General features: G+C 43.1%; 3 protein-coding genes and 1 long non-coding RNA gene across 7 annotated transcripts in view; 1 reads left to right on the forward strand and 3 right to left on the reverse strand.

Annotated features, from left to right (window-relative positions):
• LOC112220649 (E3 ubiquitin-protein ligase TRIM62) overlaps nt 1–508 on the reverse strand; it is a 47,056-nt gene extending 46,548 nt beyond the window's left edge. The window contains exon 1 of one of the 4 annotated variants that reach the window (XM_042331421.1): nt 267–508. The gene's annotated coding sequence lies outside the window, so the exon portion shown is untranslated. The other 3 variants (XM_024382492.2, XM_024382487.2, XM_024382497.2) reach the window with 3 other exon arrangements.
• Nucleotides 509–17,760: 17,252 nt separating this feature from the next.
• LOC112220637 (tumor necrosis factor receptor superfamily member 1B) lies at nt 17,761–43,018 on the reverse strand. Its single transcript, XM_024382479.2, has 9 exons — nt 42,806–43,018; nt 22,113–22,218; nt 21,619–21,744; nt 19,939–20,094; nt 19,701–19,794; nt 19,329–19,516; nt 18,852–18,926; nt 18,671–18,735; nt 17,761–18,557 (listed from the first exon to the last, which is right to left on the reverse strand). The coding sequence occupies exons 1-9, from the start codon at nt 42,947–42,949 to the stop codon at nt 18,078–18,080; spliced, it is 1,434 nt and encodes a 477-aa protein (XP_024238247.1). The 5' UTR covers nt 42,950–43,018; the 3' UTR covers nt 17,761–18,077.
• A 1,237-nt stretch (nt 43,019–44,255) lies between these two features.
• LOC112263057 (tumor necrosis factor receptor superfamily member 8) lies at nt 44,256–57,203 on the reverse strand. Its single transcript, XM_042331428.1, has 10 exons — nt 56,978–57,203; nt 55,737–55,782; nt 47,594–47,698; nt 47,198–47,378; nt 46,733–46,947; nt 46,414–46,569; nt 46,071–46,226; nt 45,798–45,817; nt 45,442–45,694; nt 44,256–44,664 (listed from the first exon to the last, which is right to left on the reverse strand). Exons 1-10 carry the CDS (start codon nt 57,035–57,037, stop codon nt 44,435–44,437), a joined length of 1,422 nt encoding a protein of 473 aa, XP_042187362.1. The 5' UTR covers nt 57,038–57,203; the 3' UTR covers nt 44,256–44,434.
• LOC121847930 lies at nt 44,595–46,215 on the forward strand. The gene is made up of 3 exons (XR_006084807.1): nt 44,595–45,022; nt 45,472–45,577; nt 46,096–46,215. It is a non-coding gene; the product is annotated as an uncharacterized LOC121847930 (long non-coding RNA).
• Nucleotides 57,204–67,494: the final 10,291 nt, after the last annotated feature.

Raw genomic sequence — 67,494 nt, forward strand, 5'->3', positions numbered from 1 at the left:
CACCAGATCAAATTAATAATTTCAGACAACCTCACTCACAAGCATTCACGGCACCCAAACTGAACATCCACTGCTGCTCAGTCGATCTCACTCTCCTTCAGAAAGGAATTAAACACAGCAATAGAAACAAACCAACTCCTCCACCTGCGCGAACTATGGGTGTCACACTGACACATCAAAACTCTTCGTTCAATCTGTGGTTGCGGATTCACATACATATGTTATTTGCTTGAATTAAAATTTAAAACGCATAAATGATTACGTACATACAAGTACACAGACGGAGGAAAAACATTGGCTACTACTGGAGATAAATGTTGTACCCCTATAAACGAATGGAATCGCGCAAACTTCCACGCGCTCAGCTGAAAGACAAAGATTAGTTCCGCTAGCACAGCAGCACTAACGTCTAAGACAGTAAAGTCACAGAGTTTCTAAACACAGAGGCGCAACATTGCAAGACTTCCGGGAAGGCTTACGGAACAGACCAAGCAGACCAGGCTGGGTTTGAGAAGGCAATGAGAGAAGTGAACGATTCTTCCTTAGCTGTTCATTTTCTAGAAATCTAAAGGCACAACCTAGATTCGAGTCAATGTCTGCCGAACGGTTTGTGCTGATTGTACTTTGATTGTGACCGCAGGTTAAATGGTGTCCCTTGAGAATGCAAGAACAAGATGTATGTCATGAGAAGTGCAGCATATTCATACGGAGACATATACTTGGAATATGGAGTAGGAATGGAGGGGAAAACAGAGGCAGATGAGGTCTAAGAGAGAGAGGGAGGAAGACTGAAAAGATTTGGAGTGTGTCCTCAGATCTTCAAAAAGTTATACAGCTGCACCGTTGAGAGCATTGACTGGTTGTATCACTGCCTGGTACGGCAACTGCTCGGCCTCCAACCGCAAGGCGCAACAGAGGGTAGTGCATATGGCCCAGTACATCACAGGGGTCAAGCTTTCTGCCATCCAGGACCTCTATACCAGACGGTGTCAGAGGAAGGCCCTAAAAATGGTCAAAGACTCCAGCCACCCTAGTCATAGACTGTTCTCTCTGCTACTGCACGGCAAGCGGTACTGGAGCGCCAAGTCTAAGTCCAAAAGGCTTCTTAACAGCTTCTACCCCCAAGCCATAAGACTCCTGAACAGCTAATCAAATGGCTACCCAGACTCTTTGTATTGCCCCTGTATTACCTCAATTACCTCAACTAACTTGTGCCCCCGCACATTGACTCTGTATCGGTTCCACCTGTATAGAGCCTTGCTACTGTTATTTTACTGCTGCTCTTTAATTGTCTTTTATTTTTATTTTTCACTTATCTATTTTTTACTTAACACATTTTTCTTACAACTGCATTGTTGGTTAAGGGCTTGTAAGTAAGCATTTCACTGTAAGGTCTACACCTGTTGTATTCGGCACTTGTGACAAATACCTTTTGATTTGATAAAAAATGGCGGAAAGGGGAGATGGTTTGTTGAAGAAGAATGATAGAAAGTGTAAGCAGAGTGAGCTGAAGACAGGAGGAGAAATGGAAGTGAATGAGGGCAAAGTATTGGGGGTGGTAGGTGTGGTGAAGTTCTCTGAGCCTGTGGCTTGGACCGAGGGTCAGGATAAAGATGAGTCTGTGACAGTAGGAGGGAAGTTTTTGGAAAAATTGGATCCTTGCTTTTTGGATGATCCATTTGTGGTTTCATGGTGAGTGAAAACAGAGTTGGGTGCAGTGGAATTGGTGAGGGTAACCAGAAGTGATCTTGTGATAATTCTTTGTGTTTCTGCTGGTCAGAGCGAGCAGGCGCTCCACGTTAAATGAATGGCAATAAATGTGAATTGTTTTGCTCTCAAGAAAAGGGCACCATTGGAATGAGTGATTACTGGGGTAGCAGTAAATGTGAAAGTTGGCCAACTGAAGGGAAAGATTCCTGGTGTTTGTGATGCTCGTCGTTTAGTGCGACACAGACAGGGTGGCATGAGTGGTGAAACAGAAAAGTCGTTGTCTGTTCTTTTGAGTTTTGATGTTTAAGTCTTTGCCGAACAAAGTGATGTTAGGATATATAAGTTAGTTTGATAGCTGAGCTGACTACACTGACTGTGCTAGTGGCAGACTCCACTATGCTGGCAGGCTGGCTAACAGCCAGCTGCCTGGCCTGCACCCTATTTCATTGTGGAGCTAGAGGAGTTAGAGCCCTGTCTATGCTGGTAGATAAGATGAGAGCACCCCTCCAGCTAGGATGGAGTCCGTCACTCCTCAGCAGGTCAGGCTTGGTCCTGTTTGTGGGTGAGTCCCAGAAAGAGGGCCAATTATCTACAAATTCTATCTTTTGGGAGGGGCAGAAAACAGTTTTCAACCAGCGATTGAGTTGTGAGACTCTGCTGTAGAGCTCATCACTCCCCTAACTGGGAAGGGGCCAGAGACAATTACTCGATGCCGACACATCTTTCTAGCTGATATGCACGCAGAAGCTATGTTGCGCTTGGTGATCTCTGACTGTTTCATCCTAACATCGTTGGTGCCGACGTGGATAACAATATCTCTATACTCTCTACACTCGCCAGTTTTAGCTTTAGCCAGCACCATCTTCAGATTAGCCTTAACGTCGGTAGCCCTGCCCCCGGGTAAACAGTGTATGATCGCTGGATGATTCGCTTTAAGTCTAATACTGCGGGTAATGGAGTCGCCAATGACTAGAGTTTTCAATTTGTCAGAGCTAATGGTGGGAAGCTTCGGCGTCTCAGACCCCGTAACGGGAGGAGTAGAGACCAGAGAAGAATCGGCCTCTGACTCCGACCCGCTGCTTAATGGGGAAAACCGGTTGAAAGTTTCTGTCGGCTGAATGAGCGACACCGGTTGAGCATTCCTACAGCATTTCCTTACAGAAACCGTGAGAAAGTTGTCCGGCTGCGGGGACTGTGTCAGGGGATTTATACTACTATCTGTACTTACTGGTGGCACAGACGCTGTTTCATCCTTTCCTACACTGAAATTACCCTTGCCTAACGATTGCGTCTGAAGCTGGGCTTGCAGCACAGCTATCCTCGCCGTAAGGCGAGTACTGCGGCTGCAATTAGAAGGCATCATGTTAATGTTACTACTTAGCTTCGGCTGTTGGAGGTCCTGACGAATCGTGTCCAGATAAAGCGTCCGGAGTGAAAAAGTTGAGGAAAAAATAAATAAATATATGAACGGTAATTAAAAAGTGAAAACCGTAAAGTTGTCAGGTAGCAAAACAGGTTGGCAACAAAACGCACAGAAAAGGCATATATGTCCTCTAAATCCATGAATTTAGACAACAAGATATTGCAAGGGGTGTATTTTGTGCATGGTTTTTAAAGTGAATTTATTTTACTTTATTTGATATAAAACATTTGTGTAATATCTTTCAGTAATATATGCATTCCAGAAGAATTTCCCTCTAAGGGAGATCTTGTTTATGGAGTGAAAGAGATATCTTAAGAATGTATTATTACATTTCTTATCCAGCAGGGGGCAACCTTCTAACATAGATGCACAATTTATCTTCACATGTTCTCCAAAACACAAATGAGATTTTAAGTCTGAAGGTATTGCTTTCCCAATATAATTACATTTTTATAATGTATTGGGAAGTTATATGTTTAGAATAACTTTCTATAAGAGAGTATAGTTCCTTCTTTATCAAATAAATCAAGCACAAATATATTTCTTTCAAATTACTTAGGGAAGAATAAATACTTGTTTTTAACAACATCTCTGTTGTTCCACATAAATGTTTTGTGTGGGGAGAAGTTGTGGACATAATATAGTTTCCAGGCTAAAGGGGCTTGTTCATGAAATTTGCAGTTTGATGGCAAATGTTGCTGCAGAATAGTTGCACTTCAACATAAATTGAAGATCACCGAATTTCATAAAAATATGACCGTTAGACTACAGACAGAAGGGTTAAGCCAGACACGTCACAGAGGCTATAAAGCTGAAGCATCCGTTTGGAACAACCAAATATGGTAGTGACAGAAAGTCCAGTCGCATGTCGTGGGAGAGGATGAAACAGGGCCGACATTCTGCTAATGTTCTTATCGTTGAAACATCTGATCTCAATAAATGTCTGTTTCCAAAACTAGAATAAGTTATGAACACAGCGCACTAAGTTCGATAGACTTGATGCTTTGAAAAAGTGAAACAAAAAATAGTTTTTTAGAAGGAATGCGAGGTGGAATTGAGTTTGTGCACACGTGCACTGCCCTCCTGCTGAACTTTTCCTCCTGTGGACTGAATCCCTGTTTAATGTTTAATTGTGCGTTCATCTAAATGACCACATAGTTATTGTCCGTTCTCACTGGACATGATCCTCAGTTATCTGAACCATGAGTGGTCAGATGTCAGAAGATGCTTCAGATGCAGTGCCATTCCACATCAGCTTCAACATTAGCCCCGGTCTCAGATCCGAACCCTGCTTTGGAGTCCCTCACAGCGGTGCCACAGCTTTCTCCAGGGCCAGAGGAGCTACCAGAGCTCACCCTGGCAGAGCACCCTACCACTGTGCTCCAGCTGACCACAGCTGTGCAGATCCAGCCTGTTCCAACAATGGAACTCAAGTTAGTATTTGGGCCTACTACACTACACCTGCTCCTGCCATGGAGCTTAATCTTACCACTCCCACAGCTGTGCTTCAACCAGCTCCTGAGTCTCAACTGGTTGCCACAGTTGTGCCATCTCGTTTCCTGCTAGTTCCAGACTTGGGAGACCCTTATGACGTCCCCATGGGGAACCCTCCTGACGTCCCCGTCGGGGACCCTCCTGACGTCCCAGTGGGGGACCCTCCTGACTGACGTGTTCAGTGTCCTGTCGTAAGAGACACCCCACCTTCTGCCCTACTAGGTCCTCAGTCTATAGCCGCAGTAGGTCCAGAGTATCTTAGCCCTGAGTTCCCTGATTCCCTTGTGGCTTCACCATTTCCTGCTAAGCTAGGTCCCCAGTTTCCTATCCCAGTAGGCCCAGAGCTTTCATCAATCCATGGAGCCTTAACAGTTCTAACAGTCAGTTTCTTAACAGGTGCCTGTTTATCAATAATTGGAAGAATCAATTTCATAAATTCATCAAGTGCAGCGTCTGGATGCTCCTCATTAATCACATCAGACACATCAGACCAACAAATATTTCTAACATCATCCACATAAGAGTCACAGCAAAATATTTTAGGCCCAGCTGTTGGAACTTTGGCTTTCCTGGATATTGCCACTATATTGAGATCACTGCATCCAATGGCTATGGATACAGCTTTAGAACAAAGTTCTACAGTATTAGTAAAAATGTGATCAATACATGTGATGATATTGTTCCTGTAGTGTTTGTAAACAACCTGGTAGGTTGAATAACCTGAACCAGATTACAGGCACTGGTTACAGTAAGAAAGCTTCCACTTGAGCGGGCAGCTTGATGAAAACCAGACAATATTCAGGTCCCCAAGAAAGTAGACCTCTTTGTTTACATCATATACACTATCAAGCATTTCACACATATTATTTAGACACTGACTGTTAGCACTATGTTGCCTATAGCAACACCCCAAAAGAAAAGGCTTTAGATGTGTCAGGTGAACCTGCAACCACAACACTTCAATAACACTTGACATAAGATCTTCTCTAAGCATTACAGGGATATGGCTCTGAATATATACAGCAACTCCTCATCCATAAGCATGTCTGTCTCTTCTATAAATGTTATATCCTTGTATTGCTACTGATGTATCATCAAATGAATTATCTAAGTGAGTCTCAGAAAAGGCTAATATATGAATGCTATCTGATGTTAGCAGCTATTGATTTCATGAACCTTATTTCTAAGGCTACATATATTAATATGGGCTATTTTCATCCCTTTCCTGGGCAGCTTATCAGAGATATACATAATATTGAAAAGAGCAGACAAAGCAAGAGAAAAAAATATACATTCAGCAGACCATTAATCAATGGAACTTGACCACTATCGGCCTGAGCTTGTCACCTGGGCCGATGGTGGGTTTCTCAACCCTGTAGGCCGCTCCACCTCAATCTTCCTGTGGTCCAACTTCAATTTCTCAGAGATCATTTCCCTCACTTTGTCCTCAGTCTCCATCCAGGTCTCATGCGGAGATCCTGCAATTCCGTCCACAACCATGTTGTTTCGCCTTGATTGTCCCTCGAGATAGTCTGATTAATCTGTTATTGTTATCATGGATTCACACACAGAACTGATGTCCTCTCTCAATGACTTACAGATAACTGTCATCTTGCCGTTCTCCTGATTCAACTCGTTGAGCTGCCCCTGGGAGAACTGCAAACTGTTCTTCAGGTCCTAGACCTCTCTGGTCAGGTCGTTAATTCATTTATTAGTAGAATCCACGAGTATTTGGACAAAACACTTGAAACTATTTTCTTGTTGTTGTAACAACTGCTTTTCGGTAACTTTTTGTTTGTTTTGTTCGACTTGCAGGATCCTACCCTTGACCTGCAAAACCCTATTCCAACTCCCATACCATCAACTTCCACAGGAAATGCAGAACCTGTAAGCACTCCATAGACACCCTCTACTGTACACATACAAAAATGAAGATCTGTGGAGAGCTATTTCAGCAGGGTGCTGACATTGTGGAGCATAGGACATACAGTGATATGAAATTAGGAAAGGAAGTGTTTTAGGTATGGAAATTATAGGTTTAGCTGACAAGTGTAGGAATGGCATGATTCGTCATAACACAGGTTTTACTGTACTAGCTTCTCACCTACTTTGGCACCATATAAAAAGTTGTTGAAAAGACACCAACACAGAATAGAAAGCATATAATAGAACACCGACAAAACATCACTTTTGACGATTACAATAGATTTAAATAGTGTTCCTTGATATTCAGGAGGTTCAGCACGCAAGACATTCCATCACTAGCCCAACACCATCAGCTTCCCAAAAGGCAGTCTACAGTGTAAGCATCCTATTCTACAGTGGTTTTCAACTTTTTGGGGGTTATTTGACCCAAATCACATTTTCTGTACTCTTGAAATACTCAATAATGAGTTGAACCACTGTCATAGTACATCCCTGCTTATTGACTTAATGTAATTCCTGTAAACCCAACACATTGATCAATAAAACGTAACATTTTTAAATAAAACAATGTTTCTTGTAAACATGGAGATCACAGCTACCCTTCTGAAAGTGCAGAGGCTTTCAAAAGGAAGCTGTATCAAACAGAGCAGCACAGGAATGAACTAATCAGGAAATTGCCTCGACACAAACCAATATCCGACATGGTTTCCTCTAATCATAACCACATCCATGCAGGTAATGTCTGATGTTGGATGGGATGAGCATACGTCAGAACGTCCTGTATAACTCGGCATCAGATGACAATGTGGGCCTTGTTGACATGACAGATGACAAGGGCAGTAAGAGGGAAGCAGTTGAAGCCTTGGTGTTTATGATAGTGGGCCTTGATGGCTAATGGAAGGCCCCAGTGGCCTACTTCTTCACCCGGACACTTACTGGGGAGGTCCAAATAACATTAACAGAGCACATCATTGCTACCCTCAACAACATCAATATACAGTACATCTGGAGGCACTGACCATGGATAGGCATGCATCGAACACAACAATGTCTCGTCTTTTTGGATGCCAGTTCGACCTTAAGACCCAAGAGACCACCGTAACGTCCTTTACACCATCTGGGGTTGACAAGCCGACACATCTTTTTTTAGATATATGCCACATGCTCAAGCTTGTTAGGAACTCACTGCACTGCTACAAATGCCTCAAAAGTGAGGATGAGGTGATCACATTGTCGACCAAGGAGGCATGTCGATTTTGAACAACAGGAACCCTCAGCCGCTCTGTTGCCCAGGCCCTGAAAATGCTGTACCTGTGTGAGGAACACAAGTTTTAAGCTTGCATGTTTACAGTCAGGTTCTGTGAGGTAATAATTTCGTATTTGTATATCTTATCTCACACATTTATCTCAGGGAATGACATCTGAAATGCAAACCAAACTATTTCTTGTTATGTTACAGATCATAGACAAGCTGTTTGACGTCTTCAACACAAGGAGCTATTGGTCAGTTCCGGTGTTATGAGACTGAGGGTCTCTCTACACAGATTACTTGTTTACATAGCAGGTTAGGATAACTATTGTGGCAGGTTAGGATAATTAACGTGGCAGGTTTGGTGAATTAGCGTGGCAGGTTTGATGAATTAGTGTGGCAGGTTATGAGACTGAGATTAAGGTTAGGAAAAGGGTTAGGCTTAGCTACAATGCTACAGTTGTCAACAACTGTTGTCCCCGATGCAAAATAAATGGCCACGGACCACTGGCGAGCATTAATAGGTTTTTACTTGATATCAAGAAAGGTTAGCAGAGCATTTTTGCTAATCCTAACTCTTTTCCTATCCTTAACCTCAGTCTCCCAACCTGCTACATTAATTCTCCTAACCTGCTATGAAAAAGTCACTTCGGTATCAAAGTGGCGTGAAAAGAATGTTTCCCTAGCGGAGTAGAAAGATGCCTAAAGGGGAATCCCTACTTCTGTTTTTCAGGGGAAATGGAAGTTTGGTTTACACCGATACAGTATTTTCAACCTGAAACATCCGCTTTTTTCAAACACTGCTAAGAGTGTTGGTTGGGGAACACTGTCAGCAGAGAAGGTGCAATTGCGGCACAAAGGAACCCGTCTTTATACTTCTATTGGTACATTTTTAATCTATGACTCCGGTACACAGCCGGTAGGCTGGGCTGCATAGGATGAACTATAATGTAGGATGCCAATTGCTGATAAACCCCACAGAAGAAGGGCAGGTGTTCGGCAGGTATTAGCAAAGGACACTGGGTGCTAGCTAGCAAGGACTCTGGTACACAGCAGGCGGGATCGGTAACTACCTAGCTAGCTAGTAGACTGTCCTTCACCCCCTCTTGACGAGCACTGCTTTCCCGCAGTTTTGTTAATCGCGGCGAAGGCAGGTGTTCAACAGGCGGGAGTGAAGGACACTGTGCGCTAACTAGCTAGCTAGCTACACTGAACAAAAATAAAAACGCAACATGCAACAATTTCAAAGAGTTACAGTTCATATAAGGAATCAGTCAATTGAAATAAATTAATTAGGACCTAAACTATGGATTTCACATGACTGGGAATACAGATATGCATCTGTTGGTCACAGATATCTTTTTTTAAAAAGGTAGGGGCGTGGATCAGGATACCAGTCAGTATCTGATGTGACCACCATTTGCATCACATAGCGCAACACATCTCGTTCGTTGACCAGGCTGTTGATTGTGGCCTGTGGAATGTTGTCCCACTACTCTTCAATGGCTGTGCGAAGTTGCTGGATATTGGCGGGAACTGGAACACGCTGTCGTACACGTCGATCCAGAGCATCCCAAACATGCTCAATGGGTGACATGTCTGGTGAGTATGCAGGCCATGGAAGAACTGGGACACGTTCCAGGAATTGTGTACAGATTCTTGAGACATGGTGTCGTGTGTTATCATGCTGAAACATGAGGTGATGGCGGCAGATGAATGGCACGACAATGGGCCTCAGGATCTTGTCAGGGTATCTCTGTGCATTCAAATGGCCATCAATAAAATGCAATTGTGTTTTTTGTCCATAGCTTATGCCTGCCCATACCATAACCCCACTGCCACCATGGGGCACTCTGTTCACCACGTTGACATCAGCAAATTGCTCGCCCACACAACACCATACATGCTTTCTGCCATCTGACCAGTACAGTTGAAACCGGGATTGATCTGTAAAGAGCACACGTATTCAGTGTGCCAGTGGCAATCGAAGGTCAAGACCCTGGTGAGGACGACGAGCGCACAGATGAGATTCCCTGAGACGGTTTCTGAAAGTTTGTGCAGAAATTATTTGGTTGTGCAAAGCCACAGCTTCATCAGCCTTCCAGGTGGCTGGTCTCAGACGATCCCGCAGGTGAAGAAGCCGGATGTGGAGGTCCTGGGCTGGCATGGCTACACGTGGTCTGCAGTTGTGAGGCCGGTTGGATGTACTGACAAATTCCCTAAAATGACGTTGGAGGCGGCTTATGGTAGAGAAATTAACATTAATTTCTCTGGCAACAACCTCTGGTGGACATTCCTGCAGTCAGCATGCCAATTGCACGCTCCCTCAAAACTTGAGACATCTTTGGCACCGTGACAAAACTGCACACTTTAGAGTGGCCTTTTATTGTCCCTAGCACAAGGTGCACCTGTGTAATGATCATGCTGTTTAATCAGCTTCTTGATATGCCACACCTGTCAGGTGGATGGATTGTCTTGACAAATTATAAAATGCTGACGAACAGAGATGTAAACAAATTTCTGCACAAAATTTGAGAGAAATAAGCTTTTTGTGCTCATGAAACATGGGATCAACACTTTACATGTTGCATTTATATTTTTGTTCATCATACTTCTTCAGTTACATCCTTTACACTCAGCGCAACTCCAAAGACAACCACCTTGATAGGTGTAACGGCAGATCTCCTCTTCGTCTGAAGAGGAATAAGGATCGGACCAAGATGCAGTGCGGTAAGTGTTCATGACGATATTTTATTAAAGACAAAATGAACACTCAAACAAAAACAATAAACGATAACGTGAAATCTACAAAAACCGAAACAGTACCGTGTGGCGACAAACACACACACGGAAACAAACACCCACAAACCAACAGTGAAACCCAGGCTACCTAAGTATGATTCTCAATGAGAGACAACTAACGACACCTGCCTCTGATTGAGAACCATACTAGGCCGAAACAGAAACCAAACATAGAAAAACAAACATAGACTGCCCACCCCAACTCACGCCCTGACCGTACTAAATAAAGACAAAACAAAGGAAATAAAGGTCAGAACGGGACAATAGGCGCTTTGCTATGCAGATCCACACGCAACACATTCCAATCCGATATCCTTTTTGGTTGCACTGCACTCTCCCTCTGCTCCTCGGAAACACAAAAAAAAAAAAAAATAAGCCCACTTCTTATTATCATCACTGACGCAACCTTATCCAACATATCTATGATATTCATTGGGACGTCAAATGGATCTCCCTGATATTGCCATCGGTCTAAAACCCTCACTGCAACAACAAAAAAAGTAATAGCAAGGCTTGGCGTTTGCCAGATTCCATGACCACTTTATTTCTCTTATGTTCCTTCTTGTTCACCATTGCAGTCCAATCCTCACTCTCATCTCCACTCGATGCGCCAACAATTTCAAACAAAACATCCACCATCTTCCACCCATGGTTTTTCTGCTTACTTCTCCCACATCTCCATCCAGTTGTGTCGGGAATAACAGTTGTTGACAACTGGACCATTTTAGCTTTTTTCCTAACATTAACCTCATTCTTCTAACCTGCTATGTTAATTATCCTAATCTACTGCATTAGTTTTTCTAACCTGGTACGTGAAGTCACTTCTGTCTGTAGCTGGATTAGTCTTGGTAAAAATGTTACAGTTGCCATCAGTCCCAGCAAACCATCAGTATCACCACACAGGAACCAATGGAATGTTCGAGGGGGGAGGGGGGTGTTCCAGCAGATGCAGGAATGCCCACATGAAATATCCTGTAATATCTTATGTTTCACAGAATCGTGGCTGAATGACAACATGGATATTCAGCTAGCGGGATATATACGCTGCACCGACATGGATATTCAGCTAGCGGGATATATACGCTGCACCGACATGGATATTCAGCTAGCGGGATATATACGCTGCACCGGCATGGATATTCAGCTAGCGGGATATATACGCTGCACCGACATGGATATTCAGCTAGCGGGATATATACGCTGCACCGACATGGATATTCAGCTAGCGGGATATATACGCTGCACCGACATGGATATTCAGCTAGCGGGATATATACGCTGCACCGACATGGATATTCAGCTAGCGGGATATATACGCTGCACCGACATGGATATTCAGCTAGCGGGATATATACGCTGCACCGACATGGATATTCAGCTAGCGGGATATATACGCTGCACCGGCATGGATATTCAGCTAGCGGGATATATACGCTGCACCGACATGGATATTCAGCTAGCGGGATATATACGCTGCACCGACATGGATATTCAGCTAGTGGGATATATACGCTGCACCGACATGGATATTCAGCTAGCGGGATATATACGCTGCACCGGCATGGATATTCAGCTAGCGGGATATATACGCTGCACCGGCATGGATATTCAGCTAGCGGGATATATACGCTGCACCGGCATGGATATTCAGCTAGCGGGATATATACGCTGCACCGACATGGATATTCAGCTAGCGGGATATATACGCTGCACCGACATGGATATTCAGCTAGCGGGATATATACGCTGCACCGACATGGATATTCAGCTAGCGGGATATATACGCTGCACCGGCATGGATATTCAGCTAGCGGGATATATACGCTGCACCGGCATGGATATTCAGCTAGCGGGATATATACGCTGCACCGACATGGATATTCAGCTAGCGGGATATATACGCTGCACCGACATGGATATTCAGCTAGCGGGATATATACGCTGCACCGACATGGATATTCAGCTAGCGGGATATATACGCTGCACCGACATGGATATTCAGCTAGCGGGATATATACGCTGCACCGACATGGTTATTCAGCTAGCGGGATATATACGCTGCACCGACATGGATATTCAGCTAGCGGGATATATACGCTGCACCGACATGGATATTCAGCTAGCGGGATATATACGCTGCACCGACATGGATATTCAGCTAGCGGGATATATACGCTGCACCGACATGGATATTCAGCTAGCGGGATATATACGCTGCACCGGCATGGATATTCAGCTAGCGGGATATATACGCTGCACCGACATGGATATTCAGCTAGCGGGATATATACGCTGCACCGACATGGATATTCAGCTAGCGGGATATATACGCTGCACTGACATGGATATTCAGCTAGCGGGATATATACGCTGCACCGACATGGATATTCAGCTAGCGGGATATATATACGCTGCACCGGCAAGATAGAACAACACACCCTCGTAAGACCAGGGGGGGGGGGGCGGTCTGTGCATATTTGTAAACAACAGCTGGTGCACGAAATCTAAGGAAGTCTCTAGATTTTGCTCCCCTGAAGTAGAGTATATTGTGATAAATTGCAGGCCACACTACTTGCCTATAGAGTTTTCAGCTATACTTTTAGTGGCTGTTTTTTTACCATCACAGACAGATGCTGGCACTAACACCACACTCGGTCAGCTGTAAAGGGAAATAAGCAAACAGGAAACCACTCACCCAGAGGCGGCGCTCCTAGTGGACGGAGACTTTAATGCAGGGAAACCTAAATCAGTTCTACCAAATTTCCATCAACATCTTAAATGTGCAACCAGAGGGAAAGAAATTCTAGAACACCTGTGCTCCACACACAGAGACGCGTACAAAGCTCTCCCTCGCCCTCCATTTGGTAAATCCGACCACAACTCTATCTTCCTGATTCCTGCTTACAAGCAAAAATTAAAGCAGGAAGCACCAGTGACTCGTTCTATAAAAAAGTGGTCAGATGAAACAGATGCTAATCTACAGGACTGTTTTGCTATCACAGACTGGAACATGTTCCGAGATTCTTCCGATGGCATTGAGGAGTACACCACATCAGTCACTGGCTTTATCAATAAGTGCATTGAGGACATCATCCCCACAGTGACTGTACGTACATGCCCCAACCAGAAGCCAGGGATTACAGGCAACATTCGCACTGAGCTAAAGGGTAGAGCTGCCGCTTTCAAGGTGCGGGACTCTAACCCGGAAGCTTACAAGAAATCCTGCTATGCCCTGCGACGAACCATCAAACAGGCAAAGCGTCAATACAGGGCTAAGATTGAATCATACCTCACCGGCTCCAACGCTCGTCTTATGTGGCAAGGCTCGCAAACTATTACAGACTACAAAGGGAAGCACAGCTGCGAGCTGCCCAGTGGCACAAGCCTACCAGATGAGCTAAATCAATTCTATGCTCGCTTCGAGGCAAGCAACAATGAGGCATGCATGAGAGCATCAGCTGTTCCAGGTGACTGTATGATCCCGCTCTCCGTAGCCGACGTGAGTAAGACCTTTAAACAGGTCAACATACACAAGGCCGCGGGGCCAGACAAATTACCAGGACGTGTACTCAGAGCATACGCAGACCAACTGGCAAGTGTCTTCACTGACATTTTCAACCTGTCCCAGTCTGTAATACCTACATGTTTTAAGCGGACCACCATAGTTCCTGTGTCCAAGAAAGTGAAGGTAACCTGCCTAATCGGAAGCCATTAAGTGCTTTTAAAGGCTGGTCATGGCTCACATCAACACCATTATCCCAGAAATTCGTAAATCACCCTAACAGATCCACAGATGACACAATCTCAATTGCACTCCACACTGCCCTCTCCCACCTGGACAAAAGGAACACCGATGTGAGAATGCTGTTCATTAACTACAGCTCAGTGTTTAACACCATAGTGCCCATAAAGCCCATCACTAAGCTAAGGACCCTGGGACTAAACACCTCCCTCTGCAAATGGATCCTGGACTTCCTGACGGGCCGCCCCCAGGTGGAAGGGTTGGCAACACACTGATCCTCAACACGGGGACCCCTCAGGGGTGCGTGCTCAGTCCCCTCCTGCACTCCCTATCCATGACTAAAACACCATCATTAAGTTTGCTGACGACACAACTGTGGTAGGCCTGATTACCGACAACGATAAGACCGCCTATAGGGAGCAGGTCAGAGATTTGGCATGGGTCCCCAGACCTTCAAAAAGGTCTACAGCTGCACAATCGAGAGCATCCTGACTGGTTGCATCACCGCCTGGAGTGGTAACTGCTCGGCATCCGATCATAAGGTGCTACAGAGGGTAGTGCGTACGGCACAGTACATCATTGGGGCCATTCCTGCCATCCAGGACCTACAGTGCATACGGAAAGTATTCTGAATACTTATGTATACAGTGCCTTCGGAAAATATTCAGCCCCTTGACTTTTTCCAGATTTTGTTAGCCTGATGCTAAAACTGATTAAAACTGTACACAATACCCCATAATGACAAAGCAAAAACAGGTTTATAGAATTGTTTTCTAATGTATTAAAAATACAATAACTGAAATATCACACTAACATAAGTATTCAGACCCTTTACTCAGTACTTTGTTGAAGCACCTTTGGCAGTGATTAAAACCTTGTGTCTTCTTGGGTATGACGCTTCAAGTCCGGGTTCTGGCTGGGCCACTCAAGGACATTAAGAGACTTAGCGAATAAGTGACTTCGGGACAGCTTGGTTTTGTGCTTAGGGTCGTTGTCCTGTTGGTAGGTGAACCTTCGCCCCAGTCTGAGGTCCAGAGCGCTCTGGAGCAGATATTCATCAAGGATCTCTCTGTACTCTGCCTCGATCCTGACTAGTCTAAAAAACATCCCCACTGCATGATGTTGCCACCACCATGCTTCACCGTAGGCATTCAGGTCAAAGAGTTCAATCTTGGGTTCATCAGACCAGAGAATCTTGTTTCTCATGGTCTGAGAGTCTTTAAGTGCCTTTTGGCTAACTCTAAGCGGGCTGTCATGTGCCTTTTACTGAGGAGTGGCTTCCATCTGTCCAATGAAGTCCTGATTGGTGGACTGCTGCAGAGATGGTTGTCCTTCTGGAAGGTTCTCCCATCTCCACAGAGGAACTGTAAAGCTCTGACAGAGTCACCATCTGGTTCTTGGTCACCTCCCTTCTCCCCCGATTGCTCAGTTTGGCCCGAGTGGCCAGATCTAGGAAGAGTCTTGGTGGTTTCCATTTAAGAATGATTGAGGCCATTGTGTTCTTGGGGACCTTCAATGCTGCAGAATTTTTTGGTACCCTTCCCCAGATCTGTGCCCTGACACAATCCTGTGTCAGAGCTCTGTGGATAATTCCTTTGACCCCATGGCTTGGTTTTTGCTCTGACATGCACTGTGGGACCTTATATCGACAGGTTTGTGCCTTTCCAAATCTTGTCCAATCAATTTGAATTTACCACAGGTGGACTCCAATCAAGGATAATCAATGGAATCAGTATGCACCTGAGCTCAATTTCAAGTAAAAAGTTCTGAATTCTATATTTAATTCATTTGCAAAAACATTTTTAAAAAAGTTATTGCTTTGTCATTATGACGTATTGTGTGTAGATTGCTGAGGATTTTTTATTTATTTAATCAATTTTAAAATAAGGTTTTAACGTAACAAAATGTGGAGAAAATACTTTCAGACCCCTAGGCATGTTAGAGGAAGGCTCAAAAAATTGTCAAAGACTCCAGTCACCCAAGTTATAGACTGTTCTCTCTGCTACCGCATGGCAAGCAGTACCGGGGCGCCAAGTCTAGGACCAAGAGGCTCCTCAACAGCTTCTACCCCCAAGCCATAAGACTGCTGAACAATGAATCAAATGGCCACCTGGACTATTTTCATTGACCCCTCCCTTTGTTTTAACCTGCTGCTACTTGCCGTGTATTATCAATGCTGTCACTTTACCCCTACCTACATGTACAAATTACCTTGACTAACCTGTAACCCCGCACATTGACTCAGTACCAGTACCCCCTCTATATAGCCTCATTATTGTTATTTTATTGTGGGATTTTTAAAAAAAACTTTAGTTTATTTAGAAAATATTTTCTTAACCAACAATGCAGTTTTAAGAAAATTGAGTTAAGGGCTTAAGGAAGCATTTCAACTGCTGTTGTATTAGGCAAATGTGACAAATAAAATTAGATTACTACTCAGGTGCACCTTGTGCTGGGGACAATAAAAGGCCACTCTTAAATGTGCAATTTTGTCACACAACACAATGCCACAGATGTCTCAAGTTGAGGGAATGAGCAATTGGCATGCTGACTGCAAGAATGTCCAACAGAACTGTTGCCAGAGAATGTAATGTTCATTTCTCTACCATAAGCCACCTCCAGTATCGTTTTAGAGAAGTTGTCAGTACGTCCAACCGACCTCACAACCACACACCACGTGTAACCACGCCAACCCAGGACCTCCACATCTGGCATCTTTACCTGCGGGATCGTCTGAGACCAGCCACCTGGGCAGCTGATGAAACTGAGGAGTATTTCTGTCTCTAATAAAGCCCTTTTATATAACGACACAGGGCGAGACCCAGATACAGACACAGGAGGCAGATGGTTTGAGTCTCTGATATTTATTAAAATTCAAGGGGCAGGCAATAGGCAGGCCGAGGACAGGCAGAAGTTCATTAACCAGGTCAGAGTCCAAAAGCTACAGGGAGACAGGCAGGCTCGAGGTCAGGGCAGGCTGAATGGTCAGGCAGGTGGGCTCAGTGTCAGGGTAGACAGAACAGGTCGGAACCGGGAGGGCTAGAAAACAGAGACTAGGAAAAACAGGAGCATGGAAAAACTTGCTGGTAGGCTTGACAAGACGAACTGGCAACAGACAAACAGAGAACACAGGTATAAATACACTGGGGATAATGGGGAAGATGGGCGGCACCTGGAGGGGGTTGAGACAAGCACAAAGACAGGTGAAAAAGATCAGGGTGTGACATTTTGTGGGGGAAAACTCATTCTGATTGGCTGGGCCTGGCTCCCAAGTGGGTGGGCCTATGCCCTCCCAAGCCCACCCATGGCTGCATCCCCTGTCCAGTCAATAAAAATCCATAGATTAAGGCCCAATTAATTTATTCCAATTGACTGATTTCCTTCTATGAACTGTAACTCAGTAAAATCTTTGAATTTGTTGCATGTTGTGTTTATATTTTTTTTCAGTGTATATTTACAACATTCACAGTGATTACATACATTACTCACATATCAATCATTCTTTGAACAGTCATTGACAATCTATTCAGGTGCTCAAGGCTTTCCAGCACAGCACATTATGACAAGTCCATGCCTAAGACACATGAACAGTCATTCTGTGCAGTCTCTCTCCACCAATTCAGTCAGCAACAGTAGTAGCAATCATATAAAAACAGAGAAAACAACCAGTGTGAAAAAACATAATTAAAATATAATCTATTGTCTGGTGCTGTCCTATCTGCTGCCAGTCCTCAAACATCATTTCCACTCTCCTGTATTGCCGTAAGTGCCTCTTTTCCGCCCTCTTGCTGTGGCATGTTGACATACACCTCCTCCTCCCTTGATAGAGGGAGCTCAGGGTCAGCCTGGGATGAGTCTATGTGGGTGCTGGTAGGTGTGGAGCATGACCCATTTCCTAAGGTCACAGGGTAGTTAACAGTGATGTTGACATTAACTAGGGGACTAGATGGCAAGGGACTGGTAGGCTGGGGGCTGGTGGGTTGAGGGCTGGGCTGGGTGCTGGGCTGTGGAGGAGTGGACTGAAGGGGGCCTATTGACAGGCCCTCCAGGCTGTTGGAGCACTCTGACACCCAGGTCCTTCTAGTATCTTGCTGGTTCTCTGCCTGACTGGGATTGCTGCAGTTTCCCTTTCCCATCAAACATTGCTGCTGTTCCCGATAGCTAGTAATGAATGAACTGTTCTGAAGAACCATTGGTCCGTCACTATCAAACTGAGAGAAAGAGTGAGAGAGAGATATGCGATATGTTTAAGATTGAGTTGAAGCTGTTGAAATGTTCTTGTCTCCAACATATGCTTTACTTAGGTCAAATAGAAAAAACTCACTTTAATGGCCTCCCAATTTCCATTTCTATCTTCTATAGAAGATACAAGCCTGGACCCTATGAAGGCTGTAAGAGAACATAGTAAACCTACACTAAAATGTTGGTATATGCATATCTATCCTTACAGTCGGTCAATTATATTGTTATTACCCTAATCAAGTGCTTAGTCTCTAATGCTTTACCTTTCTTGTAAATGACTGTGCCTATGATCAGCAGCAGGATAACACCTCCGATAACACCTCCGATAACACCTGAAACTAATAGACATAGGAGCAGAGGTACAACCCAGCGGTATCCACACATAGGAGAGATGGAGGCAAAGAAATGTAAAAATCCTGAGTGTGGTCCAACAACTTCATATCTCTGACACACGGACTGGTGTACAGTTGTACAATCTTAATTTGATCACTTTTTTTTGCTGAAAATTCTCCTGCGCAGCACGAAATGCAAACGTGTAATGTATTCGTTTAAAAAGACTTCTAAAGTTTGTAGTTTCCACTTTAAAATGCCAGACTTGATTTTCCATAACAAAAAATGTATCCACTATTATGTAATCCACATAATAATTCACATTTCCTCTTGCTGCAGGATTATTTTCTTGCTGTAGCAAACTTTCTCAATTTAAGATCCTACATCTGTATTTAGCTGCCTATATTTACCTATACGAAGGTCAAAGCCTGGTGATTTGTCATCTGTATGCAGGCTCTGTAGACTTGGCATGGTATGCCCTGTACCAGAGGTCGGAATTGTGGTCGGTGGGCGGGTCGGTGGTCTAACCTTAGGTCCACACACAGCATTTGAGGTGGTGTTACCATAAGTCAGTACACCCCTTCTCTGCGACACACAGCTGAGGATACAGTGTCATTGTTAACATAATAAAGTTAGTGTGTGTGTGTGTGTGTGTGTGTGTGTGTGTGTGTGTGTGTGTGTGTGTGTGTGTGTGTGTGTGTGTGTGTGTGTGTGTGTGTGTGTGTGTGTGTGTGTGTGTGTGTGTGTGTGTGTGTGTGTGTGTGTGTGTGGGTGTCACTTACTCTGTGTGGTGCTGGCAGGTCTGGGTGTAGGAGTGCTGGTCAGAGAAGGTTCCATTAGGGCATGGTGCACAGTTCACATCTGAATCTGTTGTCCCTGAAACATTCACCAACACAAACACATTTACAGTGAACAGTCATATTCAAACGTTCAACTTTCAGTATAATTTACAATGAGGACAGAAACATGTTGAATTTGTGATAAATACGGTCAGGCCGAACTCCTGTCTAGCTATAGTACCTTCTATGGCAACACCATGGCCAGGCTGGCAGTGTGTATAACTGCCACACTCCTTACAGTTTGGATGTTGTTCCATTATGCAGAACTTCCCAGTCTGGCACATACACTGGGTTTTGGTGGTGCTAGAGCAATCCTGGGCATACTGCAGGCCTTTTCCTTCTCACATAAACAAATAAGATGCTCATTACAGATTAGGTGTATCAACTCACACACACACACACACACACACACACACACACGCATGCACACACACACACGCACGCACACACACGCACGCACGCACGCACACACATAATCCGAAGGAAAAAATACAACAAATCTAAATCACTGTTACAGTGCCTTCAGAAAGTATACAGACATTTTTACAAATTAATACAAAATAAACGTGAAATGTTTTGAGTAAATAAGTATTCCACCCCTTTGTGCTTAACAAGTCATATAATAAGTTGCATGGACTCACTCTGTGTGCAATAATACTGGTTAACATGATCTTTGAATGACTACCCCATATCTGTACCCCACACATACAATTATTAGTAAGGTCCCCCAGTCAGGTAGTCAGTTTTAAGAACAGATTCAAACTCAAAGACCAGGGAGGTTTTCCAATGCCCAGCAAAGAAGGGCAACTATTGGTAGATGGGAGAAGAAAAAAAATCACACACTGAATATCCCTTTGAGCATGGTGAAGTTATTATTACTCTTTGGATGGTTACTCCACAATACAGGAGCTGAAGTTACTCCACAATACAGGGGCTGAAGTACGACGTTCGCCTGAATTAATCACACTGTTCGCTTGGGAAAGGTTCAGTAGGAAACCAGAAATCTAGTCGTGCTGAGGAGAGCTTTTGTGAAAGCTGTCCCTTCCGCAAGGAAGATAGGCGAGAATGACCAGTTGGGCGAGTGGCTCCATTTATGGAGGCAAGGGGCTCACTTCATTCGCCACTCAACCTGTCTGTCTCCAACAGATGATGTGATTGGTTACTTCGAATGTTCTCAAGTGGCTTAGTTAGCTAATAACTAAGCCACTCAGAGTGACTTAAATCAGCTTGAAAATCAATGGCATGACTAGAAAATGGCTGTCCAGCAATGATTAATAACAACCAACTTGAAAGAGTTGAAGAGTTAAAAATAATAATAATGGACAAATATTGTACAAACCAGGTGTGCAGAACTCTTAGCAACTTCCCACTGGTACACACTGATTGAATCAATGTTGTTTCCACGTAATTTCTATGGAAATAATTTGACCGAACATGGAAAAGACATCGAATTGACGTCTGTGCCCAGTGGGTGACCCAAAAAAGACTCACAGCTGTAATCACTCCCAAATGTGACTCTAACATGTATTGACATGTTGAATACTTATCTGATCAAGATATATTAGTGAATCAAATGCTTTATTTGTTAAATAATGAAAATAATCTGGCTACAGACAGAAACAACATAACATTCTGAAGTCATATGGGGCAGAGTCTTACAGGCATGGGAAACAACATTGGGTATGGATACGGTGGGAACGTGTGTCTGAGCAAGTGCGATGTCATTAATGTTTGTTGAAATGAAATCTTTCTGAAGGCACTGTATATAACATGACCAATCATTTACTGCAATATAATCCACCCACCTTCTGAACACTGTATATAACATGACCAATCATTTACTGCAATATAATCCACCCACCTTCTGAACACTTGGGACATCTGAAGCATTTTGTGAAGTAATTGAAGGTCCCACTGTATTGGCCACTGGGACATGGTTCACACACTGTGTCTGAGGTAGTGCTGCATTCATTCTTAAGGCGTGTCCCTGTCATGACATTTAAGCAGTAAGGCACGAGGGGGGTGTGGTATATGGCCAATATACCACCGCTAAGGGCTATTCATAGGCATGACGCAACGTGCAACCGCCGAGGTGCCTTATTGCTATTATAAACTGGTTACAAATGTAATTAGAGCAAAAAAATACATGTTTTGTCATACACATGACATACTGTCTGATATTCCACGGATGTCAGCCAATCAGCAGTCAGGACTCGAACCACACAGTTTATAACAATGCATAACTTACAGTAATCATCTCAGTACATGTACACCGTACATCTTTCTATCCCTGAAATCCTTACTTTCAAATTATGTACGGAAACAGTTGAATTAATGTTGACGGTCATCACTTACCAGGGGCACACTTGCTGCAGCACAGGTTTATCAGTGTGTTGTAGTATTCAGCTGTTTTGTTGCGACAGGCTTCAGCAGAGTCTGGTGTGTATGGCAGAGTGTACACCTGCAGAGAAAAAGAGACCATGAAAGTGCACCTGATCAGAAGGAGGAATGATGAGTAACATGTCCACCAATATTTTCCTTTTTCTTCTATTTAAACTTCTAGTACAAGCCAAGGGTTGGATATTGTGTCCGAAGAAGACCTATTATATTCTATCTGTTGGAGACGAGGGAATATACACTGAAACATTAGTGGTCTAGTCATTATTTGCCAGTAGACACAGGGCATGTAAAACACACAATGTACTGACAGTAAAACACATTTTAAAAACCTGTGTCTCTCCAGTATCTTGTGTATGACATGAAGTGGTAGGAGGAGAAAGGAGAGAGACTTTTGATAAGCTGCCAGGACTGGCTACGTGGTCTGACTGAACAATACAGCTATACCACTGCCAAGGCCTCACACGATCATCCTCCCTCGCAGCCTTTAGGACAGAATGCCTTTAACAGCCATTTCCTTTTCACGTATGGCAGCCACCCAAAACAAACACATAACAAATAAGGGAAAGTGAATCTGGGGTTTTATTGACTGGAGGAAACCCTCTATCTTTGAGTCTGGCACTCCCCTAGGGCTCGTGTCATTGAGAAAGGTGGTGACTACAGAGGCGTCACTCACAGGGTGGGGAGCAGTTACACAAGGGAAGAGAAATAAAAGACTGTGTTCCCCACAGCTCTGCCACATTCATATAAATGCCCTTGAACTGATGACAGTGCTTCACGCTTTGATGCCCTTCAGGACAGACAATATGTGTAGAATACTATGTACATTATGAACTGGGAGTGCGACCCTAGTCCCTGTGTCCTTGCTTCAAAAGACGATGCAAGCTGATCATTCACTGTGAACACTTTAATTACAATAGTAGTCAGAAGAATGATGGGAATAGTTCTAAACATGTTGTCACACCCTGTTCTTTCACCTGTCCTCTTTATTGTCTCCACCCCCTCCAGGTGTCGCTTATTTCCCCCAGTCTATTTATCCCTGTGTTTCCTGTCTCTCTGTGTCAGTTCATCTGGTATGTTTAGTCAAGTCAACCAGCGTGTTTGTTTTTCCTGTACTCCTTTTGCTATTCTCCTTTTTCTAGTCCTCCCGGTTTTGACCCTTCCCTGTTTCTGGACTCTGTACCTGCCTGCCTGACTATTCTGCCTGCCTTGACCCCGAGCCTGTCTGCCACTCTGTACCTCCTGGACTCTGATCTGGTTTTGACCTTTTTGCCTGTCCACGACCATTCTCTTGCCTACCCCTTTGGATTATTAAACATTGTAAGACTCCAACCATCTGCCTCATGTGTCTGCATCTGGGTCTTGCCTTGTGCCTTGATACATGTAGTTATAAAGATGTGGTTTTAACAAGAGAGAAACAATCAAAAGGTACAATTAGTCATGAATAAGGAATAATCAACAACACAGTAATGGCAATTCGTTGGATATATGCACAGTGGCATGTATTCATGGATGCCAAGTAAAGCCAGGCTTCCCCCTCAAAAATTGACCAATTTATCTTTTTTCTCTCTGTTTCATAATTTTCCTTAAATTCGCAAGGCTGAATGTATCTCTCACAGGAGAAAGCATCGAACCGAGTGAAACTGCGCCCCTCTGTCTCTCTATGTGTAAGCCATCTATCTGATGCTGTCTGGTCCAAAAGAGTATGACATTGTTGCCGCCCGTAGCATTGAATGCAAGGGAAGCCAGCGAGCATTTGGCCTCCCTTGATAGAAAAAGTAGAAAAAAAATTGCCAATCAGCGTTGAACTAAAACTGAGTTGAGCTCAATTTGTGAATAGTCTTGGCACACTCAAAAGAAGTGTCAAGGGAAGCCAGCTTGGATTTTGGCGTCACTCTAATCAAATCGCATTGAGCGAATTGTTGCATCTCGTTGTGTTGTTGTCCTCCGGTGGCTAGCTAGCTAAAATTGGAACTTCCAAAATTAGTCATGGATGGAGATAGGGATTTGGACTTGTGGTTGTAATTCTCTGTACTGGCCAATGATTATAACAGTGATTCAGATCCAACCATTAATTCATCAATTGTTGTCCCCCTGGCCTGACAGGAGGGAGGTTCAATATGTAGCTAGATGTAGAAGGCTAATGTTAACAAGCTAACGTTTCCCATGAATGGAAGTTAGGCTAGTGAGCAAGCATTTTAGCCAGGTAGCCTAGGACAACAAAAAATAAAAAGTGTACTGTATAACAGAGGGATAGACCGTTTTCGTCAACATGAAAGAGAGGAGGATCACATTGGCGTTTCTCTACGTTTTTCTGTTTTCCTACTTGCATGAACATGAACGCACACACACACACCCGTGCACACAGAAACCAGAACCATGGACAGCCACGTCATATTTAGCTTACGTTGATTGGTGCTGGAAAAGTGGAGGCAGCGCTTTGTGGACTTCACCGGACAGAGGTTGAAATCCAGTATGATAAAACAAAGGTGTGGTTGAATTTATTCTGCCACTGTGTCTTCTTATTGTCTCAGCCTTAAGGCCTATATATCACGGTCGCAAAGCTAATTAATTAACAGGTTAAAGAGCAAACAACGCAATTATCACAACTCATTGGTTGCAATATGGCTTTTTTTCTTGAAACTTGAAACTTAGCTCAATGACTGGAAATCTGCAGGAACAGTTAGCATGCTAGCAGTTCTTGTTCATCCGACTCTGGGAAAGTAGATAACGGTCTTCATTGCCAAAATTTCGAACTGTCCCTTTAATATAGAGGAAATTGGAGCCTGAGCCCTCTGCACTGGCTGTGCAGACATTTTCTTCACTGACTAGTGAGCAACAGCAGGAACTCCTGAAAGTGTCTGGAGTTGGGTTGTAACGCATAGGGGTATTTGGCATCTGTGCAGTCGTCAAATTGGCTAAATTTGCGACAGGAAAAAGTATTACATTTAGTGGGGTAACAGGGACAGAATCTAAAGCTATGCAATTACGACCCATGCTGTTTTACAATAGGTCCAGTAATAATACCGGGCTCATTCTTTATGGTAGCTGGGGTAGAACCAATTTTGAGTGTGGATAATTTTTTGCTAATGGATTCTAAAAGGTAACAAATTAAAATTGTCACGACAAAACACTCGCAAGCTCAGAAAACCTTAGGGGTTTTAATTGTGAGACACTTTATTCCATCTTATTCTGAAATAGCTTTACAGAATTGACGAAAGGAAAGAGGTGTCCTCGCGAGCAATTGGAGTGGAGTTAATATTGTGAACAATTGTTTGTAGAGTTAAAGAAACAATTGTAATTGTAGAGTTTAAAAAAGCAATTGTGTCAAGCGCCAGCATATCTTTGCCTTCTTGGGTACAGTGGGAATCGTTATGTTAAACTTCGGTTTTTGCCCATTATGATTATGCATAGCTTAACGCATTATTAATACTTGTCATATTTGTGTTTCTTTTTCTTTTCAAGTCTTTTGCTATCACTCTCTTAGGAACCCGAAGGAGGAGGAGAAAGACAAAAGCTCCAGCTGAAATGGCATTATCAGTTGTACAACAGCGGAGGTAATGGCACATAGAGTGTGCATAGTGTGATTATAAATTTGAGGCCAGGGCTTTATGCCATGGAAGCGGATTACATAGTCAGAGGCCATAAGTCTCTGAGGTGTAAACATACAAATCAACTGAGAATATTAATCATGTATTCATTTCAAAGTTTATATAATGTTGAACAGTATGGAGTTACTATTCAAAAAGGAGGGACTGTTGGATAATAGCTTGAAATATACTTATTCATGTTACCATACTAGAACTTATTGATTACATTGTATAAGGAATATATATATATTGGGGTCAATGAAGGGTGGATAGGAACTTGGTTTATGGAAAGTTACTGAGTGAGACATGGGGAAGTGCAGGAAGTTCATATTATTTTCCATGTTTCTAAGGAGGGAGGTGAAGGGTAATAGTTAGTCTCTGATAAGGCAGGCCAGCTGAGGAACTAGGGAGGAGCGAGGAATTCGGCTTGAGGTCAGGTCAACAGATGACGTGAAAAGAAACCCTTGGGAGGGGGCCAGAGGGGCCACCACAACGACCCTCTTACTACAGTCCTATCTCACACACTTCCACACCCACAAAGGTTCTAGCATCAGGCAGGGCCATAACCACACCAGTGAGAGGAACTAATTAAGTTCCTGCCTAGCAACAGAGATGTATTGGCTGTCTAGATGTGTAAGGAGTAGGAGGTTATAAATATATGTGTTTGTGTAATCATGCACTCTTTGCAGCTGTATGACCCAGTGGGTGAATAAACTTGGTTTGAGCTTTATCTACTGATCCGTTTGAATTTTTACACATTTTAAAGAAGACACTGGGATTGTAATATTTTTCCTAGAGTAGACGTTGGCACTAATTACAGGCAACTTTGTGAGATTAGAAATAATGTTACAGTCAAAATGTTTAGGGTTATGTATGTTATAGCAGAGATAACATGAGGTAACGTGTAAAGTTACCACTCAAATCTGAAAACTGTTTTTCCCCAAATTTCCCCAAAATGTCTCCCGCCCCACTGGACCACTAGACCACGTGTATACAAACTTTCTGGAGGCTTACAAAACCATTCCCCTCCCCCACATGGGACAGTCTGATCACCTTTCACTGTTCCTACTCCCCAAGTATTTACCCCTCATTAAACACGTGATCAGTGAGGACAGTCAGTGTGTGGCCAGAGGGGTCAGACTCATTACTACAGCACCAGTTTCAACACACAGACTGGAGATTGGTTGCCACTCAAGCCACCCTGGACTCCCATACGGACATTGAAATATATGCTTCTTCCATTCTGAATTACATCAGCATCTGCATCAACAGTGTCACCACCCATAAACTAATAAATACCTTCCCCAACCAGAAGCCTTGGATGAACAGAGAGGTCCGACTACTGCTAAAGGCACGCAACGCTGCTTTCAGATCTGGCGATGCGGAAGCCTACAGATCATCCAGGGCCAACCTGAAAAAGGGAATCAAGATGGCTAAACATTACCACAAACTGCCGATTGAGGAGCACTTTATCAACAACTCCGACCCTCGAAGCATGTGGCAGGACATCCAAGCCATTACAGACTACCGGACAAAAAACCTACCCCACAGCCAGCGACGTCTCCATCGCCAATGAATTAAACAGGTTCTATGCTCGCTTCGACAGGGACAACAAAGATCCAGCCATCAAAACTGTGCTCCCCCATGTCGACCTCCCCCTCAGACTATCGATCGCAGATGTGTTTTCTGCACTGAGCAGGGTGAATGCATGCAAGGCTGCTGGTCCTGATGGTGTCCCCGATCGTGTGCTCAGAGCATGTGCTGGGCAGCTGGCCGAGGTCTTCACTGGCATTTTCAACCTGTTACTGGCCCAGTTAGGTTGTCCCCATGGGCTTTAAGACCGCAACCATTGTGCCAGTGCCGAAGTAGTCAACCGCATCAAACCTGAATGACCTGTTGTACTCACCCCCTCCATCAGGAAGTGCATCGAAAGACTGGTTTTTGCCTCCCTCCAACACTGGATCCCCACCAGTTTGCCTATCGACCGAACAGGTCTACAAAGGATGCCATCTCCAGAGCTTTACACTCTGCCCTGACCCACCTGGACAAAACCAACACCCATATGAGAATGCTGTTCATAGACTTTAGCTCAGCATTCAATACGGTCCATCCCTCTAATCTGGTCACCAAACTCCATGACCTAGGGATCAGCCCCTCTCTCTGTAACTAGACTTTGGACTTCCTAACCAACATACCCCAGTCTGTCAGGTTAGACAACTTCACCTCCTCAACCCTGAACCTGAACACCGGTGTGCCGCAGGGCTGCGTGCTGAGCCCCCTCCTGTACTCCCTCTTCATCTACGACTGCGTTCCTGTACACGGTTCTATTACCATTGTCAAGTTCGCAAACGACTCCACGGTGGTAGGCCTGATCAGTGACAATGACAAGTCAGCCTATAGGGAGGAGGTCAAGCACATGCCTGCATGGTGTGTGACAACAACCTGGTCTTCAATACAAAGAAAACCAAGGAGCTCATTGTGGATTACAGGAAGTCTAAAAGCTGTAGCCACTCCCCAGTTCTCATTGATGGCACTGAGCCGAGGTGGAGCGTATGCCCAGCTTCAAATTCCTGGGTGTCTATATCTCTGAGGACCTCTCCTGGACCCTTAACACCTCAACCCTGGTCAGCAGCAGCGCCTGTACTTTTTGAGGAGGCTGAAGAATATCGCCCGACTGTCTCCCAAGATCCTGGTGAACTTTTACAACTACACGGTCGAGATCATTCTGACTAACTGCGCCACAGTGTGGTTTGGCGGATGCTCCGTTGCTGACCGGAAGGCCCTGCGTCGGGTGGTGAAAACCACCCAGAACATCACTGGTGCCCAGCTTCCTGCCATCGTAGACCTCCAGCGCAAGCGGTGTCTGCGTAGGGCGTGTGGCATCATCAGGGATGATGATTCCACAAACTGTTTGCCACATCCATGCCACAAACTGTTTTCCCTCCTACCATCAGGCAGGCGGTACAGGTCTCTACATTCCCACACTAGAAGGCTCAAGAACAGTTTCTTTCCAGCTACTGTAACCCTGCTGAAATCTGTGACATGGCACTAGCCTTATCCACCGCCCACTGCGTAGTACTGCCTCTCAGGGACCTTGTTGTGTTACTCTCTTTGCACTCTTCATGGTACTACTGGACTCTGACATTGCTAAATCTGATTAAGGACATAATTCAGTTGTACATGTACATGTCTACCTCGGTAATCTCATTGCTGCTATCCCTTTATTTCAGTTGCATGCCTCCTTGCACTTTCAATATACCTTCATTGCACATTTAGACTTGCCATTTGTACTTGCCATTTGCCTTCATTGCACATTTAGACTTGCCATTTGTACTTGCCATTTGCCTTCATTGCACATTTAGACGTGCCATTTGTACTTGCCATTTGCCTTCATTGCACATTTAGACGTGCCATTTGTACTTGCCATTTGCCTTCATTGCACATTTATACATCCCACTTAAAAACATACATTGTACTTAATTGTTTCACATGTACATTTTTTGTACTCTTTTATTTGCTCTTCTGGTCAGATGCTAACTGCATTTTGTTGTACTGTACTTGTACTTGTTCAATGACAATAAAGTTTAATTAATCTAATCTAAAATGGGACTTCATCACTGTTATTCATGTGAGAAGGTGGACGTGAATCCGGATCTCCTGCTTGTCAAAACACTTCCTTAGTCCACAGCCAGTCTTCAGGACTAAACAGTTGTACTGAACCACCCTTGTTACACTGGGTATATGGGGCCTGGTTCAGATTTGAGATAAGTAGACAACATGGACTCAATAACATCTTTACAACAGAATATGTTTTTATACGTCCATGTTTCAACTTATCTCAAGTCTGAATAGGACCCAGGGAGAAAGTTTTTTGCAAAGTCCCACATTTATTTTTTCATACCTTCATATCAGAAGACAAATGTTTATATTAAACGCAAAATGTGAACTTCAATCATTGTGCTGCTGTACTGTTCCCCCAGGCTGAGGCATGAAGGTGGAGAGAGGGAATTTGTGGCAGGTGTGCCCTCTAGCAAACTCGATGGTAAAGTATAAAACTAGTCAAGTTTGCAGGTGCCTCCCCGGGATTTGGGTAATTCACAAACTCAGACAATTAAGAGCACACCAAACGCTCAGATTAAACTCTCCAAAAACAATCCAAGAAAGTGTGTGTGTCAATGAAAATGTAAGTACACAATGTTATCACATTGAAGAAGGAAACTCAATAAGAACATTTGTTTTGTGTAGCATTTTGGCCGCTAATGCTATTTGTCCAAGTAAAACTGCCATTTGGATTAATTGATCAGTTTTCTTGATGCTACATGTAGTTGTTAATTGACAGGTCATTGTTTGCAACTTTCGTGCACTTGTTTTTATGCAAAGGAAGGCCTGCTTTTAGTTACTACTGCTGGCTGGTTTGCCTACTAGTTTTATCTACTGTTTGATGTATACCCAACATGCTCTATGATACACTAAATAGCCACTGCCAGTTTAGCTTGCTCTAGCTTCGGCCTAGGTCTTAAAAACACTAAGCGGGATTCTTCTTCTCCCTACAGTTTTCAGCTGTCAGCTTCGTCCACGACTGGCTCATGTGAACTACAATCCCGACACTGTTTTACCATTTTGAAACCTCAATCATTGCTTGCAATATGGCTTTCGAAAAACATATAGCCCTTATCTTTCATCAGCGAAAAAGAATCCTTCAAATAAAAATGCTTACTATAGCAATTTTCCATAGATCCATACAGCTATGGGTGCCTCCATCCACCAAAACTATACTTCTGCTACACATCCCGATAACACACAGGTGTTCGGCGTGCGCTAGGTAGCTAATTAGCACAGGTGGTCACCTCTGTCTTCCGTCTGTTTTCCGTAAACAAGCACTATAGTATGCAGATATGGCTGTGGAAAACTAACTCTAAAAATGGTCTGTATCAATTTAACCTTAAATGTTTTTATTATTTCTTGCTTCCAAAACCGTACCGCAAGCGACCAAACATCTGGCTCTCAACAAAACTAACCGTACAGAAGACTTCTTCGTCCAATGACTCTTATGTGTAATGTAATGCAATTGAGAGTTATGATTAGGGCTGGGTGATATATCGAATTAATTCAAATGTATGTTTTTGCACATTATTTCAAATACCTGTATCGCAAGAATCAAGGTTTGTTGTTTTTCATTTTTATGAGCGTCTATGTCCTATTAGACCCTGGTTCGACCCCGGCTGTATCACAACTGGCTGTGATCGGGTGTCCCATAGGGTGGCGCACAATTGGCCCAGTGTCGTCCGGATTAGGCCAGGGTTTGGCCAGATTAGGGCGTCATTGTAAAATAGGAATTTGTTCTTAACTGACTTGCCTAGTTAAATAAAAATGTCAGTTGTTCTCGTGTTGTATTTTTGGTCTTGTCGCTTTCGATCCTTCTGTCCTGTCTGCACCCCCCATTTACACCAGAGATCTGTAAATAATGACTAGATCCCCAAACAATGGGAGTCGTTGTCCCGAACACGGGAAGGCATGCGACAAGTTTAGGTCCCAAATAAGCCCCTAGAAATACATTGGGCTTATTAATGCCAGAGTGAAACCTTTCGGTTCGCCTCTTTCTCTATGGTTTACACACACACCAAGCCCCTCCCCTGCCTCTCACAAAGTTGAGAGATCACATCTTCCCCTCTGACAAGCAGTTTCAACTCACTATTTGCATTTGAGGTTTGGTCCAAGTCCAACATAAATCGGTCATATGTACATCAAAACACATTGAGACATTATTTTAGCTGAAGATTGTTATATTAGCTGTCTAGTCTGTATTTTTTTATATATAAATGTGCAATAAACATAACACAATTGTATAAGGAATTGGCAACTCGTTCTCATTGTCAGAAATAAGGTAGGTCACTCGATTTCAAAATCTGAACAAAGTGGACAGGGTAATATGCTTTTCAAACACTTGGAGACAGACACGGGTGTGTTCATAACAATTCAAATGTTAAGCCTTGTTAGCTATCAAATAGATCTTGAAATATAAAAAATAGTTGGCTCATCACTAGCACCTGGGCTTGAGATTGTTCATTTTCTATAGCCTAATGCCTGCTACAAGAAGTTAGTCATTATTAGTGAATGTGCATTTTACATGGTTCTAAACTCAGCAAAAAAAGAAATGTCCTCTCACTGTCAACTGTGTTTATTGTCAGCAACCTTAACGTGTGTAAATATTTGTATGAACATAACAAGATTCATCAACTGAGCCACACACTGAACAAGTTCCACAGACGTGTGACTAACAGAAATGTAATAATGTGTCCCTGAACAAAGTGGGTTCAAAATCAAAAGTAACAGTCAGTATCTGGTGTGGCCACCAGCTGCATTAAGTACTGCAGTGCATCTCCTCCTCGTGGACTGCACCAAGATGTGCCAGTTCTTGCTGTGAGATGTTACCCCACTCTTCCACCAAGGCACCTACAAGTTCCTGAACATTTCTAGGGGGAATGGCTCTAGCCCTTACCCTCCGATCCAACAGGTCCCAGACGTGCTCAATGGGATTGAGATCTGGGCTCTTTGCTGGCCATGGCAGAACGCTGACATTCATGTCTTGCAGGAAATCACGCGCAGAACGAGCAGTATGGCTGGTGGCATTGTCATGCTGGAGGGTCATGTCAGGATGAGCCTGCAGGAAGGGTACCATATGAGGGAGGAAGATGTCTTCCCTGTAACGCACAGCGTTGAGATTGCCTGCAATGACAACAAGCTCAGTCCGATGATGCTGTGACACACCGCCCCAGAACATAACGGACCATCCACCCCCAAATCGATCCCGCTCCAGAGTACAGGCCTCGGTGTAACACTCATTCCTTCGACGATAAACACAAATCCGACCATCCCCCCTGGTGAGACAAAACCAAGACTTGTCAGTGAAGAGCACTTTTTGCCAGTCCTTTCTGGTCCAGCGACGGTGGGTTTGTGCCCATAGGCGACATTGTTGCCGGTGATGTCTGGTGAGGACCTGCCTTACAACAGGCCTACAAGCCCTCAGTCCAGCCTATTGCGGACAGTCTGAGCACTGATGGAGGGATTGTGCGTTCCTGGTGTAACTCAGGCAGTTGTTGTTGCCATCCTGTACCTGTCCCGCAGGTGTGATGTTCGGCTATACCAATCCTGTGCAGGTGTTGTTACACGTGGTCTGCCACTGCGAGGACAATCAGTTGTCCGTCCTGTCTCCCTGTAGCGCTGTCTTAGGCGTCTCACAGTACGGACATTGCAATTTATTGCCCTGGCCACATCTGCAGTCCTTATGCCTCCTTGCAGCAGGCCTAAGGCACGTTCATGCAGATGAGCAGGGACCCTGGCCATATTTCTTTTGGTGTTTTTCCAGAGTCAGTAGAAAGGCCTCTTTAGTGTCCTAAGTTTTCATAACTGTGACCTTAATTTCCTACCGTCTGTAAGCTGTTAGTGTCTTAACGACCGTTCCACAGGTGCATGTTCATTAATTGTTTATAGTTCATTGAACAAGCATGGGAAACAGTGTTTAAACTATTACAATGAAGATCTGTGAAGTTATTTGGATTTTTACGAATTATCTCTGAAAGACAGAGTCCTGAAAAAGGTTTAGCTAAACTTGCAAAGTGCATTTTCAAAAGCCAGATCAGCATGATTGCAAAAAGCAGGTTAAACAATTTAGAAAAAATCATTAAATTATTAGTGGGTCTTCTGGTTGTGGAAGGCTTCTATTTAGCCCGTCACAAGCCCTGAATTCCTTCGATTATTGCTGAATATTTGAAATGTAGTGTATTTTACCTTTAAATTATACAATGCTTATTTCGAGAAAATATTCAAATTGAAAAGTATAATTTGAATCGCCCATATGTTTTCTTTTTTTAGATTGTTAGGCCATATTGCCCAGCCCTTGTCATGATCAAGGGCTAGCTTTGGCCTACCACACATGTTATTGCATCCCACTTTTGCCATTCGTATTGTGCTCTTGCTATGCTGTTGCTATGTTTGTATAGCTTAATCATGAATATGTTTTTTGCAAATTGCTATTGATATGTTTAATAATGCTATTCATAGTGCAATGTTTTACAATTATAACATTTGATAACCTAATTATGCATTCATGTACTAACATTATTGCTTGTTATTATTTGCTTTTTCTGTGTCCCTGCAGAAAACCATACATGCATACTACACTACCCCCAGGCTGGCCAATCCTAACCAAAGTCAATCAAGACCAGAATCAGACTAATGCCAACTGAACTTTCAACTGTCATATCATGACTCAACAATTCAGTGATTCAAATCATATCAACAACCTTCCATGCCATGTACCATCTGAGTATAAAGACTCAGGCCCTGGGCTGACGTTTTGTACAAGTTGTGTATGAGTGCTACTGCTAACATTAGCAGTCATTGCATGTATTTTTTCCATGAATATGAAATATAATGCCACATCTGTTGATTTTTAAGAATAACATGATAAATACACTGTGTACCAGTCAAAAGTTTGGACACACCTACTCATTCCAGGGTTTTTCTTATTTTTTACTATTTTCTACAATTGTAAAATAATATTGAAGACATCAAAACTATGAAATAACACATATGGAATCATGTAGTAACCAAAAAAAGTGTTAAACAAGTTTATCAAAGTAGCTACACTTTGCCTTGACAGATTTGCACACTCTTGGCATTCTCTCAACCAGCTTCATGAGGTAGTCACCTGGAATGCATTTCAATTAACTCATGTGCCGTGTTAAGTTCATTTGTGGAATTTCTTTCCTTAATGCGTTTAAGCCAATCAGTTGTGTTGTGACATGGTAAGGGTGGTATGCAGAAGACAGCCCTATTTGGTAAAAGACCATATGCAAGAACAGCTCAAATAAGCAAAGAGAAATGACAGTCCAAAATTACTTTAAGTCAGTCAATGCGGAAAACTAAGAACTTTTAAAGTTTCTTCAAGTGCAGTCGCAAAAACCTTCATGCGCTATGATGAAACTGGCTCTCATGAGGACCACCACAGGAAAGGAAGACCCAGTGTTACCTCTGCTGCAGAGGATAAGTTCATTAGAGTTAACTGCACATCAGATTGCAGCACAGAGTTCAAGTAACAGACACATCAACATCAACTGTTCATAGGAGACTGCGTAAATCAGGCCTTTATGGTTGAATTGCTACAAAAAGGCCACGACTAAAGGACATCAATAAGAAAAAGAGACTTGCTGGGCCAAGAAACACGAGCAATGGACATTAGACTGGGGGAAATCTGTCCTTTGGTCTGATGAGTCCAAATTTGAGATTTTTGGTTCCAACCTCCGTGTCTTCGAGACACAAAGTAGGTGAACGGATGCTCTCTGCATGTGTGTTTCCCACCGTGAAGTATACGAATAGGTGTGGGGGTGATTTGCCGGTGACACTGGGGTGTTAACTAGAGGTCGACCGATTATGATTTTACGATACTGATTATTGAAGGACCAAAAAAGCCAATACCGATTAATCGTCCGATTAAAAAAAATGTATTTCTAATAATGACAATTACAACAATACTGAATTAACACTTATTTTAACTTAATATAATACATCAATAAAATCAATTTAGCCTCAAGTAGATAAGGAAACATGTTCAATTTGGTTTAAATAATGCAAAAACAGTGTTGGAGAAGAACGTAAAAGAGCTATGTAAGAAAGCTAACATTTCAGTTCCTTGCTCAGAACATGAGAACATTTTTACCTTTATTTAACTAGGCAAGTCAGTTAAGAACAAATTCTTATTTTCAATGACGGCCTAGGAACAGTGGGTTAACTGCCAGTTCAGGGGCAGAACGACAGACTTGTACCTTGTCAGCTCAGGGATTTGAACTTGCAACCTTCCGGTTACTAGTCCAACGCTCTAACCACTAGACTACCCTGCCTAGTGGAGAGAGTTATTATAGGACTATTTCCCTCTATACCATTTGTATTTCATTAACCTTTGACTATTGGATGTTCTTATAGGCACTTTAATATTGCCAGTGTAACAGTATAGCTTCCGTCCCTCTCCTCGCTCCTCCCTGGGCTCGAACCAGGAACACAACAACAGCCACCACATCGAAGCAGCGTTACCCATGCAGAGCAAGGGAAACAACCACCCCAAGGCTCAGAGCGAGTGAAGTTTGAAACGCTATTAGCGCGTGCTAACTAGCCAGCCATTTCACTTCGGTCACACCAGCCTCATCTCCGGGGTTGATAGGTTTGAAGTCATAAACAGGGTAATGCTTGATGGATGCACAACAAAGAGCTGCTGGCAAAACACACGAAACTGCAGTTTGAATTAATGTTTACGCTCCTGCTTCTGCCTACCACCGCTCAGTCAGATACTTAGATACTTGTATGCTTGTATGCTCAGTTAGATTATATGCAACACAGGACACGCTAGATAATATCTAGTAATATCATCAACCATGTGTAGTTAACTAGTGATTATGATTGATTGTTTTTTATAAGATAAGTTTAATGCTAGCTAGCAACTTACCTTGGCGTACTGCATTTGCGTAACAGGCAGTCTCCTTGTGGAGTGCAACGAGAGAGAGGCAGGTCGTTATTGCGTTGGACTAGTTAACTGTAAGGTTGCAAGATTGGATTCCCGAGCTGACAAGGTGAAAATCAGTTTTTCTGCCCCTGAAAGAGGCAGTTAACCCAATGTTCCTAGGCCGTCATTGAAACTAAGAATGTGTTCTTAACTGACATGCCTAGTTAATCAAAGATTAAATAAAGGTGTAAAAAATTGTTTTTATTTATTTATTTTTTTATTGGGAAATCGGCGTCCAAAAATACCGATTTCCGATTGTTGTGAAAACTTGAAATCTGCCCTAATTAATCGGCCATTCCGATTAATCGGTCGACCATCATGGTCACCTAATAATCCCCCGTTTGCAATTGGCTCATTCATCTCCCTCCTTTCACCTGTTCCCTAGGTTGTTGCTGTAAATGAGAATGTGTTCTCAGTCAACTACCTGGATAAATAAAATAAATAAATAAATACCCCTGTGCACAAAGCGAGGTCCATACAGAAATGGTGTTTCGAGATCGGTGTGTGAGAACTTGACTGCCCTGACCTCAACCTCCATCGAACACATTTGGGATTAATTGGAATGCTGACTGCAAGCCAGGCCTAATCACCCAATATCAGTGCCTGACCTCACTAATGCTCTTGTAGCTGAATGGAAGCAATGTTCCAACATCTATTAGAAAGCCTTCCCAGAAAAGCAGAGGCTGTTATAGCAGCAAAGGGGGGACCCACTCCATTTTAATGCCCATGATTTTGGCATGAGATGTTCTACGAGCAGGTGTCAACATACTTTTGGTCATGTACTGTACCTTATCAATATAAAAATGTGAAAGACTGTTCAAGTTTTGTTACTTAATAATAAAAGTTTGAGTTGGACGCAGCAATCCAGCCTGTCCAGTGTGCACCCCACAATGTACCAGTGGCCATGAAAGCAGCTACGACAAATACGAAGCAGATGGCCACATCATATCCATCACAGAGCCTACAGACCGGATAAGTAATAAGGTTATTGTCAAGAAACCAGACAAGCTACGAATATGCATTGATCCTAAACACCTCAACCGGGCTCTGCGACGTTCACATTACATTATGCCCACGTTGGAGGATGTTCTTTACAAGCTCCCAAAGGCCAGAGTCTTCACGCTCGTGGATGCCAGAGATGCCTTCCTGCAGTGCAAGCTCGACGAGCCCAGCAGCTACATGACCACCTTTTGGACACCCTGGGGCAGGAAGAGGTGGTTGAAGCTTCCGTTTGGTATCTCCGTGGCTCCAGAGGTGTATCAGCAGAAACAGCATGAGCTGTTGATGGGACTCAGTGTCGTGGAACCCATAGTAGATGACATCCTCGTAGTGGACAGTGGAGACAGTGATGAGGAGGCAGAATGTGACCATGACGCCAAGCTGCTGGCCCTGATGGGCAGATGCATACAGGTTAAGCCAAGGCTAAACATAAAAAATCTTCAGTTTAAAGTGCCAGAGGTCCGCTTTCATGGGAGCATTTTGTCCTCCACCGGATTGAAGGCGGATCCTGAAAAAGTGAAGGCTGTCTTGGAAGGCTGCGCTTCGTCAGATTCGTCACTTACCTGGCCAAGTTCCTACCATGGCTCTCTGAAGTGTGTGAGCCACTAAGGAGGCTCATGGACAAGGACACCATCTGGCATTGGCTCCCAAAACACGATGCAGCGGTGAGGGAAATAAAACAACTGGTCACCCAGACACCTGTACCACGATACTACGATGTGTCAAAACCTGTCACGATTCAGAGTGACTCGAGCCAGTATGGACTTGGCTGTTGCCTCATGCAGGAGGGCCAGCCTGTGGCATTCGCCTCTAGGGCACTCACCCCAACAGAGCAGAACTATGCCCAGATAGAGAAGGAGTGTCTCAGCATTGTGTTTGCATGCCAACGCTTCCACCACTACCTATACGGGCAGAGACAGATCACAAGCCCCTTATTGCTATATTCAGCAAGCCTCTCCTGAATGCCCCAAAACGACTGCAGAGCATGCTACTGGCCCTACAAAACTACAACCTCAAGGTGGTGTAAGCCAGGGCCAGAGATGTATGTGAGTGACACGCTCAGTAGGGCTACTGCATCGGGCATACACACACACTTCATGCATGAATAACACGCAGTGTGCAGCTTACAAACAGAGCAAGTGGATGTTGAACACATCAACCAGGCTGACTACCTCAATGTTACGGACCAGCGCCTAATACAAATCAGACAGCCCACAGACAGGGATGAGCAACTCCAGGCATTGAGGTCTGTGATTCTGATGGGCTGGCCGACTGCAGGGAAGAAACTGCTTTAGCCGTCAGAGAATATTGGCCAGTCAAAGAGGAGCTCAGTGTTCAAAACGGAGTAATATTCAAGTGTCAGAGAGTCTTTATTCCCCGGTCTCTGCACCCTGAGATATTGGTGTGAGTCCACTCAAGTCACATAGGAGGTGAGGCCTGTTACAGACAAGCACGTGACACACTGTATTGGCCAGGAATGCAGAGTGAAATCCAAGACTATGTCAGTAAATGCACAATCTGCAATGAATATGCCATTGAGCAACAGAGAGACGATGTTGTCCCACGAGCTACCGATGCGCCCCTGGCAGATAGTAAGTCTAGATCTCTTCCAGCACAGTGGCAAAGACTTTCTGCTGGTAGTCGATCATTATTCAGACTTCTTATTCTTATTATCATTATTCAGATTGACCTCCTCCACAACCTCTCAGCAGAGACAACGATCAAACGCTGCAAGGCTCAGTTTGCCCGCTATGGCCAACCAGATAATTTCAGATAATGGACTCCAATTATCAGGATTTGAGTTCCGAAAATTAGCTGCAGTGGCGCAATACCCCGACAGAAAGCATGGATAGCAGCCCTGCCCAGCGCCTCATGGCACGGCGCTTAAAAGCAGCTCTACCAGTAGCCAGCACTCTCCTGGAGCCATGTGTGGTGACAGACGTGCTGGTGAAATTACGTCACAGAAGACAGGTCTCCAAGTTCATCTACGACAAATCAGCAAAAGACTTACCTGAGCTCAGGGTGGGTGAAACGGTGCGAATGAAGCCACTACCAGGGGACCGGACAGGCCTCTGGAGACTCGGATCCTGTGTACAGAAAGTGGCACCACGCTCCTACTTGGTTGAAGTGAATGGATCACTGTACCATCGTAAAAGGGTTGACCTTCAGATTGCTGAGCCAGCACCTACTCAGAACCCTGATGGTCATAGGGGTCACATGACAAAAGAAAGAACCCCAGCAAGTCACGTGGGGCCTGAGGTACTGGGCGAAGAGCCAGGGGATCACAGGTCGGCCACTCCCTCGCCCATCAATACTCCCCTTAGACAGTCAGGTGACACGCCTGTGCGGGAACACGCAGTCCTCGCAGACAAGCCCCCTGTCTTTTCACGCTGTGGGCGTCAGTCCCAGCCATCAAAAATACTTAATCTGTAGGTTTCCCATTAGGGATTGTTGACAGACAGAGATAAAAGTAAAGAGAGTATCAAAATGTGTTAAGTTGTTACCTGAGGAAGAAAAAAACAAACTAAACTGTTCATGTTGGAAATTATTACTAGGTTTGTTTTATTAGTGAATTGACAGCTCCTGTCCTATTTTATAAAAGGGAAGATGTTATGGGTGTAAGATGGCACAGTGATGCCATCTGTTGGTAAATGTTAATTACTGCAACTCTAGTGTTTTTACCGGTGTGCTTGAGATACCCGGATGTATTGCAATGCCATGAACAAGACTGGTTACTCGCATCAATGCCTCTGTCTCGTCATTTAACATTCAAACAACGGTGACATGATATCATTGTCGTGAAGTGCAAATGAGCAATAGAAAACCGATTGCGCAAATGACATCATTCAGATGTTTTTTTTACGTGGGCTCCCCGTGACGCCCCCGGCAAGATGCCCCCTTGGGCGGCTGCCCATAACGCCTATACCTAAATCCGCCACTGATCCACACCTAGGTAATTAAAATAATTAACTATTGACCATATGGGGCTAAATTGTAGGACCTGCTCCTGGTTTGGTATTCTGATGTATTTAACTATTTAACCAACTATTCATCATCCGTGGCTAAATTGTAGGCCTACTCTTGGTGTAGTATACGGAATTATTGAATTTCTTTCTGAACAGACAGCAGTAATTATATAACTATGGCATATGTATTTCAATGTATCTTGCGTGCGGCAGCACCTCCAGAACCCCTTCGTTCTGCTATGATTCTATAAGGAAATAAGTGATGAAGTGCAACGCTGGAGAGAGGAGAGTTGCAGGCTCATGTCTATCAGAGTAGAGAGAGGGAGAGATCGTAGAAAGTGAATCTCATTCTAGTTCTGTGCGAGATACAAGTGCGCTTCTCTCTCTCACTACAGCAATGGCCAAGCAATGGTCTATATAGGCTACAATGTTGTGCAAATCATAAACCCAGGCCAGTACAACACGAATCAATTATCAGGCACGTTTTCACATTACGTTTTTTAGAGAGCAGCCAGGAGAATTACTGAGGAGTCAAATTGAATTAGCCTAACTGTGATTGCTTTTATTATAATTTTTACATGGCAAACTGTGAAAAGTATGTTTAATGCCATGAGAGATACCGGATCCTGGTAAATGGGTTCAGGAACGAAACCAAAAGTGAGAGGTACCGCATCCTGTTCAGTAACAGACTGTTAATTACATGACCTACAAGTATATGTTTCCGACATTTTCTGACCACTGAACAACTATTGATTTAGGGCTCCGGAGTGGCACAGCGGTCTAAGGCACTGGATCTCAGTGCTAGAGGCGTCACTACAGACCCTGGTTTGATTCCAGGCTGTATCACAACAAAGTCCCATAGGGCAGCGCACAATAGGCCCAGCGTGGGTAGGCCGTCAATAAGAATTTGTTCTTAACTGACTTGCCTAGTTAAATATAATATAAAATGAAATAAAAAACAATTAACAAAGTCGCAAAGAAAACAGGAGCTGCCTCCACCATTTCAACATCATCAAATCACCTCTTCTTATTCTAATATAGTGACAACTGAAAGATACCAAAAACTATTTACTCCAATCAAGGTAAGCTAAATATGATGTGGCTGTCCATGCTTTTGATTTGTGTGTGTATGTTGTGCAAGTAGAAAAACATGGTGACTCACCCTACTTGTAGAGAAACGCCAATGCCATCCTCCTCTCTTTCATGTTGATCAAACATCTGGGGTGGCAGGGTAACTTAGTGATTAGCGCTTGTGTTGTGGACTTGTATCCATAAGGTTGCAAGTTCAAATCCCTGAGCTGACAAGATACAAATCTCTCGTTCTGCCCCTGAACAGGCAGTTAACCCACTGTTCCTAGGCTGTCATTGAAAATACAAAATTGTTCTTTAACTGACTTGCCTAGTTAAATAAAGGTTTTTAAAAAATCTAGCACTCTGTTATACAGTACATTTTAAATTTTTTGTTGTCCTAGGCTACCTGGCTAAAATGCTTGCTCACTAGCCTAACTTCCATTCAAGGGCAACATTAGCTTGTTAACATTAGCCTTCTACATCTAGCTACATTTTGAACTTCCATCCTCTCAGGCCAGGGGCACAACAATTAATGGTTGGATCAGAATCACAATTATAATCATTGGCCAGTACAGAGAATTAAGTTAAACCACAAGTCCAAATCCCTAACTCCATTCATGGCTAATTTAGGAAAGGGACAATTGTAGCTAGCTAGCGGCCAACAGAACGAGATGCAACAATTAAAGTTTTTCTGTCAGTGATGTATGCTCTCAATGGGATATGATAGGAGTGATGCCAAAATCCAAGCTGGCTTCCATGGGCACCTTTTTTTGGTGTGCCAGGACCATTCACAGTTGAGCTCGCTCCCTCAGTTTAGCTTAACGCTGATTGGCTAATTTTGTATAATCGTATTATCAAGGGAGGCGAAATGCTCGCCGGCTTCCCTTGCCTAACAATGCTATGGCGGCAATAATTGAATACCCGTTTCGTTTGGACCAGACAGCATCAGATAGATGGCCTACACGGGGGTGCTGTTTCGTTTGGACCAGACAGCATCAGATAGATGGCCTACACGGGGGTGCTGTTTCGTTTGGACCAGGGGTGCTGTTTCGTTTGGACCAGACAGCATCAGCACGGGGGTGCTGTTTCGTTTCAGCATCAGATAGATGGCCTACACGGGGGTGCTGTTTCGTTTGGACCAGACAGCATCAGATAGATGGCCTACACGGGGGTGCTGTTTCGTTCGCTTCCTCCTGTGAGACACATTCAGCCTCTTGCGAAATGAAAGAACATTATGAAACACAGAGACACGAAAGATACATTATTTCATATTTTGTTTGGTCAATTTATTTGAATACACGCCTCTGTTAAGCACTGAACCTACCTGCATTTGTCCTATAGAAACTTTCCGTTTGGAGTAAACGTTTTTTTGTAGCGTTTTGCATTACCCCGCCCCCTCCCCATTACACCATTGTCTCGCTTATTTTGGTCGCTCAACTCAACTTTCCTTAAAGTCCGCAGGACACTTACCTTGTTCTCAACAGGCTGAACCATGATCGCGAGAAGTATCCTTACTGTAAGGATGCCACTTACAGTGCTTAGTATCATGATTGATACAATTATTATTGCCCCTTTAAGATCTTGAGAAAAGTCCATATAATACTGAAACCGCATAGATTGCCTAGCCTACAGAAGAATGCTCGAATTACCGCCCCGACGGCAAGATAAATGAGTTTCCTTGAAATGCTGAGTGTTTGAGGAAACAGAGGGCGTCTTTCTACTTCCAGTAGTTATGCCTTTAGTAACGGAATTACGATTTCTAAACACTTAATAATTCATAAACAAAATCTCAAATATATTGGTAGATCTACCATCAAATCCAAAATCAAATCGATGTATTAGTGAGATGCTTCGTAAACCACAGGTGTAGATTAACAATGAAATGCTTACTTATCGGTCTTTTTCCAACAATGCAGAGTTAAAGATAAAGATACAATTAAAATATAAGTAGTGACACGAGAAATACATACTTGTTACTTCTGGGAACTTTCATTATCCTCGATCCTCATGAGGGAGAGAAATTAGAACATATTTTAACGACACAGTATGTGGGTTTTGGATTACGGAATTACAAGGCACAAGACAATATTTCTTAAATTTACAGAAGGAAAACAATTTTGTGTTTTGATCATTTCCTATACCTTTTAAGACTTTTTCTAGTAGATGTTTTCTAAGACCCATTTTCCATTGGTTTGTCCAGAAATCAATGCCTTTACTTATGCCTAGCTTTTAAAATGGAAATGGTTGAAAAATGTATCTATGCCTTCATTTCCCAAAAATATAGACCCTTAGCTTTCATTTGACACCTAATTTGATATTCTCCTATTTCTGTCGAGGAACAGACTGGAGATCATACATGTAGGTTACTGTATAGCAATGTCTTGAATATAAATTCACAGAACAATGCTTGTGACCAGATGTAGGCTACTGATAACATAGCAATTATATGCGACTTCATGTCTGCAAATGTGGATCATTTTATTTGAAAGAGAATTGTATGATTATTGCTCTTCCCTGTAAGAGGACATTAAGGCAGTAGCCTTGTAAAATTGTCATCGTGTTATGCTGTCTTTAAAATGAAAATATGCCCTATGCTGAACATGGCTATGTTTGACTATAAATTTCCCAGACAGTCCATGTATTACTTCACAATGAAAAATGGTATGCTCTTTACACCCCAACTATCATGGTCATTGAAGTTACTTCACACCTCGTATGAAGTGCTTGTATTTGAATTTTTTGAGGTTGATACAGTTTAATTTGAGCAGAATGTCTGAGCAGAATGTCTGGCGCCATTGTGAACATGTAACCTAGCATGGGAAACTCCAACTCACAGCGTCATCACCGCATATCATACAGAACACGCATTCCTCTCTTAGGTACTGTCCCAGCACTGCTGCTGTGAAGTAAGACCATAACATGCAGTTCAAACAAGTTGTCACTCTTTAATAATAGAAGGCCCATAGACCCCAGTGGATTTTGCAATTCAGTCTGTCTTTACAGTAGCAAATAATATTCAGTCTCCACTCTCCCAGAGACAGTATGATATTGACTGAACCTGCTCCCCCTCACACCCCCTCACCATTTTTTAAATAGTTTTCAATTGCTGGTGGCTGGGACGGGGTAGCTCAGCTCTTTGCAGGTATCCTTCGGCGTAATCATTCTCTCTGGCCCCAGAGCGGAGCCCCAAGGGAGTGGGTAGGAGGACTCCTGCTGGGGCTTGCTGGTGAGGGGACAGCCCTCTCCTCCACTCTCCCCTTGATCCCCCTCCCTGTCTGATTTGTTGGATCCCAGGACAACCGTCCCTGGAGAGTAGATGTATATGGACCCTGAATCAAACACCAACAAGCACAAACATTATCAGATGAAACTATTGAAACAGGTGACATAAATGTATATATATTATGCACAGTAAATGCTGATGTAAAACCTGGTGGACTTAGCAGTGTAATAAATTAACAATATGACAGGAGAGGAAGTGAAAAGCTGGCATCACTCAGCAGCATATGCTTCTGTTTTTGTATGCATGATTCTGGCTTCCTGTATCCTCACTAAATTAACCTCTGACCCTGATTTAAAGTATGCACTGCACTGGTGCTACTGTTTCTTGGCAGGGAAACGTTAACAGGAAGTTCAAACTAGAAGAAGTATGTCTCAACTCACGGCCAAAGAAAACAACTGGAACGGGTAATGTGAACTCGGATGCATGTTAAAAAAAAAACTCACTTCCTTGTGCAGAACACGGAGTCACATTTTTCCAGACCTGAGTTTTCCCGGCCCTTTAGGCCAGGGGTAATCAACTCTTACCCTACGAGGTCCGAGCTTGCTGGTTTTCTTTTCTACCTGATAATTAATTGCATCCACCTGGTGTCTCAGATCTAAATCAATCCCTGATTAAAGGGGAACTATGAAAAAAAAGGTCCAGCGTTTTGAGGTCCAGAGTTGAGTTTGAGGGCTCTAGGCCCTAGTTATTGGACAATGTAGCAGAAAATATGACTCTCCAAATGTGTCTGCACATCACGCAAGCATAACATATATAGTGTAATAATATGACATTCATGCATTTAATAAATCAGTAACAGTGCAGAGTGATCCACTACACCTACCTACTATGTTGCTAATGTTTTCACCTCCAGAGGGATCTACTGAGACATTCTGCATGCCCCCTGGAGGTTGTGACCCTGTACCCTCCCGTCTAGGATCTCCCCCAGTCTCCCTCCCCAGAAGATGCTGGGCCTCCAGGTGTGGGATTCTCTCCTTTGGCAGCTTGGCCTGCTTATAGGAAGCCGTCTGTAGGGCAGCAGGACAAGGCTGGCACTCCCACGCTTTATAGCTCCCTCTCAGACTTTCCTTACAAATCTGGTTGTCCCAAGGTAGAGAAGTCAACATTTATACTTCTAGCAACAATGGACAGTAGTTTGATTCAAACTTTATGCAACTAGAGAATAAGTACTGTACTCACATATTTCCCAAATATTGGACCTAAAGGAATCAAAATTATATTTATAAGTGGTCAAGTCTTAGACTGAGTATAATAGTAATCAAAATACATTGTTTTTCACGTATGTATACACACAATGTTTCACTGTCTCCCCCTGCAGGGGAGTATAGGTGGTGTTAGGGTTCGCTTTGTCAATAATTGTTGCTAGTGTATTTATTTACTTACTGTGTCTTATAGAAAAATTCCATGCATCACTGCATATGTGTTTGTTATCTAACCACTTTACTCTCTCACCTTTCCACTTGTGCATGGACTCCAGTGACCTCCCCCTACACCCCACAAAGTAACCAATCAGCAGCAGAGTGACCCCTAGGAGCCCAACTATCAGCAGCAGCAAAGGGAGACTGGGAGGGCTCTGTCCAGAGGCTGGGACTGGGAGATGAGGTGAGTCTGGGGTGAACAGAGAGACAGAAGCAGGCTGTAGTGGTGAACCTGTCAGTGTTATGTTACCTTCACTGAATATAACAGACCATTTAAAGGACTACACCAACTACAAATTCATTTCTGAAAGAATTCTGAATTGTCACATCTAGTAGAAATTGAGAGAGGGGATACTCTAGTCTTTTGAGAACTATACCATTGTCTTTTGTGGTAAGAGGGGGTGCAGAGGCAGACTCTGCAGGTGAGGTGTCACTGTCCACCTTGCATGGCTTTCTCCTGGTGGTGAGCTTGGTTGGGAGGGAGATGGAGGGGTCTCTCCTGGCTTGGGACAGAGAGGACCTGATGAGAACGTCTGGAATAAATAGACAACATGTGTGATTAAATGGCAGGGTGACGTCACGGGACAACAAGACCTCTAGTACTTGACTGGTGAAGCTTGTTAAAACGCTCCAGGGACAGAGCAGGAAATGCTTGGATTTCACTCAAGTATGAGAAAGCTTTTCTAAGAGCCATACCCTCAGGAGACCAAACCAGTCGAGATGCGGATCTCGCGATGAGGAGTTCTCTGTTGGTGCCGACACCACTGGATATAGCAGAACGAAGGGACATCTTTGAGCTTTGAGCAGGTGGAGGTGCAGTAGTTGTAGGAGAGGTGGGGGAAGTCTGGGCACACACACGATCCTGAGAGGCAGTGCCCTCTGTTACCATGATCATTCCCTTATGGCCACAACTGATAGGAGAGAAGCCAGGAGATAACGTGTTTATCTAAATGAGAAAGTACAGTGTTCGATACTACTAGTACTAATAATAATTTCATTTACTGTAAAAGTAGGCCTTGGGTACAATTGTTAGTTTCAAATTACTCAAATCCAGTAGAAGGAGCTACAGCATCATATTTGAGATATTTATAGGTAGACAACATGTGAATCAGTACAGTGCATGTGGTGCTCGGTACCAGTGTTCTGTAGCTGTGGACTCACACTGTGTGGGGTTTGCAGGACGTGGCTAGGTTTGCTGTGTTGGAGAAGGTGCCAGACACGCACGGTTTACACCTCCTGCAGGTATACTGGGCAGTGCTGGCACAGAAAAAGCCCCTGTCACAGTGGCACTCCCGGTTTGAGTCCCGGCGGCATTCCTTCACCTGTGTCAAGTGCCGATCAACTTTGCCCACCAACAAAGACAAGACACACAAACACACAAATTATCAATGAGACATTTGCTCTGAATATGTTTATCCACTCTATTCAAAAGTAAAATAACGGCAGCATTTTACATGAAACTATTGTTACCTTGAGTTAAACTACACATTATGGGTATGATGTCTATTGTGTAGAGGAATTAACTAACACAAGGTAATGCCTATATCTAAAAGTTACCTGAGCAGGCTTCAGTACAGAAGTCACACTTAGGACGGCCATTAAGCTTGTACCAGTAGTAGCCATCGGGACAAGGGACACACTTACACTTGTTAATGATGAAGCCTACAAACACAAATGACAGAGAGGTGTTCACATAATGTATCAACATCCTGATTACACACTCATTCCTTCCCTAAATCTTTCTCTCTCTCAATGCATTGTCACTTTAGTAAGTACAATGGGTTCACTGAAGTTAAGATCCAGGAATGGAAGAATGATTCCCCAAAGACTGTTCTGAATGTGAAGTTGCCTGCAAACCACAACCAATCTTTCCTTTTAAAGATGCAATATGCAGACATCACTCTGCCAGTTCCTGGTTGCTAAAATTATAATAGTTAGCCTAATTTAGATTGGTAGATTGGGTGGGCTATTTACAGATGGACTATGTACAGCTGCAGCGATCATTTAGCAGCTCAGATAGCTGATGTTTAAAGTTAGTGAGGGAAATGTAAGTCTCCAGCTTCAGCGATTTTTGCAATTCGTTCCAGTCACTGGCAACAGAGAACTGGAAGGAAAGGTGGCCAAAGGAGGTGTTGGCAGCTTTGGGGATGACCAGTGAGATATACCTGCTGGAGCGCGTGGTACGGGTGGGTGTTGTTATCGTGACCAATGAGCTGAGATAAGGCGGAGCTTTACCTAGCATAGACTTATAGTTGATCTGGAGTCAGTGGGTCTGGCGATGAATATGTAGCGAGGGCCAGCCAACTAGAGCGTACAGGTCGCAGTGGTGGGTGGTATAAGGGGCTTTGGTAACAAAACAGATGGCACTGTGATAGACTGCATCCAGTTTGCTGAGTAGAGTATTGGAAGCTATTTTGTAGATTACATCGCCGAAGTCGAGGATCGGTAGGATAGTCAGTTTTACTAGGGTAAGTTTGAGTGAAGGAGGCTTTGTTGCGAAATAGAAAGCCGATTCTAGATTTGATTTTGGATTGGAGATGTTTGATATGAGTCTGGAAGGAGAGTTTACAGTCTAGCCAGACACCTAGGTATTTGTAGTTGTCCACGTATTCTAGGTCAGAACCGTCCGGAGTAGTGATGCTAATCGGGCGGGTGGGTGCGGGCTGTGAACGGTTGAAAAGCATGCATTTGGTTTTACTAGCGTTTAAGAGCAGTTGGAGGCCACAGAAGGAGTGTTGTATGGCATTGAAGCTTGTTTGGAGGTTAGTTAACACAGTGTCCAAAGAAGGGCCAGAAGTATATAGAATGGTGTCGTCTGCATAGAGGTGGATCAGGGAATCACCCGCAGCAAGAGCGACATCGTTGATATATACAGAGGAAAGAGTCGGCCCAAGAATTGAACCCCGTGGTACCCCCATAGAGACTGCCAGAGGTCCGGACAACAGGCCCTCAGATTTGACACACTGAACTTTGTCTGAGAAGTAGTTGGTGAACCAGGCGAGGCAGTCATTTGAGAAACCAAAGGCTATTGAGTCTGCCGATAAGAATACGGTGATTGACAGAGTCGAAAGCATTGGCCAGGTCGATGAATACGGCTGCACAGTACTGTCTTTTATCGATGGCAGTTATGATATCATTTAGTACCTTGAGCGTGGCTGAGGTGCACCCATGACCAGCTCTTCTTAGACTTGCTGTCAATGAGAATGACAGATCTATAACTCACACTCTATGTGAATTTGTTGTGGCCGCCCAAAAAGTTACATATTGCAGCTGTGTCATAAGGAAGTGTTTTGTGGTTTGTGCAACAACATAGGACGAAAAAGGAAGTTGAAGAGTAAGTACTTAAATTAGTCTCTGTTAGACAGTACACAAACAGGGCCGGCGACACAAAAGTAGGTTACCTTTGCAAGTTTATCCAAAATGATTCCAACATCCAAACCAATGTCAGTCATCTAGTGTATGCAGTATATAAAACAGTGATCCGAACAGTGCACTAGCCAACTTTCCTTCAATTTCACACCGGAAAACGCATCCTATTGAGCAAAACAGTGCCCCTCTGTCTTACTATATGTAGCCCATGTATCTGATTCTGTCTGGCCAAAAAGAGTATGACATGCCACGAAAACCACAGAAAACTACAGATAACAGCTAAAATAAAGGAAACACTTTGAGTAAATGATACAAAGTATATTGAAAGCAGGTGCTTCCAAACAGGTGTGGTTCCTGAGTTAATTAAGCAATTAACATCCCATCGTGCTTAGGGTCATGTATAAAAATGCCCAGTTGAACATTATTTTGGCTACCATGGCTAGAAGAAGAGATCTCAGTGACTTTGAAAGCGGGGTCTCAAAGGAGCATAGGGGGTTTACATGCATCAAAACTGGGACCAAGAGACAGAAGCGTTTGTTTTCAATCTCAAGGCCATCAGACTGTTAAATAGGCTTCACTAGTCAGCCTCCACACAGTACGCTGCTCTGAACTTAGTCACTTGCCAACAACCACCCGGTTACTCAACCCTGCACCTTAGAGGCTGCTGCCCTGTGTACAGAGACATGGAATCACTGGTCACTTTAATAATGTTTACATGCTGTATTACTAATTTCATATGTGTGTATATACTGTATTCTAGTCAATGCCATCCTATTAAACTATTGCTGTATGTACTATTCTACTCTACGTATTCTACAGATACACTAAATATTCTTTCCACATACTGTCCATAATATACATTCCATCACATCATATATATATATATATATATATATATATATATATATATATATATATATATTATACTCCGGACCTAACCCATCTGGACAAGAGGAATACCTATGTGAGAATGCTGTTCATCGACTACAGCTCGGCATTCAACACCATAGTACCCTCCAAGCTCGTCATCAAGCTCGAGACCCTGGATCTCGACCCCGCCCTGTGCAACTGGGTACTGGACTTCCTGACGGGCCGCCCCCAGGCGGTGAGGGTAGGCAACAACATCTCCACCCCGCTGATCCTCAACACTGGGGCCCCACAAGGGTGCGTTCTGAGCCCTCTCCTGTACTCCCTGTTCACCCACGACTGCGTGGCCACGCACGCCTCCAACTCAATCATCAAGTTTGCGGACGACACAACAGTGGTAGGCTTGATTACCAACAACGACGAGACGGCCTACAGGGAGGAGGTGAGGGCCCTCGGAGTGTGGTGTCAGGAAAATAACCTCACACTCAACGTCAACAAAACTAAGGAGATGATTGTGGACTTCAGGAAACAGCAGAGGGAACACCCCCCTATCCACATCGATGGAACAGTAGTGGAGAGGGTAGCAAGTTAAGTTCCTCGGCATACACATCACAGACAAACTGAATTGGTCCACTCACACAGACAGCATCGTGAAGAAGGCGCAGCAGCGCCTCTTCAACCTCAGGAGGCTGAAAAATTTGGCTTGTCACCAAAAGCACTCACAAACTTCTACAGATGCACAATCGAGAGCATCCTGGCGGGCTGTATCACCGCCTGGTACGGCAACTGCTCCGCCCACAACCGTAAGGCTCTCCAGAGGGTAGTGAGGTCTGCACAACGCATCACTGGGGGCAAACTACCTGCCCTCCAGGACACCTACACCACCCGATGTTACAGGAAGGCCATAAAGATCATCAAGGACATCAACCACCGAGCCACTGCCTGTTCACCCCGCTGTCATCCAGAAGGCGAGGTCAGTACAGGTGCATCAAAGCTGGGACCGAGAGACTGAAAAACAGCTTCTATCTCAAGGCCATCAGACTGTTAAACAGCCACCACTAACATTGAGTGGCTGCTGCCAACACACTGACACTGACACTGACTCAACTCCAGCCACTTTAATAATGGGAATTGATGGGAAATTATGTAAATATATCACGAGCCACTTTAAACAATGCTACCTTATATAATGTTACTTACCCTACATTATTCATCTCATATGCATACGTATATACTGTACTCTATATCATCAACTGCATCCTTATGTAATACATGTATCACTAGCCACTTTAACTATGCCACTTTGTTTACATACTCATCTCATATGTATATACTGTACTCGATACCATCTACTGTATCTTGCCTATGCTGCTCTGTACCATCACTCATTCATATATCCTTATGTACATATTCTTTATCCCCTTACAGTGTGTATAAGATAGTAGTTTTGGAATTGTTAGTTAGATTACTTGTTGGTTATTACTGCATTGTCGGAACTAGAAGCACAAGCATTTCGCTACACTCGCATTAACATCTGCTAACCATGTGTATGTGACAAATAAAATTTGATTTGATTTGATTTGGACTCCGACATTGCTTGTCCTAATATTTATATATTTCTTAATTCCATTATTTTACTTTTAGATCTGTGTGTATTGTTGTGAATTGTTAGATATTACTCCACTGCAGGAGCTAGACACGCAGGCATTTCGCTACAGCCTCAATAACATCTGCTAAATATGTGTATGTGACCAATAAAATTTGATTCGATTATGGGGTGAGACAGCGTTTTACACCCCCATCAACAAAACACCAAATTATGGAATTTCTCGTGGAAGAATGGTGTCGCATCCTTCCAATAGAGTTCCAGACCCTTTTAAAATCTATGCCAAAGTAGATTGAAGCTGTCTTGGGGCTGGTGGTGGCCAAACACCATTAAACCACTTTGTGTTGGTGTTTCCTTTATTTTTGGCAGTTACATGTACAGTGGGGCCAAAAAGTATTTAGTCAGCCACCAGTTGTGCAAGTTCGCCCACTTAAAAAGATGAGAGAGGCTTGTAATTTTCATCATAGGTACACTTCAACTATGACAGACAAAATGAGAAAAAAAATCCTGAAAATCACATTGTAGGATTTTTAATGAATTTATTTGCAAATTATGGTGGAAAATAAGTATTTTGTCACCTACAAACAAGCAAGATTTCTGGCTCTCACAGACCTGTAACTTCTTCTTTAAGAGGCTCCTCTGTCCTGCATTCGTTACCTGTATTAATGGTACCTGTTTGAACTTGTTATCAGTATAAAAGACACCTGTCCACAACCTCAAACAGTCACACTCCAAACTCCACTATGGCCAAGACCAAAGAGCTGTCAAAGGACACCAGAAACAAAATTGTAGACCTGCACCAGGCTGGGAAGACTACGTCTGCAATAGGTAAGCAGCTTTGTTTGAAGAAATCAACTGTGGGAGCAATTATTAGGAAATGGAAGACATACAAGACCACTGATAATCTCCCTCGATCTCAGGCTCCACGCAAGATCTCACCCCGTGGGGTCAAAATGATCACAAGAATGGTGAGCAAAAATCCCAGAACCACACGGGGGGACCTAGTGAATGACCTGCAGAGAGCTCGAACCAAAGTAACAAAGCCTACCATCAGTAACACACTACGCCGCCAGGGACTCAAATCCTGCAGTGCCAGACGTGTCCCCCTGCTTAAGCCAGTACATGTCCAGGCCCGTCTGAAGTTTGCTAGAGAGCATTTGGATGATCCAGAAGAAGATTGGGAGAATGTCATATGGTCAGATGAAACCAAAATAGAACTTTTTTGTAAAAACTCAACTCGTCGTGTTTGGAGGACAAAGAATGCTGAGTTGCATCCAAAGAACACCATACCTACTGTGAAGCATGGGGGTGGAAACATCATGCTTTGGGGCTGTTTTTTTGCAAAGGGACCAGGACAACTGATCCGTGTAAAGGAAAGAATGAATGGGGCCATGAATCGTGAGATTTTGAGTGAAAACCTCCTTCCATCAGCAAGGGCATTGGAGATGAAACGTGGCTGGGTCTTTCAGCATGACAATGATCCCAAACACACCGCCCGGGCAACGAAGGAGTGGCTTCGTAAGAAGCATTTCAAGGTCCTGGAGTGGCCTAGCCAGTCTCCAGATCTCAACCCCATAGAAAATCTTTGGAGGGAGTTGAAAGTCCGTGTTGTCCAGCAACAGCCCCAAAACATCACTGCTCTAGAGGAGATCTGCATGGTGGAATGGGCAAAAATACCAGCAACAGTGTGTGAAAACCTTGTGAAGACTTACAGAAAACGTTTGACCTCTGTCATTGCCAACAAAGGGTATATAACAAAGTATTGAGATAAACTTTTGTTATTGACCAAATACTTATTTTCCACCATAATTTGCAAATAAATTCATTAAAAATCCTACAATGTGATTTTCTGGATTTTCTTTTCTCATTTTGTCTGTCATAGTTGAAGTGTACCTATGATGAAAATCTACAGGCCTCTCTCATCTTTTTAAGTGGGAGAACTTGCACAATTTTGCCCCACTGTATGTGCTCAGCTACTTCCTGTGCCATGACGTTTCATCATAGGCTCCGAAGTGGCAGTTTATGACAGTGTTGAATCAATTTTCAATTGCTGAATGGTTAAAAAAGATTTTGCTGAATGAAAGCATGAAGTGAATTCACCATGTATCAGTAACCACGTTTCCATCCAACCTTTTTATGCGAGTAACGTACATGTCGGATAATGTAACATTTTGTCAGTAAACTTTCCAAATATCGACAAAACAAAATGCGCAAGACAAGATGGGATATTTTTGTTTTGGTAAAATTAATTATGCGAGAAATGGTGATGGAAATATTGATATAATAACCATCATACGGAAGTAAACTTGGGAGTCACACAATGATTTGTTCTTCTGTGGACTTGTGGTTGTACTTAATTCTCTGTTTAGCCAAATTATTATATTGGTGATTCTGATCCAACCATAAATTCATACATTGTGCCCCTGGCCTGAGATGATGGTAGTTCAACATGTAGTTACAGTGGATGTAGTATGCTAATGTTAACTACCTGGCCTGGCTTATCGTTCCTTTGAAAATAAGTTAGGAGAGCAAGTATTTTAGTCAGGTAACCTAGGACAACAAAAACTAAAAAGCATGTACTGTATTGTATGACAGAGTCATAGACCGTTTAGTCAACATGAAAGAGGAGGATGACGTTGGCGTTTCTCTATAAATAGTGAGTCAACATGTTTTTTTCTACTTGCACGCACACACATATTTGCACACAGAAATCAGTACCATGGACAGCCACATCATATGTATCTTACGTTGTTGATTGGACTAAATCGTTGTTGGTATGTTTTTAGTTTTCACTGTATTAGACTAAGCATTGGTAATTAGATGACGTTGAAATGTCGAAGTTGAAATGGTTCTGGAATAGTGGAGGCAGCTCCTGTTTTCTTTGCGACTTAACTCGGTGGTTCTAAGTCAATCGTTCCTTAGTATTCCGAAAATGCTTGAAACATTACATTGATTGACCATGCTGCAGGTCATGTAACTGTTTGTACATGCAATTTGTTTTGTGGACATTCCGGTTTTGGAAGGAAACAAACGTGTGGTTGAATTTATTCTGCCACTGTGTTTTTTTATTGTCTCGGTTTTAGGCTTATATATCACGGTTTCAAGGCATATGAAGTTGAACTAACAGGTTATTGAGCAAACATCGCACAACACATTTTACCCACGCACCGCTACTGTTTATAATACAAATAATATCGCTCTTTCATCCATAATAATCTCATCATGTAGGCTCCATGTGTCAAACTCATTCCACAGAGGGATGCGTGTCTGTGGGTTTTCGCTCCACCCTTGTACTTGATTGATTGAATTAAGGTCAAAAATTAGTAAGGAACTCCCCTCACCTGGTTGTCTAGGTTTTAATTGAAAGGAAAAAACAAAAACCCGCAGACACTCGGCCCTGGGTGGAATGACCCGGATGTAGGCTATCCTACCCGCAATGTTTCTGGCAGCTGTTGGCTAGAGCGCATGTGCCAAGACCAGAGTGGGCACATTTGCAATATAAGGCTAAACGTTTTTTTTAACAAAACCATCAGTCATTTATTTTTACAAAACCATTAGTAGAGTTGAAAATTCGATGGAAACCCATTTAACTTGTATTCTTTATTTGGTACATGAGAATTTAACCGAAAAAGTTATGTTTATTTGCAGCACGTCATCACGCACAGCCTTTTCTCCGCAACTGGTCAATTTGATGGAAACATCTCAGGTGGGAAAATGCGAATATTGTTTTTAAGTGGATTTCAAAATATTCCCATGAAGATATGTTGCCAATTAGATGGACACGTAACTACTGTGAGACAAGTGTAATCTTTCACCACACTTTTGCACTCTAGATCAGGGGGAAGCTGATTACGTTACCTGAGTCACAGGTAGGAGGACAGCTAGACAACAACACAGAACAAACCTGAGAGAGAGAGGGAGAATATTTTTCATTAGAATAATCATTATTTTATTTCGCAACAACAGGATATTTCAGTTCCCAGAGTGAACGTCAGCTATGACGAACATTGCACGCACGATGGAAATGCCAAGGCCACCTCTCACTTATCTACAGGACACCTAAATTTCCTCTCAAAACCACAAACCAGTATCCAGTTCAGAAAACAGTGACCAATGTGACAGAATGTACCAACAAGTACCTGGCAAAACCACCCACACAAACAAACCAACAAATTATTGGTTAAAAAAAAATATGATACAAAACAAAAAACTGAATAGTATTATAAAACTAGTTATTATTATTATTATTATTATTTGTAGTAATAGTATAGGATTATCTCCCTATTGGGAAAGATTGTTTGACTAAGTGGACAAATTCCAAAGGGTCATCTTGAGCTCCACATTCAAGTTCATGTTGACACATATTAAGCTTATTTTGGCTGTAGGCTACTGGCAATCAAAATAATATTAGGCCAAATCAATAATAGTGCTGTCATAAGTAAAGTTTTTGTTAAGCAACAACAACAAAAAAAACTACACAATTTAAACTCTTATATTAACAGTTCTTTCAGATTGATAAGCTTTATAAAACAGTCAATAAACTAACCCCCTGGTGTTAACTAACATGTTATGAGAGCATTCTTGATTTCAGTGGATGACCTGCTCTACATATAACTATGTACAATACCAGAATGACTTTTTACTGGCAGTATAGGACCAATTACCATCAGGCCTCGCTGGGGTTTTGGTTAAAAAGGTTTCTGTTCCTGTAAGAGCAGTGGCTACCTAGTCATTTCTTTCTTGTTCACTTACCTGCAGGCTATTTTCCATTATTAAAACATGTATCAACCAAGAGAGAATAGTGTTACATTTAAGAATAATGGTTACACTGCCATTTATAACAATGTCAAATGTAACAGACTACTTTAATTGTAACTATAAAATATTTATTATAAACACAAATAAAAACACCAATAACAACAATCATAATAACATATGATAATAAACCACCATCATCATCTCCACAATAATCATAAACATGTACTCATAATAATTTACTAGGTCTCATCATCCTCCTCATTAAACATGCAATTACATTAGGTCTACCTAAACTAAACCCAATCGCATCAGTAAAACATACGGTTGCCTAGGCTACTCACCAGATTAAAAAAGCAAAGTATTCTCAAAGGATATGAGGTAATACGGCGTTGATAATCCATTTCAAACTACTGAGATGCTAGTTGTAAAAAATGTCGTTTTTCAAAAGAAACAAGCCGAAACGTGTTGATTTACCATGCCAGATTGAATCTCTCTCTGATCAAGGTGCTCAAATAGATGCAGTGGAGGTTTTGTTCATGTTCGAGTTTGGCGGGGTTATGTCGTCAGTGGGTTGTCCAATAAAGAAGCAGATTAACATAGCGCGGGTGTTGGCCATTTCCATCTGTGGTAATCGCTCGTGGACCGACTCGGGCAACATATCAGATAATGAAGAATTTACGCGAAATTTAAATTCTGGTTTTCCCAGATCACACCTGTGGTGAAGAATTTACAGCACTAGAGGCTTAGCCTGATTGCCATCTGTTCATTTATTACATTACACTCCTTGCCGCTTCTGTCATTTGTCAAATATCAGAATGTTAGCTAAAAAGACTGGTACCCAGACACGTTACTAGAGGCTTCACTAAAACCAACTTTCTGATATAAACTACGAGAGGCATCACTAAAATTACTAGAGGCATCACTTAACACCAACTTTCTGATATAAACTTGAAGATCTTGAGTGTTGATTTTAGTATAGACAATTCCAATTGTGTGATAAAGGGGACATTTTCCCGAGCCATACCTCTATAGCTTCGAATTTTAAAAACAAAACAATTGTGCCATCTGGTTTGCATAATATAAAGAATTTGAAATTATTTATAGCATTTACTTTCTAGTTTTTATTATTTCAATTCATAGGATTCATACAATACATTATGAATTTATAATGTATAAAATCCCCCCCACCCCTCACCGGCAATGTGCTAGCATGTAAAATAAATCATGGGATAAAAACAAATAAATTAACATTACATAGTAAATCTGCTGTACCCCAGTACACTCTCTCTCCCTCCCTTTCTGTTTGTGTGTGATGGTGTGGTTGGGGACAGGTGTGCTAGAGTCCGCAGATACCTACCAGCTACAACTCGTTCCATTATCTGCAAATACTCAGTTCTGCCACTTCCACTCTGCCAGATCGTAATCTCTGCTCAGTCAGTTTATGCTTCTAGCCGTTATTATTATTCAAGATCCTGTTACCCTGCTGTACCTGTTTCCCTGCTTGATGCTGTTTATCCTCTCACTGCAGTTTTGCTGCCCTGACTCTGGCTCCTGTCTCCTGTTCCACTTCTCACCACCGTGCTACCCTGTTCTGGACTCACCACACCACCACTCCCTAGGATTCCCCTCCGGACCTGTTTACCCTCAATCAACATGATCAAGCTCTTAAAACCCTTCTGGAGACTACCTTCGCCCAAAGCTCACAACCTGTCCCTCCTCTCCGCCCCGGGAGCCGTTTGTTCCTACTCCAGAGCGCTACGATGGTAATCTTGGAACCTGCAGGGCCTTTTTGGTACAATGTTCACAAGTATTTGAGCAAGAGCCCTACTCTTATGCTCGTGAACAAGCCAAGATGTAGTTTTTGATTGGTTGCCTCTGTGGAGCAGCGCTTTCCTGGGCCACTGCTGTGTGGGAGGGACAGTCACCCATTTGCTTCTCCTGTAGTAGATTCACAGAGGAGATGAGAAAGGTTTTCGACCACACGGTTTGTGGAAAGGACGCTGCTAAACGACTCCTGTCCCTCCATCAAGGCTCCCAGAGTGTTGCTGAAATGGCATATGAGTTCAGCACCCTCGCCGCAGAGAGCGACTGGGATGAGGAGGCTCTTCAGGGAGCATTCCGGAACTCACTCACTGAGACCCTAAATGACGAGTTGGTGTCCAGGGAGGAGCCTGATCTTGATTAACTAATTTCTCTCACTATCCGCATTGACAACCGTCTCTGGGAGCGTCGGAGGGAGAGGGTAGTTAAGGTTGCAAGCTCCTTAACATCTGCTTCAGTGCCTTGTTATTTTCCTCTGACTGTATCCCAACCCCAGGCATGTTCTGAACCTGAATTCATGCAGCTCGGCCAGAACCGTCTATCTCCGGAGGAGAGGCAGCGGCGTGTCGATACTAGGAGCTGTCTATACTGGCCAGGTTGGTCACCTGGTTTCCACTTGTTCCCTGCGTCCAGCAAGAAGAGGCTCAGGGGATATGGGTAAAATACGATTTGGTCAAATCGCCTGCCCATGTTCCCCCAGACCCCTGTTTGAGGCCAACCTTGTGTGGCAGAGTCAGACTTTTCCTCTAGCTGCTCTTATAGATTCAGGTGCCGACGAGAGCTTTTTGGACCGAGGTGTTGTCAACCAGTTGGGCCTGGACACTGTTCCACTTAATTCACCTCTCGATGCCTACGCTCTCAACGGTAAGCTTCTCTCCCGTGTCTGTGAGAAAACCGTTCCAGTCATCCAGCGTCTCTCTGGTAATCACCAAGAAAAAATGAGTCCCTATTCTCCTCTGGTTCTGGGCCATCCATGATTAAAACTACACAACCCACAGATTGACTGGACCACCGGGAGGGTTACAACTTGGAGTGCATTTTGTCATTCCAGTTGTCTACATTCTGTCCTCCCACCTGCCTTGTCTGTACTCCAGTCCATTCCAGAACCCCCGGACCTGTCTTCTGTTCCTCCAGAGTATCACAGTTTAGCTCCTGTGTTCAGTAAGCACCACACCTCGTCTCTGTCGCCTCATCGCTCGTACGACTGTGCTATTGACCTCCAGCCTGGAGCTCCCCTCCCCAGTAGCAGGTTGTATAACCTTTCTTGCCCCAGATCTAAGAATACCAAGCCTGACGCCTTCTCCCGTCAGTTCACCGCAGACAACACAGGTACCGAGCCAGAAACCATTATGCCATCCTCCTGCATCGTTGCTGCTGTCTCCTGGGAGATCGAGTCCTGTGTTCGTCAGGCTCAGCTGAACCAGTCTGATCCAGGAAACGGTTGTTGTAAGGCTTTGTTTGTGCCAGATTCAGTTGCTCTGAAATTCTTCAGCTGTCCCATGCTACTCACCTCACCTGTCACCCTGGCATGAACCGGACTGTCGCCTTACTGCAGCAGTGATTGTGGTGGCCCACCATGGTGAGAGACGCTCGGGAATTCATCTCAGCCTGCTCGGTCTGTGCTTCGCCCTCTTCCCATACCCAGTCGCCCCTGGTCACACATAGCTCTAGACTTCATCACTGGCCTTCCTCCATCTAACAGTAACTCAGTCCAGGACCACAGGCGCCGTTGTCATTGCACCTGGAGGAGGGACTGGTCTGTTCCTCGTGCCTCTGCCAGGACCCAATCCCAAGCTAACCGTTCCCATGTTCCAGTCTACACTCCAGATCAAAAGGATTTCCATACCTCACACCCTGACAAGTTGGGTTGTGCACCAGATGGCGCCCTTGGGGGGGTTCATTGTCACATCTGCTCCTGCCACACCCCCTAGTGGTCATCCGGTGTCTGCTTGACCTGCAGCCATTCCCCCAGTACTCTCTCGCTCTCTCTCTCTCCACTGCTTTTGAGGGGCACATGTCCGTTTAGAAGTTTGACCAATGGATGTACTGCTAGTTCTGCTCCCCATGGGACCCCATAGGCTCACATGGATAGGCGGAGATGAAGGTAAAGAACAAATTATGAACCTGGACATTAAAACACTGGTGGATTTCCTGGAAACTGAGGAGTCCATTCAAATTGAATGTCTTTGAAAGTATACATACCCTTCTTAAACCAATAATCTGATATAAATGGTTTCTTACACAATAATTATTATTTATTATGCCATATTGGCGAGTATGAATGCAATTTAAGATTAGTTCTCATATGCTTCTTTGTAGCTTTCCACACATTTACTGAGTGTGCTATAATGGGTCCAAACAATAACACACATTTTCTAGGAGTCAATCCAGAAAAGAATACATCTTGTAATCTAATTGGTGAAACTATTGACTTTTCTACAGCACGCCAAGGAACAGAAGCCTCTGGGTTTAACCAGGTCTTCAGGAAATTCATTTGGAATGATAGGTGATACATTTTTTTGATTAGGAACTGCAAGTCCACCTGATGCTTTTGTTCTCTGTAGTGTTGCATATTTAATCTGTGGTCTCTTTCTCCCCCAAATTAACTTCTTTATGACAGAGTAAAGTTGAGACCAATGGTCTATAGGAGGAGGCAGTGGTAACATGGAACTCATAAAATTGATATGAGGAAGGATAATTGAGATTTTGATCATTGAGATTCTAGCATGCAAAGAAGTGGCCATATCAGACCATCTTTTTCTGTATTTTTGGATCTTTTGAAAGGTTTCTAAGTAGTTCCTCCTGCCAGTAGTGTGAATAGAGGGGGATATGGTAATGCCTAAGTACGTGATTTGTTTCTTCACTGGGATCATGGGTGGTAGTTGCACGCTTCCCATAGCTGAGTTAAGAGCTAGTAGAGCTGATGTAGACCAGTTGATCGGAAAATAGACATTATTGGCTGGAGGGATTTCTGAGCGTTTGCGACGTAGAGCAGTATGTCATCTACATACAGAGAAATTGCTTGTTCAGTTTGTTTGATTTTGATATGTGAGGAAGCCTAATGTTGACGTCTGCTTTGTGCCAGCGGTTCAAGAGGGAGCAAATAGCATAGTGGAGGTGGGACAGCCTTGTTTACGTCCTCGTTGTATGATAAATGGATTAGAATGGGTAGTGCCAGTAGATATAATAGAAGAATGATTTACATGTATGGGGCGAATCATTTGTATAAATCTGGTCCCAAAACCAAAATGTTCAAGAACAAGCCATAGATATTCCCACTCTAAGCAGTCAAAGGCTTTCTCTGCATCTAATGATAGCACAGCACACGGTGTATCCAGATTGGAAGCCTCAACAACCACATGAAACAGGCGGCACACGTTATCGGCTGCCTGACGATCCTTAATAAACCCTGTTTGTTCAGGATGTATGAGCTTGTTAATAACTATCTCTTGACTAGAACTTTGGCATACATCTTCATTTATGTTCCGATTAAACTCATTGGCCGAAAATTAGCACAATTTGTGAGGTCTTTTCCTTTCTTAGGGATATAATAGCTGTATTGATGTTTCTGTGGAATTGTACTTTTTCAATAGAAATGTTAGGTCCTAGCTCATCCCAACAGTTGAGAATGAGTTCAGGAGGTATTCCATCAATACCAGGCGATTTTTATCTATCTTATTTAAAAAAGCAGCTTTCAGTTCAGATAAAGTGACAGGTTCCTCTAATAAAATTATATATTCTTGAGAATGTTTGGGCAACTTAAGGTTCTCCAGGAACTGCCGACAAGCAGAAGTATCAAAGCTATATGATGAACTGTATAAATCTGAATAATATGCTCTAAAAGTGGCATTTATTTCTGTAGGATCCAGATTTCAATCCCCTAGTAGATCTGATCAACTGTATTAATCTTGTTTCAGCATGTTTAAACTGAAGTGACAGTAAGTGGCTAGGACTACTCCATTGAAAATAGTGTTTTTGTCACATCCTTTGCATAAATGAATTCTGCTCTACGTCGCAACAGGTCATTAAGTTCCTGTGTAATTGTTCTTGGCTCAATTTCTCTCTCTGTTGACTAGTTATTTTTAAGAGAGTCTTTCTGCATTTTACAAGGATTATTACTATTATCATGCTTTTTCATTGGGAAGATTTGAAATGTATAAAGAAATCAAATGAACATGGTTGGCAGATGTTAATGCGAGTGTAGCGAAATGCTTGTGCTTCTAGTTCTGACAGTGTAGTAATATCTAACAAGTAATCTAACAAATTCATAACAACTACCTTGTACACACAAATGCAATAAAGAGATGGAATAAGAATATATATACATATAAATATATGGATGAGAGATGGCCGTGCCACATAGGCAAGATGCAATAGATGGTATGAAATACAGTTGTCGGAAGTTTACATACATCTTAGCCAAATACATTTAAACTCTAAATAAGTTTTTCACAATTCCTGACATTTAATCCTAGTAAATATTCCCTGTCTTAGGTCAGTTAGGATCACCACTTTATTTTAAGAATGTGAAATGTCAGAATAGTCGTAGAGAGAATAATTTATTTCAGCTTTTATTTATTTCATCACATTCCCAGTGGGTCAGAAGTTTACATACACTCAATTAGTATTTGGTAGCATTGCCTTTAAATAGTTTAACTTGGGTAAAAAAATTTGGGTAGCCTTCCACAAGCTTCCCACAATAAGTTGGGTGAATTTTGGCCCATTCCTCCTGACAGAGCTCATAAGAGTCAGGTTTGTAGGCCTCCTTGCTCGCACACTCTTTTTCAGTTCTGCCCACAAATTTTCTATCGGATTGAGGTCAGGGCTTTGTGATGGCCACTCCAATACCTTGATCTTATTGTCCTTTAGTCATTTTGCCACAAGTTTGGAAGTATGCTTGGGGTCATTGTCCATTTGGAAGACCCATTTGCGACCACGCTTTAACTTCCTGACTGATGTAATGAGATGTTGCTCCAATATAATTTTCCTTCTCAAGATGCCATCTATTTTGTGAAGTGGCTTGCAAACCTCCCCCTTTTTCTCTGAACATGACGCTGGTCATTATGGCCAAACAGTATTTTTGTTTCATCAGAAGACATTTCTCCAAAAAGTACGATCTTTGTCCCCATGTGCAGTTGCAAACCATAGTCTGTCTTTTTTATGGATGTTTTGGAGCAGTGGCTTCTTCCTTGCTGAGCCGCCTTTCAGGTTATGTCGATATAGGACTCATTTTGCTGTGGATATAGATACTTTTGTACCTGTTTCTTCCAGCATCTTCACAAGGTCCTTTGCTGTTGTTCTGGGATTGATTTGCACTTTTTGCATCAAAGTACATTCATCTCTAGGAGACAGAATGCATCTCCTTCCTGAGCGGTATGACGGCTGCGTGGTCCCATGTTGTTTATAGTTGCGTACTATTGTTTGTACAGATGAACGTGGTACATTCAGGCGTTTGGAAATTGCTCCCAAGGATGAACCAGACTTGTGTAGGTCTACAATTCTTTTCTGAGGTCTTGGCTGATTTTTAAAAAAAATCCCATGATGTCAAGCAAAGAGGCACTGAGTTTGAAGGTAGGCCTTGAAATACATCCACAGGTACACCTCCAATTGACTCAAATTATGTCAATTAGCCTATCAGAAGCTTCTAAAGCCATGACATAATTTTCTGGAATTTTCCAAGCTGTTGAAAAGGCACTATCAACTTAGTGTATGTAAACTTCTGTCCCACTGGTATTGTGATACAGTGAATTATAAGTGAAATAATCTGTCTGTAAACAATTGTTGGTAAAATTACTTGTGTCATGCACAAAGTAGATGTCCTAACCGACTTGCCAAAACTAGTTTGTTAACAAGAAATTTGTGGAGTGGTTGAAAAACAAGTTAATGACTCCAACCTAAGTGTATGTAGACTTCCGACTTCAACTGTACATATAGGTAGTTTGCGGGGTTGAGACCCAGAGCCTTAAGCTTAATGATGAGCTTGGAGGGTACCAAGATGTTGAATGCTGAGATGTAGTCAATGAACAGCATTCTTACATAGGTATTCCTCTTGTCCAGATGGGATAGGGCCATGTGTAGTGTGATGGTGAATTGCATCGTCTGTGGACGATATGATCCTTGACTAGTCTCTCAAAGCACTTCATGATGACAGAAGTGATTGCTACAGAGTGATAGTAATTTAGTTCAGTTATCTTTGCCTTCTTTGGTACAGGAACAATGGTGGCCATCTTGAAGCATGTGGGGACAGCAGACTGGGATAGGGAGCGAATATGTCCGTAAACACACCAGCCAGCTGGTCTGCGCATGCTCTGAGGACGCTAGGGACGCTACGGCTACGGATGCTGTCTGGGCCAGCAGCCTTGCGAGGGTTAACACGTTTTAAATGTCTTATTCATGTGGGCCACGTAGAAGGAGAGGGGGGGGGACCCGCATACTATTGTAGGTTATAGAAGCCAGATAAACTTTCAACAACATGTAGGTTATACTGAACACTACTGAAGAGATAATTGGTTAGCTAGCTAACAGTTGTGATGAAGACTTACTTAGCTAGCTGCTAACGTTATTAGCTGTAACGTTACTTTCCCAATCACCCAGCTAGCTGGAAAGCTAGTTCTCTAGCTAGCTAGCTTGCTGGTGCTCTGTTGTCGAAGTTCATAATGATCACAAGTTAATTAGATCAAATGTTCCTCAAAACTCATTGGAGTTGTGGGAAAATGATCTTGACCAGTTCACTTAATCCATAGGTTCCCCAGTGCTTGCATGGCCCCGTTGTTGAATCTTCTTCCTCTCAACAGGACCAGTGGCGTGGTGTTCACTGCAGTGCTCGTGGTTGTCCTCGCCCAGTGATGCCACAAACTCCTTGACGTCTTGTGCTGTGGTGAATGACAGACACTCTCCCGTGTGTGGCCCGGAGCGTTGCTGGATAGGTGAGGAGTGACTGGATGCCTCTCAGTCTGAGTTTGTTCCGGACCTCGTTGAAGACTTTGCAGTGTGTGTGTGCTGTAGAAAAACCACAGAACATTACTATCATGGTAGGGTAGCCTAGTGGTTAGAGCGTTGGACTAGTGACCGGAAGGTTGCAAGTTCAAATCCCCGAGCTGACAAGGTACAAATCTGTCGTTCTGCCCCTGAACAGGCAGTTAACCCACTGTTCCTAGGCCGTCATTGAAAATAAGAATTTGTTCTTAACTGACTTGCCTAGTTAAATAAAGGTTAAAAAAATGAACTCTGCTGCTCCGGCTCCTTGTAGAATGGCTTGGCGGTCGTTGAAGATCAGCGTCCTCGGGTCTGTCTGAAGCATTACTAGTTCCAGGTCCCGAGTAGATGCGATGGGCTCTTTCTATTTAAACTTTGTGAGATATTGATGGGATCCAGTTAGGGATCTGTAGGAATTCAATGGGATCGTCAGTCTCGTCTCCTTCTTTTGAATAAATGAATCTTACATTTGAGCGACGTGAGAGGTCCTCCATTTCTGCCATCTTGAGCTGCATCTTCTCCAGTTGTGAAGAACAGTCGTTGATTTTCCATTTGCTTTCCCTATTTTCACCTTGCAGATTGTCCACTTTAGTAGACAGATTGTCAATCACTTTCATCCTTCTCTCAATGTCGATTGTAATAGCTTCTACAGCCGCGAAAGTCTCTTGATGTTTTCTTTTGAGTGGTTCCACCGCCTCAGCTAACACCCGTTGCAGCATATCCTTGAGAGAGTTCTGTTGCTTGGCTAACGCCTCAGAAATTGCGCCAGCTATGAAGGCCTCAGTTTCAGTGCTGAGGACGGTCTTCTGACGCTTAACTGTAGGGGAAGAAGTCTGAGAAGCTACCGTTTACCTTACCTCCTTGGGTACTCGGCATTGTTAGTCAGTCTTGGGTTTGTTGTTTAAGAGTTCCTTTTTAAAATAATGTAATAAACTATGCAGTGATTTAGTGACGAGCGACCATAACGGCCGTTGATAACATTACTTTTTTGCATTTACCTTCACTTTTGATACTTAAGTATATTTTAGCATGTACTATTACTTTTGATTCTTCAGTATATTTAAAACCAGAAACTTTTACTAAAGTAGTATTTTACTGGGTGACTTTTACTTGAGTACAGGTGTGCCAAGCTTATAGCATGATACCCAAGAAGACTCAGGGCTGTAATCGCTACCAAAGGTGCTTCAACAAAGTGAATAAAGGGTCTGAATACTTATGTAAATGTAATATTTCAGTGTTTTTTTATATACATGTGCAAATATCTCTAAACCTGTTTTTGCTTTGTCTTTATGGGGTATTGTGTGTAGATTGATGAGAGAAAAAAAACTATTTAATCGATTTTAGAATAATGCTGTAACATAACAAAATGTGGAAAAAGTCCTGTAACAGAACGTACTTAAACAACAAGGAGAAACTGATTCAGACAGGACAGTTATCCAGGGTCTCTTCTTCAGTAAGCAATAGTGACATTATGTAGGTCTAATCCAAAAATGTGCTAGAGTTACTCATACACTTGGTGAATGCCCATGGTGTGCTGGGGGTTTTCCTTCTTTATTGACAGTGATGAGGGTGAGAGGTCCTCTTCAGATCATCTGTAAGGAGGGTATATCAACAGTCATTCATCAAATAATAATACTTCGCTATTTCAGTCATAGCCCTCATATTATTTTGGTTAAAAATACTTGAACCGCAAATCATAATCACAGCTCAAGAAAAATATATTAGATTAAGTAAATGCACTTAGCCTGCTTGTTGACCTGTCGAAGTGTGCAGATCACTCTGTCATGGAGCTCTATGCATCCACAATCCCTAAGGGAGGAGGGAAAACAGTGTATCAATTTCAAACAGATAAACTAAACTGGTTGGGTTAGCTTTTTTTTCTGTGTAGAATTCATTTATGCTATCCAGTCATAGCCCAGTAAAGGCTGCTGTCTCTCTGAGGCTGACATCTGCTCCAGTCCAAGGGATTGGAATGTGTCATTATCCACCTCCCTCTATGGACACAAGCAGAGGGACACATTTTTAATGAGACTATAAAAGGTGAAATGTGCTGCTCAATAAA

The sequence above is a fragment of the Oncorhynchus tshawytscha genome, linkage group LG02 (assembly GCF_018296145.1).
Source record: "Oncorhynchus tshawytscha isolate Ot180627B linkage group LG02, Otsh_v2.0, whole genome shotgun sequence".
Classification (NCBI taxonomy): domain Eukaryota; kingdom Metazoa; phylum Chordata; class Actinopteri; order Salmoniformes; family Salmonidae; genus Oncorhynchus; species Oncorhynchus tshawytscha.

Excerpts from the sequence above, each read along its gene's own strand:
- LOC112220637 (XM_024382479.2), bottom strand. The coding sequence starts at position 42,949 with ATGCGGTTTCAGTATTATATGGACTTTTCTCAAGATCTTAAAGGGGCA. Across the intron at positions 20,095-21,618 it reads ATGTCCCAAGTGTTCAGAAG|GAAAAGGCCTGCAGTATGCC; the intron begins GTGGGTGGATTA and ends TTATGTGAGAAG. Across the intron at positions 18,558-18,670 it reads GAAATTGGGAGGCCATTAAA|TTTGATAGTGACGGACCAAT; the intron begins GTGAGTTTTTTC and ends TCTTTCTCTCAG.
- LOC112263057 (XM_042331428.1), bottom strand. The coding sequence starts at position 57,037 with ATGGATTATCAACGCCGTATTACCTCATATCCTTTGAGAATACTTTGC. Across the intron at positions 46,948-47,197 it reads TCCTGCAAACCCCACACAGT|TTGTGGCCATAAGGGAATGA; the intron begins GTGAGTCCACAG and ends CTCTCCTATCAG. Across the intron at positions 46,570-46,732 it reads ACTGGTTTGGTCTCCTGAGG|ACGTTCTCATCAGGTCCTCT; the intron begins GTATGGCTCTTA and ends TATTTATTCCAG.